Genomic DNA, 72,089 nt, shown 5'->3' on the forward strand with positions numbered 1-72,089 from the left:
AACTACTACTTAGAATGTTGCTGCTTTTACTATTGTTGACACGTTGATTAATGTTGTGGAAGCAAGAAAACAGACCTACATTTGTTTAATCAGTTATGGTTTAATAAAGGCTACATCACAAGAGAAAACAAGACATTATAATCCATTAGTTGTGAGACCATTAGACCTTGGTTTCTAAATTTCATCATAATTACAGACTTTCTCTTATAAATGGTACAAATTAAGAAACCTTATAGAATTATCTAGTGGTCAGAGGGGAAGAAGAGCCTCTTGACTTGTGCTAGTCAACAGGGCAGGAAAGGTGGGTATTTGGGTCTCACAGGCAAAAGTGAGTAAGCTTCGGAAGACTCTTTCAAAATGTAACGTAAAGATGTGTGCCGACATACATTTGAAAAGGGCCATGGTGTTAGAAAACATTGAGGATCTTTTGTTTTGTTGAAGCTTTAACTTTATTTCTAATTTATGCTATGCCTTTTAATGGAAGAATTGAGTTCTTTATTATTGTCTGAAACCTACCTGGAGTATAAGTCCTCCAAGGGGATTAAATCTGTTACTCACCAAGACCTCAAATAGTGCATGTTACATAGTAAATATTCAGTTAATGTTCATAGACTGAATCCATAAATGACTGCACAATACCTGGAAAATTCTAGGTTTCCTAGTAGGTCCTTAATTTTTTTTTTAACTTAAGAAAACATTTTATTTCTGTGTAGCATACATACAGAAATGCACACAAATCATTAAGTTTACAGCATGGTGAATTTTCTAAAATACAAGTATCTGTGTAACCAGCACCCAGCGACCTCCTGCATGCTTTCTCCTATTATTATCCCCAAAGGTAACCACTATTCTGGCTGCCAACACCAGAAATTAGTTTTACCTGCTTTTGAACCTTATATAAGTGTGATCATACAATATGTGCTCACTCGTTCAACACTGTTTTTGTGAAGTTCACCCCTATTTTGCATGTAAACATGACTCGTTCACTCATATTGTTTGATAGCAGGGATTGGCAAACCATGGCTCACAGGCCAGCCTACTGTTTTTCTAAATAAAGTTTATTGGATCACAACCACACTCATTCCTTTAAAACTATGGGTGCTTTCATGCTGCAATAACACAGTTGAGTAGTTGTAACAGAGATCATAAGGTCCTCAGAGCCTAACATATCTACTCTTGAGACTTTTACAGAAAAAGTTTGCCAATCCCTGCTGTGCAGTATTGACTAGTGAGTGTACCACAATTTATTTATCCATTCTTCTTTTGACGAACAACCTTATTTTCAGTTTGGCAGATTTGGCAGGTAAAAACGCAGGACTCCTAGTTAAATTTGAATTTTAAACAAACAATGAATAATATTTTTTAACTACATCCTATATAATGCTTGGCAAACCTAGGCTATAATGAATAGCAGAGCTGTGAACAATCATTTTTATGTCTTTTGGTGAACTTATTATGTTGGATATATTTATAGGAGCAGAATTGCCAGACCATAAATACATATATGCTCACTTTTAGTAGAACCACCAAGGAGTTTTCCAAAGCAGTTACACCAATTTTAGACTCTCACCAGCAAAGCGACATTTAAATTGTTTCTGAATTTTGCCAATTCTTAGTATGGTGGGTCCTTTTACTTTTTATTTATTTATTTATTTTTATTAATTAAAAAAAATTAACTAACACAACACTTAGAAATCATTCCATTCTACATATGCAATCAGTAATTCTTAATATCATCACATAGATGTATGATCATCATTTCTTACTACATATGCATCGATTTAGAAAAAGAAATAGGAAGACAACAGAAAAAGAAATAAAATGATAATATAGAGAAAAAATGAAAATAAAAATAAAAAATACAAAAATATATAAGAAAAAAAAACAACTATAGCTCAGATGCAGCTTCATTCAGTGTTTTAACATAATTACATTACAATTAGGTAATATTGTGCTGTCCATTTTTTTTTTTTAGAAATCATACCATTCTACATATGCAATCAGTAATTCTTAACATCATCACATAGATGCATGATCATCGTTTCTTAGTACATTTGCATCGGTTTAGAAGAACTAGCAACAACCGAAAAAGATATAGAATGTTAATATAGAGAAAAAAATGAAAGTAATAATAGTAAGAACAAAACAAAACAAAACAAAACAAAAACCTATAGCTCGGATGCAGCTTCATTCAGTGTTTTAACATGATTACTTTACAATTAGTTATTATTGTGCTGTCCATTTTTGAGTTTTTGTATCTAGTCCTATTGCACAGTCTGTATCCCATCAGCTCCAATTACCCATTATCTTACCCTGTTTCTAACTCCTGCTGAACTCTGTTACCAATGACATATTCCACGTTAATTCTCGAGTGTCGATTCACATCATTGGGACCATACAGTATTTGTCTTTTAGTTTTTGGCTAGACTCACTCAGCATAATGTTCTCTAGGTCCATCCATGTTATTACATGCTTCATAAGTTTATCCTGCCTTAAAGCTGCATAATATTCCATCGTATGTATATACCACAGTTTGTTTAGCCATTCTTCTGTTGATGGACATTTTGGCTGTTTCCATCTCTTTGCAATTGTAAATAACGCTGCTATAAACATTGGTGTGCAAATGTCCATTTGAGTTTTTGCCCTTAATTCCTTTGAGTAGATTCCCAGCAATGGTATTGCTGGGTCGTATGGCAATTCTATATTCAGCTTTTTGAGGAACCACCAAACTGCCTTCCACAGTGGTTGCACCATTTGACGTTCCCACCAACAGTGGATAAGTGTGCCTCTTTCACCGCATCCTCTCCAGCACTTGTCATTTTCTGTTTTGTTGATAATGGCCATTCTGGTGGGTTGAGATGATATCTCATTGTGGTTTTGATTTGCATTTCTCTAATGGCCAGGGACATTGAGCATCTCTTCATGTGCCTTTTGGCCATTTGTATTTCCTCCTCTGAGAGGTGTCTATTCAAGTCTTTTTCCCATTTTGTAATTGGGTTGGCTGTCTTTTTGTTGTTGAGTTGAACAATCTCATTATAAGTTCTGGATTCTAGACCTTTATCTGATATGTCGTTTCCAAATATTGATTCCCATTGTGTAGGCTGTCTTTCTACTTTCTTGATGAAGTTCTTTGATGCACAAAAGTGTTTAATTTTGAGGAGTTCCCATTTATTTATTTCCTTCTTCAGTGCCCTTGCTTTAGGTTTAAGGTCCATAAAACTGCCTCCAATTGTAAGATTCATAAGATATCTCCCTACATTTTCCTCTAGCTGTTTTATGGTCTTAGACCTAATGTTTAGATCTTTGATCCATTTTGAGTTAACTTTTGTGTAGGGTGTGAGATATGGGTCTTCTTTCATTCTTTTACATATGGATATCCAGTTCTCTAGGCACCATTTGTTGAAGAGACTGTTCTGTCCCAGGTGAGTTGGCTTCACTGCCTTATCAAAGATCAAATGTCCATAGATGAGAGGGTCTATGTCTGAGCACTCTATTCAATTCCATTGGTCGATATATCTATCTTTATGCCAATATCAGGCTGTTTTGACCACTGTGGCTTCATAATATGCCTTAAAGTCAGGCAGTGCAAGACCTCCAGCTTCGTTTTTTTTCCTCAAGATGTTTTTAGCAATTCGGGGCACCCTGCCCTTCCAGATAAATTTGCTTATTGGTTTTTCTATTTCTGAAAAATAAGTTGTTGGGATTTTGATTGGTATTGCATTGAATCTGTAAATCAATTTAGGTAGTATTGACATCTTAACTATATTTAGTCTTCCGATCCATGAACACGGTATGCCCTTCCATCTATTTAGGTCTTCTGTGATTTCTTTTAGCAGTTTTTTGTAGTTTTCTTTATAGGTTTTTTGTCTCTTTAGTTAAATTTATTCCTAGGTATTTTATTCTTTTAGTTGCAATTGTAAATGGGATTCGTTTGTTGATTTCCCCCTCCACTTGTTCATTGCTCGTGTATAGAAATGCTACAGATTTTTGAATGTTGATCTTGTAACCTGCTACTTTGCTGTACTCATTTATTAGTTCTAGTAGTTTTGTTGTGGATTTTTCTGGGTTTTCGACATATAGTATCATATCGTTTGTAAACAGTGATAGTTTTACTTCTTCCTTTCCTATTTTGATGCCTTGTATTTCTTTTTCTTGTCTAATTGCTCTGGCTAGAACCTCCAACACAATGTTGAATAATAGTGGTGATAGTGGACATCCTTGTCTTGTTCCTGATCTTAGGGGGAAATTTTTCAATTTTTCCCCATTGAGGATGTTATTAGCTGTGGGTTTTTCATATATTCCGTCTATCATTTTAAGGAAGTTCCCTTGTATTCCTATCCTTTGAAGTGTTTTCAACAGGAAAGGATGTTGAATCTTGTCAAATGCCTTCTCTGCATCAATTGAGATGATCATGTGATTTTTCTGCTTGGATTTGTTGATATGGTGTATTACATTAATTGATTTTCTTATGTTGAACCATCCTTGCATACCCGGGATGAATCCTACTTGGTCACGATGTATAATTCTTTTAATGTGTTGTTGGATACGATTTGCTAGAATTTTATTGAGGATTTTTGCATCTATATTCATTAGAAAGATTGGCCTGTAGTTTTCTTTTTTTGTAATATCTTTGCCTGGTTTTGGTATGAGGGTGATGTTGGCTTCATAGAATGAATTAGGTAGTTTTCCCTCCGCTTCGATTTTTTTGAAGAGTTTGAGGAGAGTTGGTACTAATTCTTTCTGGAATGTTTGATAGAATTCAGATGTGAAGCCGTCTGGTCCTGGAATTTTCTTTTTAGGAAGCTTTTGAATGACTGATTCAATTTCTTTACTTGTGATTGGTTTGTTGAGGTCATCTATGTCTTCTTGAGTCAAAGTTGGTTGTTCATGTCTTTCCAGGAACCCGTCCATTTCCTCTAAATTGTTGTATTTATTAGCGTAAAGTTGTTCATAGTATCCTGTTATTACCTCATTTATTTCTGTGAGGTCAGTAGTTATGTCTCCTCTTCCATTTCTGATCTTATTTATTTGCATCCTCTCTCTTCTTTTTTGTCAATCTTGCTAAGGGCCCATCGATCTTATTGATTTTCTCATAGAACCAACTTCTGGCATTGATCTCTATTGTTTTCATGTTTTCAATTTCATTTATTTCTGCTCTAATCTTTGTTATTTCTTTCCTTTTGCTTGCTTTGGGATTAGTTTGCTGTTCTTTCTCCAGTTCTTCCAAATGGATAGTTAATTCCTGAATTTTTGCCTCTTCTTCTTTTCTGATATAGGCATTTAGGGCAATAAATTTCCCTCTTAGCACTGCCTTTGCTGCGTCCCATAAGTTTTGATATGTTGTGTTTTCATTTTCATTCGCCTCGAGGTATTTGCTAATTTCTCTAGCAATTTCTTCTTTGGCCCACTCATTGTTTAGGAGTGTGTTGTTGAGCCTCCACGTATTTGTGAATTTTCTGGCACTCCGCCTATTATTGATTTCCAACTTCATTCCTTTATGATCCGAGAAAGTGTTGTGTATGATTTCAATCTTTTTAAATTAGTTAAGACTTGCTTTGTGACCCAGCATATGGTCTATCTTTGATACTTGGAAGTCTCAGAGCTGGCACCACAGTGGCAAGGCACCATGGGATGGTGGGTGGGGCACCAATGTAGTTTGCTATATCTGCACGGGTGGGTTTCATAGAAGTCCATCTGCAAGAGGCTGGCATTTCCGAGAGTCTGAGATTAGATGGGTCAATAGCTGTTGTCGTTAAAGCAGCACTGAGAAGTGGTCATGAACTGGTTTGTGCCCCTTCTCTTTTCCAAGTTCACATCCCCTGTCCAGCTAAATCACTATATGCATGGTGAAGGGCTCATCTTCTTTGCCCCAGGCACATATCCTGTCTTACATAACCACTACTCTGATCGTGTTACGGTAACCTAATTTTCCCATTCACACCCATGGCCATGTCTACCACTGCAAGGATGGAGCAGGACTCCTTCTTTTTGCCCTTCCACTCCTTCAGTCCAGTTGCACCACTTCACTGTTGACGTGGGAACACTCACACGTGCTGCATTCACACCATCGAGACATGGGGCAGGGCTCTTGCTCTTTGCCCCATTGAAATGCATTGCTTGATGTCAACCCTGCTCCGATGCTATGGGGATAATCCTTTTGGAACTGTGTGAATCCCCTGTCCAGATTCACTATCGAAATGGTGACGAAGAGGTCTTCCTTCACACCCGTTCACAATCCCAGTCTGCGTATACGCCTGCACTGATGGTGTGGGGAGGCTCCTTCTGGCCCCACTATCATCCACTTTGCACGTACAACTTTTCAGTGATGACCTGAGGATGTTTCTCTTTGCCCCCTCCCACCTCACCCCCAGGTATACAAGTGCACTGCTGGTGCAGTTTCTTCCTTGTTGCCCTTCTCACATCCTCCCATCTCCACTTCCACAACTGTACAGGCGGAATGAGGCTGCCCCTAGGTGGGCAGTTCACATTCTTTTCTGGTTACATCACTACTCGAGTGTTTTGAGTAAGCTCCTAAGTGTCCTCTCCACACCTTGTGCCCACTTATTCCTATACCCTGGTTGTTTTGAGGTTCCTCTTATTTGCTCAGTTCTCATCACTGGTCCCATTTCATTACTGTACCCATGGTGTGGGGAAATTCTTCTTAGCCCTGTCCAATATCTGTCCAGTCCACTGTAACACTACTGCACAGATGGGGATGGGCTGACACCTTGGTCCCATTCGCCTCCCATGTGGAGTTTCTCCGCTGGACTAAGGCTGTGAGGTTCCTCATATTTATCCTGTTTCATCCTCCCTCCATTTACACAACCAGACAGATCATAAGGGGCCACTCTTTCCCAGTTTCCTTTCCAGTTGCCAGACTTCCCTGAGGCTGTGGGAATGCACCTCTTTGATGTCTTCTCATACCTTACACAGTTACCTAAATGCACTCCTTTTTGCTGCAGCTTCTATCCCTTTCCCAGTAAGCATGGTACTGGTGGTGACTTGCCCATCTTCATTGCCCATTCACATAACTTGTCCAGTTCCACCTTGTTACTGATAGTGAGAAGACTCTCTGATTTGCCTCTTTCATATGCTCTGCAAACTTTCACCACTGCACTGATTATGCATTCTACAGCATTCATTTATTTGCAACATTCATTTCACCGTTTCACTTATAGCAATTACAGTGTAGCGGTGCTGCCAGGTGAACAACTGTAGTTATGGTGTAGCACCCTCTCTTTACAACGTTCACATTCTCTCTCTTGTAACACCACTGCCCTGGTGGTGCAATAAAACCCTTTTTTGCACGTGTCCAGTTACACCAGTTATTGATGGTTCAAGTCTTTTCCTATTTAGCTGGTCAACACGCTAGATCCAGGTAACAACTATGCTGACAGTGAAGTGTTCTTCCTCCTAACGTCACTCACATCCCCAGTTCCTGAATACTTCTGCAATGATGATTCAGGACTGCTCTTCCTTGAGCATCTCAATTACCTTCCTGGTTATATTACTGCCCCAATGAAGCAGGCATATTTGCCTTGTTATCATCCTGTGTCCACTAAGACCAATGCACTGGTAGTATGTTGTTCCTGTTCTTTGCTGATTTATGCCCTGGGCCAATTATATCATTGTGTTAATGATGTGCGGAACTCCTCCCTGACCTGTTCAGATCATATGTCCAGTTACAACACGGAAATGATGGTTTGAGGATATTCCTCTTTGGCTCTTCACATTCTTTGTGCAATTACATCATGACGTTGATGATTTGAGATTCTTCCTCTTTGCATTTTGCCTGTTCACTTCCTATTTATTATGCTGCTGTAATACTGGGAAATAAATAAAATATAAAACAAAAAAACAATAAAATCAACAAAATTAAAGTTGATTCCTTGAAAAGAACCACAAAATTGGCAGACTGGAAAAAAAAGAAAGAGGATTCAAATAGTGAAAATCAGAAATGAAAAGGGGGACACTAACGGTGACTTCGCTGAAATAAAATGAACTACAAACGCCAACAATGAACAACAACATGCCAATAAAATATAAATCCTAGGTGAAATGGACAAACTCTTAGAAACACGCAAATTACCTTCACTGACATAAAAAGAAATAGAAGATCTCAACCAACCAATGGCTAGTAAAGAGATTAAATCAGTAATCAAAAAGTTATCAACTGGAATAGTTTCAGAAAGATGGCAGACTAGGATAGGCTGAGTTCACCCCCTGCCTTCTCCATGGAACAACTAGAGAAGTGAAAGAAAAATGACCGAGATAGCAATTGCAGGGTATAATTACCAGAGAGGGACTTCTACATTACATAGGGAGGATCTGGATGATAATGCAGAGAAATTATGATTGTGAGGATGGAGTGAGTTCATCAGAACCTGAGGCAGGTTGCAACATGCAGGCGAGAGTGGGAGCTGAAGGAATGCTGTGCTCCCACACCACCACATCTGTATCAGCTTGTGAGATCTCCCTTTTCAGCTCCACAGCTGGGAGCTCCCAGTGGGAACCCAGAATCCAGCAGACTTTTATACTGATGCACAGAGACCTTGCGGAACAGAGTGCCTGCCCTCCCCACCCCTAAGGCAGGCTGTTGTGGGTGCCTGGTTTGGCAGAGACGGGAGAATCTCCCCTCAGGAGGAGGGGGGATACAGAGCTAAGCAGACCTGATAATTCGCCAGCAAAAGAAACTCCCTGGATCCCACTGCTCCATTCTTGCTTCACAGAGGTGTGGAGTGTTCACAGCATGCATGGGTAAAGAGGCAGGGATAAGAGGGTTAACCACACCATACTGCCGGGCACTTCTAAACTCAGAGCCCTCGTGGCATGCATGGGCAAAGAGGAAGGGAACTAGCCATGCCACACTGCCAGGCACTCCAGGGTTGACTGTGGACATGGGGACCGCAAGACTCATTGTGCCTACAAGTAGATTCTCTGTTGAGGTACACACTGCAGAAACCCTACACCTGGGTTTAGTGGCTTTCAAGGCACAGGGAGCAAGGCAGCCTTGACTGGCTTTGCACCTGGTTGGGTCTTGGCCCAGCCAGCTGACTTAGTTGGGGAGAGATGGGCCTGAAGGAAAGACGTGGCCAAAGAGCACCATCTGCTGGGAAGATGTAGAAAGTGCCTTCTTGCAAACTGCCTTTCTGCTTAGCTTCCAACAGATCTACAATTAGAGTTCACCTCCTGCATGAGGTCCCAGGCTTGACGTGGAGAGAAATTACTGACAAACCAAATGCAAAAGCAGATTTTCAGCACAAATCCAAGCAAGGACAGAATCTTAGACGAGCGAGGAAAGCAACTTTGAAAATAACCTCATAAAAGATAAGCAAATGCCTTGAAGGCAGGAGAAAATTACAAAAGCACATGAAGACGCAAAAAAAAAAAAAAAAAAAAAATGACCCAGCCAAAATACCAAATTAAAACGCTGGAGGAGACACATAATTTGGAACAACTAATGAAAGTTGAACACACAAATCTCCTAAATAGGTTCAATAGGTTGGCTAAAGACAGAAAGGAGATAAAAAGACACTAGAAAAGCATAAAGAAGAATTTGAAAGGATGACTAGAAAAATAGAAGATCTAACAGAAATGAAGGAGACTATAGATGAATTAAAATATACCAAAGAGAGAGGCTGGGCTGCCGTGGTTTAGGTCAGGGGTCTCGGAGGCCCTCCTCCAGACCACGTGCGGACTTGGAGCTGGTGGTTCGGACGCGGGCCTGGCTTTTCCGCACCCGCAGTGCCCCCACGTCAGCAGCTCGCCCGCGGACGCCAGGAGACGGGACGGGACCGCGGGCGGGTTCCCGCAGCTTTCCGCAAGCCTTGTAGAGCGGCCTAGCGAGCGCGCCAGGCCGGGCTGGAGCGAGCCCCAGTGCAATACTGCCCGAGCCCGGGCGGGGTCGCTGTTCTCTGGCAGAGGAGGTCCCTTGGCAGCCGGAAGCTCTCTCTCTTTCTCTCGCCGCCGCTCCGAGTCTGCGCCCTGGTGCCAGGCGCTCAGCTCGGCGCTCCCCTGTGCTTGCCCGGCGCCCACTCATTCGCAGCCCAGCCTTCGCCGCTGCCGCTTCCCCGCTCCTCCTCCTCCTCCTTTCCCCAGCCCGCCGCGGCCATGGCGGACAGCGCCAGCGAAAGCGACACGGACGGGGCGGGGGGCAACAGCAGCAGCTCGGCCGCCATGCAGTCGTCTTGCTCGTCGACCTCGGGCGGCGGCGGCGGCGGTGGCGGCTGGGGAGGTGGCGGCGGAGGTGGGAAGTCCGGGGATATTGTCATCTCACCGTTCCGCCTGGAGGAGCTCACCAACCGCTTGGCCTCGCTGCAGCAAGAGAACAAGGTGCTGAAGATCGGGCTGGAGACCTACAAACTCAAGTGCAAGGTGCTGCAGGAGGAGAACCGAGACCTGCGCAAAGCCAGCGTGACCATCCAAGCCAGGGCTGAGCAGGAAGAAGAATTCATCAGTAACACTTTATTCAAGAAGATTCAGGCTCTGCAGAAGGAGAAAGAAACCCTTGCTGTAAATTATGAGAAGGAAGAAGAATTCCTCACTAATCAGCTCTCCAGAAAATTGATGCAGTTGCAGCATGAGAAAGCTGAGCTAGAACAGCGTCTAGAACAGGAGCAGGAATTTCAGGTGAACAAACTGATGGAGAAGATTAAAAAACTGGAGAACGATACCATCTCTAAGCAGCTGACATTAGAGCAGTTGAGACGAGAGAAGATCGACCTTGAAAATACATTGGAGCAAGAACAAGAAGCACTCGTTAATCGTCTCTGGAAAAGGATGGATAAACTGGAAGCTGAAAAGCGAATCCTACAGGAGAAATTAGACCAGCCCGTCTCTGCTCCACCATCGCCTAGAGATATCTCCATGGAGACTGACTCTCCAGAAAACATGGTGCGCCGCATTAGGTTTTTAAAGAATGAAGTTGAGAGGCTGAAGAAGCAACTGAGAGCTGCTCAGTTACAGCATTCAGAGAAAACGGCACAATATCTGGAGGAGGAACGTCACATGAGGGAAGAGAACTTGAGGCTGCAGAGGAAGCTGCACAGGGAGATGGAGAGAAGAGAAGCCCTGTGTCGACAGCTGTCTGAGAGTGAATCCAGCTTAGAAATGGATGATGAAAGGTATTTTAATGAGATGTCTGCACAAGGATTACGACCTCGCGCTGTGTCCAGCCCAATCCCTTATACTCCTTCTCCAAGTTCAAGCAGGCCTATATCACCTGGTCTGTCATATGCAAGTCACACAGTTGGTTTCACGCCACCAACTTCACTGACAAGAGCCGGAATGTTCTACAATTCCCCGGGTCTTCACGTGCAGCATATGGGGGCATCCCATGGGATCACAAGGCCTTCGCCACGGAGAAGCAACAGTCCTGACAAATTCAAATGACCCACACGGCCTCCATCTCCCAACACACAGACCCCAGTTCAGCCACCTCCTCCTCCACCTCCACCACCCATGCAGCCCGCCGTCCCCTCGGCAGCCACCTTGCAGCCCGCCCCTGCGCAACATTCAGTGCACCCCTCCTCCCAGCCTTAATGCATGTGCTTAGTCTGAATTTCAAATTGGGACTCGTAAAACAGAGCCGTCTACTCAACGCCAAAGGCTTCCTTGCCTGGCATATTTGGATCTGACTTATTTGCACTGAGGTTATCTAGGCTTCTATTAATTGTGTTGTAAATGTTTGTCGGAAACGCAGCCAGTGTTGTGGGTCTACAACACCAACCAGACAACTTTTTCCATCAGTCTTTTACTTGAATCTACATGTACATCCATTCCCTGGCTGGAATATTTGCTATTTGCTGTTTGGTAATTCAGTAGCAGTGTGCGATTTTTGCTTGGCCCCAGAGCTTCATTTTCCTGGCTTCTAGGTTTGTAAAATAAAAAGGGATATCTTTTTTTATATTTTTTTCCATGAATTTGCAGAAACTTACTGAGCTGTTACCCCACCCTCCTTTATTATGGTGTTTACCAAAAGTACAATAATTCAGCACTACAGTTCACACCTTTGAAAATCTAGCTTTCGGTGTAGAATGGAAAGTTAGATGAATCAGTGCCCAAAACATATACTGTTTAATAGAGCTTTCTACAGATACACTTTTTACAGGTTATTTTCAGTATATATCAACATCCAGGTTGAAATTCTTATAATCGATTATATGGCTGTACGTTCTCCATGTACATCGGATGGATAATTATTGTATATCAAGATGTGGTTCTTTCCTTTATCCCTAATGTTAATCTGCCTAAACTGGTCCCCTCTAACATGAGTTGATAAATGTTGTCCTATCCACAAGTGGTTTTCGTTGCTGATTAGAATGTGCTATTTAATTTCTGCTGCAGAAGGCAATGTGATTGTAACAAAAACAGCTATTTCTCCCTTCCATTCTTTATTTGCATTTCCTTAAAATAGAGTTTGAGCAAATATTTTAAAGATGCAAAAAAATAATATTAGCAAATGCTATTTGAAATGAACATTATAGAAATATCTGGCATAGTGGCCACAAAATATTGTACTGCTTGGCAGAAAAGAAGGGATGTAGAGGAAAGTAGCATAGTAGAATTGGTAAATGCTTATTTTGCCCAGTATAATCAAGTGCAGTGTACAAAGAAGTATATTCTCAATACGTTATTTCCATTCATTTAGCACGAATAAATTGTTTGGTTTCACTTTGAAAATATATATATACCAAAAACACAGTATAGCAGACTTGAAGAGGGAGAAGAACGAAGTGAACTAGAGGACAGGACAACTGAATTCAAACATGTAAAAGAACAAAAGGCAAAAAAAAAAAAAAGATGGAAAAATTTGAATTGGATTGCAGGAAAATGATGGGAAATACAAAGCACACAATTACAAAAATAATTGATATTCCAGAAGGGAAAGAGAAGAGTAAAGAATTAAGATGATTATTTAAAGACATAATTGAAGAAAACTTGCCAACCCTTATAAAAGACATAAATATGCAAATCACAGAAGACCAATAACTGCAAATAGAATAAATCCAAACAGACCTTCTCCAAGACAAATATCTGACTCTCAAATGCTGAAGAGAAGCAGAAATTCCTGAGAGCAGCAAGAGAAAAGTGATTCATCACATACAAGATAAGCCACATAAGACTAAGTTCAGACTACTCAACATGGAGGCAAGTATAAAATATTCGAGATTCTGAAAGACAAAAATTTCTAGCCGAGAATTCTTTATCCAACATAGTTAATCTTCAAAGGTGAGGGAGAGATTAAAATTATCACAGACAAACAAGTTCTGAATTGAAGAATATTAGCAAAGATAGCTTAAAAGATAAAAAGAAAGAGAGGGGAAATAATGTGTAGATCTGACAAATAAAAACCAAAGAATAAGATGGTGGATTCAAGGATTGGATTCACAGTAATAACTTTGAATACTAATGGACTAAAATGGCCAATTAAAAGATACGGATTGGCAAAACAGATTTAAAAATATCACTCATCTATATGGTGCTTACAAGAGACTCATCTTAGACCCAAGGATACAAATAGATTGAAAGTGAAAGAATGGTAAAAGATATTCTACACAAGCTGTAACCAAAAGAAAGCAGGAGTAGCTATACTAATATCAAGCAAAACAGACTTTAAATGCAAAGATGTCATAAGAGACAAGGGAGTAAGCTACATATTAATAAAAGGGATAATTCACCAAGAAGAAATAACAATCATAAATATTTGTGTACCGAATCAAGGTGTTCCGAAGTTCAGGGGCAAATATTGGCAAAACTGAAGGGAGCGATAGATGTTTCAGCAATAATAGTGGGAGAGTTTCACACACAACCCTTTTCTAGAGTAGAACAACCAAATAGAGATCAATAAGGAAATGGAGAACCCAAACCGCGTGATAAATGAACTCGGCCTAACAGACATATAGATCGTTGTACCCCAAAACACCAGGATATACATTCTTCTTTAGTGCTCCTGGATGGTTCTCCAGGATAAATCATATGCTGGGGCACAAAACGGATCTTAACAAATTTTAAAAGATTGTAATTATTCAAAGCACTTTCTCTGACCATAATGGAATGAAGTTGGAAATCAAGAACCACCAAAAATCCCAGAACTCTCACAAATATATTGAGTGTGAATAACACAATTTTAAACAATCAGTGAGTCAAAGAATTTTCAAGAGAAATCAGTAAATATATGGAGATGAATGAAAATGAGAATACAACATATCAGAACTTTTGGTTGCAGCAAAGGCAGTGTTGAGAGGGAAATTTATTGCTCTAAATTCTTATATTAAAAAAGAACAAGCAAAAATTGAGGACTTAACTGCTCACTTGGAGGAACTGATTGTTGACAAGGCCTGCATATCCACTGAACTTTAGGACAAAATAGTCTTCTCAATAAATGGTCATGGGAGAACTTATCAATAACCAAAAGAATGAAAGAAGTCCCTTACCTTACACCCTGTTCTAGTTTGCCAGAACAACAGAAAGAATCAATAAAACCAAAAGCTGATTCTTTGAGAAAATCAATAAGATTGAAATTGATGGACCCTTGGCTAAGCTGACAAAGAAAAAAAGAGAGAGGATACAAATAAAATAAAAAATGAGATGGGGGTCATTACCATGGACCCTGAAGAAATAAAAAATATATAAGAGGATACCATGAACAACTTATATGCCAACAAAGTAAACAACTTATATTAAGTGGACAGATTCCTAGAAACACATGAACAACCTATACCAACTAGAAAAGAAATAGAAGATCTCAAAAAAAACAATCACAAGTAAAGAGATTTAATCAGTCATCAAAAATCTTCCTACCAAGAAAAGCCCAGAGCCAGATGGATTCACAGAGGAATTTTACCAAACTTTCCAAAAAGAATTAACACCATTCCTGCTCAAACTCTTCCACAATATTGAGGAAAAAGGAATACTACCTCACTCATTTTATGCAGCCAAGATTACTCTAACACCAAAACTGGATAAAGTTACTACAAGAAAGGAAAACTACAGGCCAGTCTCCTAAATGAACATAGACGCAAAAATTCTCAACAAAATATTTGCAAATCGAATCCAATGGCATATTAAAAAAATTATATACCACAACTAAGTAGGGTTTATTCCAGGCAGGCAGAGGTGGTTCAAAACAAGAAAATCAGTCAATGTAATACAACATGTTAACAAGTTGAAAGGGAAAATGCAGATGATTATCTCAATTGATACTGAACAAGCATTCAACAAAACTCAGCGCTTTTTATTCTGATAAATACACTTCAAATAGTAGGAATCAAAGGAAACTTATATGATACGATAAAGGGTATATATGAAAAACCCACAACAAGCATCATACTCAACAGTGAGAGACTGAAAGTCTTCCCCCTGAGATCAGAAATGAGAAAAGGATGCCCACGGTCACCATTGTTATTCAACATAGTGTTAGAAGTTCTACCCAGAGTAATCAGTCAAGAAAAAGAAATAAAAGATAACCAGACTGGAAAGGAAGTAGTAAAACTTTCATTACTTACAGATAACATGAGCCTATACTTGGAAAACCCCGAGAAATGTGTGACAAAGCTACTTGAGCTTATAAACAAATTCAGCGATGTAGGGGGATACAAGATTACTGCATAAAATTCTGTAATTTTTTATAAATAAGTAATGACCTAACTGAAGATACAATTAGGAAAAAAAATTCCATTCATAATAGCAAACTAAGAGAATCAAGTGTAGGAATAAACTTAACCAAGGATATAAAGGATCTGTATATAGGAAAGTACAAAACAGTGCTCAAAGAAATCAAAGATCTGAATTGGTGGATAAACATTCCATGTTTATCCTGTCCATTCCATGTTTATGGATAGGAAGGCTAAATATTGTTAAGATGTCAATTCTACCCAAACTGATCTACATATTTAATGCAATACCAATCAAAATTTCAACAACTTACTTTGAAGGCTTGGAAAATTAGAAATTAATTTTTTTGGAAGGGAAAGGGGTCCCGAATAACCAAAAGCATAGAAAAAAGAAGAATGAAGTGGGAGGATTTACACTTCCTGATTTTAAAGCTTATTATAAAACCACAGTGGTCAGAACAGCATGCTATTGGACCAAAGATAGACAAATTTACCCATGGAATCAAATTGAGAGCTCAGAGACACACTCCTTGATCTATAGGTCAATTGATCAAGGTCCCCAAATCCACTGAACTGTGTTAGACTAGTCTTTTCAATAAACGGGGCTGCGAAAACTGAATATCCATAGTCAAAGGAATGAAAGAAGGGCAGGTCATGGTGGCTCAGCAGGCAGAGTTCTCACTTGTCATGTCGGTGACCCGGGCTCGATTCCTGGTGCCTGCCCATGCAAAAAAAAAAAAAAAACAAGGAATGAAAGAGGACCCTTACCTCACACCCTATACAAAAATAAACTCAAAGTGGATCAAAGACCTAAATATAAGAAGCAGTACCATAAAATTTCCAGAGGAAAATATAGGGAAACATCTTCAAGAACTAGTAATAAAAGGTAACTTCTTAGACTTTACATCCAAAGTACAAGCAACAAAAGAAGAAATAGATGAATGGGTATTCTTCAGAATCAAATGCTTCTGGTCCTCAAAGAACTTTGTCAAAAAAGGTGAAGAGGAGGCCAATTCAGTGGGAGAAAATACTTGGAAACCATATATCTGATAAGGGTTTGACATCCAGTATATATAAATAAATCATAGAACTCAACAATAAAGGATCAGATATGCCAATTATAAAATGGGTGAAAGATATGAATAGGTATTTTTCTGAAGAGGAAATACAAATGGCAAAAAAAACACATGAAAAATGTTCATCGTCATTAGCTATAAGGGAAATGCTAATCAAAACCATGAGTTATCATCTCACACTTATAAGAATGGCTGCCATTAAATAAACAGGAAACTATAAATATTGGAGAAGAAGTGGAGAAATTGAAACACGTATGCTGTGCTGATTGGAATGTATAATGGTACAGCCACTGTGGAAGACAGTTTGGCGTTTCTGCAGAAAACTAACTATCCAGTTGCCGAAAGACCCAGCAATACCCAGAAGAGCTGAAAGTAGTGTCATGAACAGACATTTTCACATTGATGTTCATAGCAGCATTATTCACAATTACTAAAAAATGGAAGCAATCCAAGTGTCCATCAACAGATGAGTGGATAAACAAAATGTGGTATGTACATAAGATAGAAAATTTTACAGCAATAAGAAAAAATAAGGTCCTGAAGCATATGACAACATGGACAAATCTTGAGGATAGAATGCTGAATGAAATAAGCCAGACACAAATGGATAGAAACTGTATGATTTCACTAATATGAATCCCTCAAAAATGTAGACTCGGGCTCTTGAAATGTAGACTGTAGGGGACCTAGAGATATACAGGAGCTGGACAAGGGAGAATGGTTAATTAATATGTATAGATTAGTTAACGAGATTAAACTTCAAAGTACGGGAATGGATAGAGGTGATGGTAGTTCCTTAGTGGGTTTATGAGTATTGAAGATAAATATGACTGAAAAGGGTTATTTAGAGTCATGTTCCTCACCAATTAGCACTGCGAATGTAAATAAGTTCTTGCATGAACTACTTCAAAGTATGTCACTTGTACAAAGGGTTAATAATAGAAGGTATGTGGGAAAAACTACTTACTGTATACTACATTCTATATTTAACAAGAGGGCATCACTAGTACCACAAAAATACCAGGGGTAAATAATTGGGGGGGAGGAACAGGAGTTAGGAAGAGTTTTGTATTTTCTCTTTGGTGTGGGTGTTTATTTTTCAGAAATCTAAAACTTGTCTTGAGTTGGTTCCTAGCCCAGATAAGCCCTGAAATCCATAGTGACCAATCTCTCCAAGAGCATCAACCAGCTGCATCACCCTGCACCACTGTGCCAACAACTTTTTTCGACATGAGAGGGTTAGAATGGCCATGGTCTGGATATCTCTAAAGATTTGGACATGAATCAAAGGAGATGGAGGAGTGGTATCAGAGGAGATGGGATTTGATGTCTGAGCCTGACCACTGACTGATTGTATTGATGTTTCTTTTTAGTCTCCAGTGTCTTGGAGCAGCTAGAAGGAAACACCTGAAGAGGTGAAACTGTAACCCTTACCATACTTTGAAATTTGTTCTAAAGCTTTTTGTTAAAATATACTTTTTTAAAGGTTTTCACAATCACACAGTCACATTGCGAAAGCTATATCATTCTATGATCATCTTCAAGAAACATGGCTACTGGAACACAGCTGTACGGGAAGTTCCCTCCAGCTTCTCCATTACATCTTAATTAACAAGGTGATATCTCTTTAATGTGTAAGAATAACCTCCAGGATAACCTCTAGACTCTGTTTGGAATCTCTCAGCCATTGACACTTCATTTTGTCACATTTCTCTCTTCCCCCTTTTGGTCGAGAAGGTTATCTCAATCCTTTGATGCTGAGTCCCAGCTCATTCTAAGATTTCTGTTCCACGTTACCAGGAAAGGTAAAATGTTAAAATGTATTTTGAAATTTATTGTTTTTTGTATATATGTTATATTTCACAATAAAAAAATGTTAGAAAACAACATATCAACGAAGAAAAGCCCAAACCAGAAGACTTCACAGGGCAATTCTACCAAACATTCCAAGACGATATGACTCCAATTGTGCTCTAATTATTACAAAAAAATAAAGAGGAGGGAAGGCTCCCTAACTCATTCTATGAGGCCAGCATCAGCCTCATATCAAAGCTGGATGTAGGTACCACAAGAAAAGAAAACTATAGACCAATATCTATTATGAATACAGATGCAAAAATCCTCAAGATCGTACCAACAAACTGAATCCAACAGCATCTCAAAAGAACGATAAACCGTGATCAAATAGAATTATCTGAGGTATGCAACAGTCGTTCAAAATTTCACATTAACAGAATGAAGAAAAAAAACACATGATCATATCAATCAATGCAGAAAAGGTTTCTGACAAAATGCAGCACCGTTTCTTGATCAAAACAATTAGAACACTAAGAATAGAAGGAAACTTCCTTAACATGATGAAGGGCATATGTGAAAAGCCCACAGCTAACACCCTAAAAAACAAGACTATATCACCAATTTCATTTAATATCTTACGATTTCTCCATGTCAGTCATTAACTTAAACCATCCGCTAGGTACCTGTTCCCCAGAGATCATAGATGCCCCTATTCCTCTTATGTTTTCTCTCCTCTAGAAATTGAGATCTTCTGTTCTCAGGCTCCTGACTCCTACTGTTCCCTCCTTCTTGAATCTGAATCTTCCTCTCAACCCTCCCTATTCCTAGCTGGGTATTTATCCAAGTGAGTTGAAAACTTGTGTCCACCCAAAAACCTGCACAGATGTTTTGAGCAGCTTTAGTCATAACTGTAAAAAATTAGAAGGAACCAAGATGTCCTCAAATAGGTGGGTGGATAAACAAACTGTGGTACATCCATACAATAGAATATTATTCAGTGATATGAAGAAATGAACCATCAAACTACAAAAAGACATGGAGGAACCTTAAACGTATCCTGAAAAGCTGAAGAATTGACTCCGACTGTATGGGATTCTGGAAAAGGCAACATTGTAGAGAATTAAAAAGATTGGTGGTGGCAGGGATGGAAGGGGTAGCGAAGAGGGATGACCAGGTGGGACACATGGCAATTATATGGAAGTGAAACTATTCCATGAGAGAGTAATAGTAGATATGACATGTATTGTCATTGCCACAGAAATGTACAACAGAGAGTGAACTGGAATTTGTGAACTTTAGTTAACAATGATGTGTCAGGATTCACTCATCAGTTGTAACAACATACAGCAGTTAAACAATATGTCGATTATAGGAGTAAATAGGTGTGAGGGGAAGGGTATGTGGAAAATCTGTATTCCCCCCACAGTTTTTACCTTAAACTAAAACTACTCTAAACAACAGAGTGGAAAAAAATGAAACCAACATTTAAATTTTATTTATTAAACAATTCATTGTATAAGAGGTAAGTTAGAAAAGTTGGGAAAAGGAAATTTCAGGTCAGGATAAAAGAAGCCCTTTTGAGGGAGAAGGGGCCTAGAATCAAGAGGCAACACTGGGTGAGTGCTGGGTGGTAGAGAAGGGGAGACAGGCAACTTCAAACCTTCTCGTGATGTTGGTGAGTGCTAGGAGAACTCTGGGAGATCTAGGTAAGTGTGGAACAGGCAGCTCATTCAGTCCAGTAGGTATATATGGATTCCTTGGGGAATTCCAGGGGGCATGGGAAGGGTCTGCTCTCCTGGAGAGGCAGGGCTCAGGACATTAAACTCAGGGAGCAAGGAATGTTTAACGATGGCGAGTTGAGGCCTGGACATACAACCTCTCAGGGCGAGCTGGCTTGAATCCCGTATGTATGTCATATTCACCGCCTGTTCGGTTTTTTAAAACTGCCTGAATGCAATATTTAAAAAACGGGTTGGCTTTTACAATGGAGATTAATTAACGTACAATTTGCACTTCTTAGGCTGTGAAAATTTCCAACTCAGGCATCAACAGGAAGATACTTGGTCTCTGAAGAAAGGCTGCTGGCATCAGGGACACCTCTGCCACATGGGAAGGCACATGGTTGCTGTCTGCTCGTCCTTTACTCACAGGTTTCTTGCTTTCAGCTTCTGGTTCCAGTGGCTTCCTCGCTTAGCTTCTGTGGGTCCTCTCTTAGCTTTTAGGGCTTTTCACTATGAGCTTCTTTTAATGTCATCTCTCTGAGCTTCTCTATGTGTTTTATACTCTTATAAAGGACTCCAGTGAGATTATTAACCCATAGGAATGGGTTCAAAGAACATGGCTTTTTCTGGGGTACAGAACAGCCTCAAACTACCACACTACCCAAGACAGAAAAGCAAATGTAAAAAAAGCTAGCACCTAACTTCCCACACACCCATATGTAACTACTGGAAATCTTCAATTATATGTAGGTAGAATGGAGCTTCATAGCTCTTTCACATTTTTTATCTGGGTTTGGTTTTATGAAAATTGAATTATTTATGCACATATATCATTTTGAAAGTTGCTTTTTGGGTCCAGATAACTTGCTTTACATATCAATAAATACATTTCTGCAAGGCCCTTTTGAAACTACAAAGTATTCTCTTTATGGAGAAACATTCATTTCCATACATTGATATCTCGACCAACATTTACCATGTTTACAACTTTTAACTCTCTAATATAGCAGTGTGAGACACATATTTCTTGATAAATTTGTTCATATCCCCTTTGTGTCCTTGTTATGAATTAATTCCTAGAACTGGAACTTGTTGGAACAAGACCCTAAGCATTTGTAATTCTTTGATAAAAATATTTCCTGAAAGTCACAGTCCTAGGAAATTTGGTAGAAAGGAAAGAACTATTTAGTGAAATAGAAGAACCTCTGGAATGAAACACAGCAGAGAATACAAGGGAATGGTATTCGACACATTAAATAACATGGAGTGAAAATGGATTTAAAATGGAATGCAGTGGGATGAAACGGAGACTGGATTACAAGGGAAATGAATGAAATGGGGAAAATGGAATGGGATGGAAATTGAATGGAATACAGTGGGAAGATGGAATGGAAGTAAATATCTAATGGCCTATGGAGTAAACTAATTTTAAATAGTGGAGGGTTGGTGTGGGCCTGGAGGAGAAATCATATATAATATTTGTGCAATTTTATTTGGCATAGATGACTTGGAGAGTTCTCTTATTTTGCATGTGCTTCTCAACAGTTGTCTCCTTTAATCAGAGTTTAATTAGTTTAAATATCCAAGTTAATGAGTGGCATCTGTTTTTCATTCTTTAGAGTAAGATTTTCATTATTTTGTTAAAAATTAGTTGAGAAACCATCATTTTTGTGATTTCAAACAAGATAACATGTCATTAGAATAGGCATTTTCTTGGAAATGTGTAAAACTCACCAGTAAAATATATGGAATCAACAAATAAAGTGAAGAATATAAAAGATGGTCATTTCTTTGCTTCTCTTACCCATTTTTGTCTGTTCTTCTGTAAGCTAAAGGAAACATACTTGGATTTTTTTTTTCTTATTTATGTAAGAAGAATCAGTCTTAAGCAATCCAATCTCATAATCATGAGTACATTTATTTCCCAAACATTAATTGATGAGCCACTCTTTACAAAGCATTGCATTAGTATTGGGGGTATTAAGATGAACACATATAAATGTTCTGAGACAAGGCTCGTTGGGGCCTTGGGAAGCTGCAAGTCCTTTAGAGGTAGATAATTTTAAACTAAGTTAGGGAGTTGACAGAATGACTCTGTGGGAGTGGTGAGCAGGGACCAATCCTGCATGTCTAAGATTTGAAAGAAAATACCCGGTAATTGAAAACCTCGCCTGATTACTTTGGGATCATAGTCACACCAGAAAGAAATCTGCGCCTTACATTGAACTGGATATTGTCCTGCATTCTTGTTCCACTTCAAGAGAACATGGTGCACGAATTTTTTATGCACATCATCTCCAATGAGTTCGTGACAAATATGTTTGCAACACCCGTGAGGGGCCGGCAGCAACTGGTCTGGTATTATTTGTCTTGGTGTGGGAGGGCCAGAGACCACTCCATTCAAAATACATTTTATGACATTATCTTGTTTTTAATTTCTCACACTCTAAGTGAAGGCTAGATTATTAGTATACGTGTGTGACAGAATGAGTGTGGTTTGGGTGGAGAAACTGAGAGGGAAGGTGGGAAAGAGTTGGCTTTAACAAAAAATTTTGGAACTTTGTGCTGCATCTAGCAGGAGAGGACTCTCCCATACCCAAATTAAACAATATATATTCTAAGGAGTAAGATTTACCTAGTTTTGTTTGCTAAGTAACATTTTAAACTGATTTTTTGTGCCATGTCCTAGAACACTGCATATTCTCTGATGTATCTTGGATAAACTAATCCTTGAGGAGGGAGTGGTAGAGTCATTGGTGAAAATAACACTAGCAATAACTGCTATTCATTAGGATCTACTGCATTTCAGTAACTGTGCCAAGAGTTTTACATATATTGCATCTATTCTAACACTTATACAAGACAATGCCTATCAATTCAAGTTCACAGATGAAGAATCTAAGTCTGAGAGCTTAGTGATGTGTCCGAGTTCACACAGCTAGTAAGTGTAGGGGCTGAAACTATAACACCTGAATTTGTCTAGAGTCAATTATGGTCCACTCCTCCCAGCCTGGGGCTGACCGTCTGTCTTCTAATTCATTTCTCTTCTGCCTACTCCATAATGTTTCACAGGCAATAAAAAGGACACCGTGGCCAAAGTGTTATATGCAGGCCTAAAGAAGGTATGTGATAGGAGAATTAAGCATAGTTTGGGGATCGTCTGCAGGATCATTTAATTTGGATCCTGTTGTCCCTGGCCCCAGGTTTCCTCGAGAACTAACTCTGCCCAGAGTTTGGCATTTTCGTCCAGATCTACTTCTTCCTGCATTAATGCACACTTCCCTTTGGTCTTACCCATTGTGCTCTCCAGTGCAACTCTGGGCCCTGAACTGATGACCGGCTCTTCACTGTCTCGTCCTCTGAAAGCTATACTCTTTTCCCAGTGAAGCACGCACCTCAGAATCACCTGCCTTGGCGGCCACAGAGAGCATTTCCCCTCACCAGATGTGTTCTAGGTGTAACCCGACCCTGGGATCCCTCTGTTAATGATAGTATAAACGTTCACATGGGACAGTCGTGTGTAGACATGTGGTGATCCTTCATGGGCATCTTCATGTTCTCTCAAGGTGTTTTTCAAATGGGGTGGTCAGTAAAATATGATTGGCATAAAACATGCTGGTTATCAGGGAATAAACTCTGAGTTTAGAAAGGAGGTTTTTTTTTTTAATTATCCTGATATTTGCTTTAGGGTTGTAATAGAGTGTCTCATTTGAAACTGAACACATATACCTATGAATGAGCGTTCTTTGTCAAAATCAAAAGCTCCTCCATAAGCAGTACATGAGAAAAGATCATTGAAATCACTGTGTAAGCACACTTATCCAGAGGCTGAATTCCTAAAAATGCTGGTATTTTTTGAGGAAATGGAATATGGTTCCTGGAGAGTCATGCTATCTTTGATTTGGAAAGCAAAAAAAAATCAACTTCCCTCCACTGCCTCTTGACTATGTACTTTACCCAGAGCAATGTCCTGGATTCAGATTTTGTCTATTTCATCAGCTGAAAAGCTACTTTCTCTGGCCAACACACAACTACTACTTCTTTTATAGGGTTATTTAAGTGTTTTGATTACAAAGATGATAGCACATAGATGCTTGTTGCAAAAAATTCCAACAACACAGATAAATCACAATTCTAACCTTTATACTGCTACCCCTATATGCAGTCCCCATTTCAGATGTAGCAATATAAAATCTGGGGTAAGTATATTAAAGCTGATTCTAGAAATTTTCAAATATAAATGCATTTTAAAATCATATAATGTGATTTTGTTAACATACTTCTGTATTGAATATATGTTTTCCCTTTACTAATTAATAAAAATAAATGCAGGTTCTTTTCGTAAAAGAACCTGTAATGCTTCCTTTTTTTTTCCTTAGAATTTCGAGGTGTCGGTGCTATAATTAATTTAACCATTGTCCTACTGATGGACACAGTTGTTTAACACTTCTTCTTATGATTAATGGAAATGCAAACAGCACCTTTGAACATGATTCTTGGGCAAATGTGCATGTTTAGTTTAGAGAAGCACATAGCGTTGTGGAAATTGGGCTAAAGGAGAAATGGTGCAATTATTTAAAATTTTTGTAAATGCTGATGAAATTTATTTAAAGAATGCCGTAACAATGCATATTCTCACAAATTACTGTATGTGAATGCCCTACACATTCAGTACGACATGTTTTGTCAGCCTTTTGAATTTGATCAATTTTATAAGTAAAATTGTCACGCGAATGTATTAATTTATGTTTACCTGTTTCCTAATTAGTTTGTGCAGAAAATTAACTTGGCTAGGCTATCATCCCCAATTATTCAATCAAACATTAATTTAGGTATTGTTGTGAAGATACTTCACAGATGTAATTAAAGTTCTTAACCAGTTGACCATAAGGAAGGGAGATCATTCTTGGTAATCTCAGTGGATAGATTACAAAGGATGAGAGTGGTCTTTCAATCAAGTGACAGACCATACAAGCAAACCCGCAGGAATGCAAGCCTGACTTACAATTTGAAATAAATCATTGTAATCTACAATATTAACAGGCTAATGAAGAAAACTCATTGATCGTATCTGTCCATGTGGAGAAGTCACTTGACAAAACTCAATATCTATTCATAATAAAAATATTAGAAAAATAGGAATAAAGAGAAATGTTCTCATCTTGATAAAGGCTATCTACACAAACCCTTCAGTTAACGTTATACTTGATGGTGAAGGACTGAGTATTTTTCCTCTAAGATTGAGAAAAAGGCAAGGATGTCTGTTTTCTCCACTCTTATTCATAGAGTACTGGTATCTTACCAGTGAATAAGACAGAAATAAATGAATGGTATATTTTATTATTATTCTTTTACTATGCTTGATTAACATTAATTACTATTGTAGAAAATAAAAAACAGACAAATTTTAAAAGACTATAGTTTAATAAAAGCAGCCTTGCAACAGGAAACAATAAAGCGATTACAATCCATAGTGTGAGACCATTAACCTTGGTTTCTAATGTACATTATGACAGACTGTTTTTCATACATGATACAAATTAAGAAATCCAGTGGAATTACAAAGTACTCACAGGGAGCAAAGCCTCTTGACTGATGCTACCAACAGGGCATGGCACGTAGGTATTTGGGTCTCACAGTCAAAAGTGAGAACTTCAGAAGCTTCTTTGGAAGTATAATGAAAAATGTGTGCTGACATACTCCTGAAAAGAGCCATGCTGCTTGCCAGTAAAACATTAAGGCTCTTTTATTTTATTGAGGCTTTACTTTATTTTTAATTTATGCTATGCTTATAATGGAAGAGTGATTTCTTTATTATTGTCTAACACCCTACCTGGATATAATTCCTCCAAGGGGACTAATTTTACTCCAAGACCTGAATGGTGCTGGGTACATAGTATAATACTCATGTTCATACAATGAATATATAAATTACTACATCACACCTGGAAAATTCTAGGTTTCCTAATAGGTCGCCAATTTTTGATGACCCTTTTTACCTAAAATGCAGATGGCAATCAATTGTGTTAATTGCTTCTTCTTGTGGACCTATTAAAATCTGCCTCCGAAAATGGTTTTCTACCAGAAACTAGCTTTACCTTTAATTAACAGAAATAGTTCAACTGAATACTGGGATGAGATTCTTGGGGAAGAAGCAACACAAGCCATTTAAAGGGAAAAGGGGAGTGGCTAGGCAATGAACACAAGTGCAAAGAGAACTTCTTTTTTCCACTCTCGAGGGGTTTCATGGTCTGCTTTTGTATACGTTGCTCAAGTCTGAAGAGCATACTGAAAAACACTGATGAAGAGATTTCTGTCTGGTCTGGACCAATAGCACATGGACATCAGTGGGCTGGAAATGGGGCAGCTGCCAAGGAAATATTGGGGTAGTGTGACTAACCTCCACAATGGAAAGTATCAAAGACCAAGGTCTCAGGTTTCAAAGGGGTTGCGAGCGTGGCCCCTTCTCAGAACTGGACTATCAGGATGGTTGTACACACAAAAGAAGGAACACTTCTGGAGGTAGCCATTTATCCATGAACTTGGCAGTGAAGGGATGTAAAAGTTTGTAACACTGTGTCACTTGGTGGTAGACTAGAAAATATAATGGTTCTGTGCTGGGCTGTCAAAAGCAGAATAGTTCTACAGAGTATCTTCCTAATACTTCAACTCAGGTGAAGAGACCTAAAGACAAGGCATTCCTTCTTTTTCCAGGAAACTTCTTCAATGTCTGACTGTGGGACCATGGTGCTAATTACTAGGGGTCATTAATTTGTTACTGGTGAAGAAGCGAAGCACCAGCTTAGTTGGATTCCCCAGAAGCTGCAAAGAGTATATCAAGGAGAGGGGAATCCTAGGAAACACCGTTTCGAGGAGAAAAACCGGCAAAAAGGGTACCAAAAAAGGTGCGATGTGAAGCAGGTTACCGCTAGTAGAGTTATTGGAGTTCATTCTTCCCAGACACCACGGGTCAGGTACCGCAGCACCTCAGTCACCCCTCTTAGCGGCAAGGAGCTGGCACCAACTCCCATGAGTCATTGATTGAGGGCTGCTTCCCAGGATGTTAATCCTCTGGCTCCATAGCGGCCTTGAGTGTCAGAGTGATTCTGGGTGTCAAGAAAGTCCTCGGGCATTTGGAAGTCCCAGAGCTGGCACCACTGGGCAAAGACCAGAGAATGGCGGGTGGGCAATGACAGAGTCTGCTAAAAACAGCAAGGTCAAGTTTCAGCAGAAGTCTCTTATGCCAGGGTGGTATTCTGAGCGTCTGAGAGTTATGGATTAACATCTGCTCTCATTAAAGCAACACTGAGAAGTGATCACGGGCTGGAGACTTGAATGAGGAGAGCCCTTATGGTGGCTGAGGGCATGCCAGCCCATCTTTGTGGTGCAGGTTATCCAACCAGAATTGGAATTTCTCTGACTTTCTTTCCACCAGAGCTCATTTTAGCTATAAAACACATTTAGAAAGTGTTTTTTTTTTTAAGTCTTGTTGTGGAAAATAAGACACATATTGAAGAAGTAAAATTACAAAGAACTATGCTGCAACAAGGAGGAAGGAAGCAGCTCAAAACCATAGCTGGGTGACTACCACCCATCACATTTTTAATGTATCAAGATTATAACAAATCGCAGAAAAACAAAATACCCCATCCAAGAACTGCCGTCATGCAGCAAAGAACAGTATTAGATCCATAGACTCAGCAGGGAAGTGTACATTAATCAGTGTACAGTGAATGGGTGCTGGTAGCATATATTTGAAAATTGTTACAATGTCTATTCATACAACTTTAAACATATTAATTCCACGAACTTTACTTTTCTTCCATAGCTCTATTCGGACTTAATTAGTAATATTATCAATCAATATGGTGCAGGACTCACCAATCCATAGAGCTGGAGCAGACATATAAGGCCCAGCTGTGGAGGCACTGACTCTAGTTACTGGCTCTGGGGTGGAGGGAGGTTCACAGATCTGAAAGGAACCAGGGAGCAGGGCAGTGAAGGGCACTTCCAGAACACCAGGTAGCATGAAAAGCCTCAGTACATCTGGGACATATTCTGCTGTAAAGCAGGGTGAGCAGACCACTGACTTCATTATCATAGAAAGGCCAGCAGGAAGAGTTAACAAAATTAAAATGCCCTCTACAGAGAGGAATTAGAAGAAAGTGGCTCCTCAGAATGAAAAGGAATTGTCCCTAGAGAATGAACGAGAACCCCCTCTCCTCCGTGAAAAATATTTCCCCCCGTGAGCAGAGGACACAGACAGCGTTACCCCTCTGGCATCACAGCTCAAGGTTAAAGCTCGTGCAAGAATACAGACTATATTTTAACCCGCTCCCACGCCCAGGCTGGGTGGCCTTATGCAGTACACAAATGCACAACTTCAAGTTGGCCCGCCAAACTTTGGTTGTAGCCCCAATTTTACCCCATTCTATCCTGCAAACTCACATCCTCTCCCTTATTCCGGAAACACCTCAATCCCCACCCCCAGTTAAATGTGTTAAAAATTTAGAGACTCCATTCATCTAAATGAGTTTGGTTTATTTATTTTTTTAATTTAACTTTGGTATGTTTAACACAGCACAGTAACGTAGCGGGACAGCTGGCTAAATACATGTTCTGTGGTGAACACAGTGTTTTTCCAATACCAGGCTCACACCTTTGAGCAAGCAGCCCTCCACTTCCAGAGCTGAAGAGAACCAGTTAGGATAGACATGAGCTCCTGCAAGTCATTCTGCTAACATCCTGCAGCTCGGCCTGCTCGGATCATTTCCAGGGGTAAGAGGATAATTCAGTGTTCACAGTCCATTGAATTCCTGGCCATGGCTTTAGAAACTTCCAATAAAGTGTCAGCTGTGGCAGGGACTGTTTTGTCGTCCATTCTGACTTCTGCCGGATAAGCTATAATAACTTTTAGAGACTATTCGCCTGGGTTCGATTTGGGTTACTGAGTTGTTTTCCATATTAGTTACCTAATACTCCAGTAACCACTGGCTGCATTTACACCAGGGTATAAATATCTTGGGAAGGTACAATGATTCCAGACTTCTGCGTTCAGAGTATTTAATGATGCATATTAAGAGACTAATGCATGCCAAGCTCTGAGCAACACGTCAGGAGACTAAGCTTTGCACTATCTCCACAGTGTCCGACAGGTCACCTCACATACATTCTCTTGCAGATGAAATGATTTATGATGGTGTAATGATAAATACTGCTATCTTGAAGGCAGATTTGTAACTCTCTCCTTAGTCACTTGAGAGGGAGTTGCATTGCTTGCATCACAACCGTCCTGGGCTTCCCCCAGATAGTATAGAGGCTGGAATGCTGATCTGGTTGGAGTAATGTATAGATAGGAATCTGCTTTGCCCAGACCACTACAACAAATAACACACAATGGGTTGGCTTAAACAACAAGCATTTATTAGCTCAAGATTTCAAGACTAAAAGTCCAAGATCAAGGTGTTGGCAAGGCAATGTTTTCTCCACAGACTTACAGCATTCTGGTACTGGCTTGCCACCATCCTTTGGCTTCCTTGGATGGTATCTCTGTCCCCTGTCATGTAGTGATGTTCTCTCTTTTTGTCTGTTCGTCCAGTTCCACAGACCTCCTGCTTCTCCTGCTGGCCTCCTCTGACTATGTCTGAAATTCATCTGCTTATACAGGACTCCAGTAATATGGAGAAGAAACCTGATTCACTTGGGCCATACCTTAACTAAAGCTAACATCTTCAAAAAGGTCCTTTTTACAAGTATTTAAAAATCACAAGAGTATAGATTAAGAAAATTTCTTTATTAGGGTAAATCACTCAATCTACCACAGTAGGTGTCTTCCCAATTGTGGTAGTTAGATTCACTTGTCAACTTGGGCATGTGAAGGCACCTAGTTTTGTTGCTGCGGACATGAGGTAATGGTACTTGAGCTTCATCTGTTGCTAAGTACATCTGTAGTTGGCTAGGAGGCATGCCTGCTGCAATGAATGACATTTGACTTAATTGGCTGGTGCTTAAATGAGAGAGCTCAACGTAGCACAGAGCCCAAGCAGCTCAGCGTCCCTCATCTCAGCACTCGCACCTCAGCCCAGGCCTTTGGAGATGCAGAAAGGACTCAACCTTGGGAAAGTTGCTGGAACCCAGAGGGCTGGAGAGAAGGCCAGCAGAGACCATCCTGTGTCTTCCCACGTAAGAAAGAACCTGAGCTGAAATTTAGCTGTCTTTCCTCTGAAGAACTAAGAAAAGAAATCCCCTTTTATTAAAAGCCAATCTATCTCTGGTGTGTTGCATTCTGGCAGCTAGCAAACTAGAACACTAATTATTCCATGGCAGTGATGTAGAAGGGCTCCCCATAAATGCACGGTCCTCATACATGGCACCGGTGGCACGCACCACAAAATGGCAAACACAGCTGTACTGATCGTGTTCTCTTTGCCCTGTTCACAGCCCTTGTCCAGTTAAACCATTGTACTGATGATGGAGGGATCTTCTTAGTGTCCATAAAACATTCTTTCCAGTTGCAGAACTGCCCAGATGATTTGCGGTTCGCTACATTTGCCCCCTTCACATACCCTGTCCAGGTTTCCCACTGCAAAGAGGTTTGTGCTCTTCTTTTTGCTGGGTTCTCTTCCCCTGTCCAATTCGACCATAGTATGCATGGTTAAGAGCTCATCCTCTTTTCCCCAGGCACATACCCTGTCCTCCACAACCACTGCCGTGATGCTGTTAACATACCCTGATTGTCCCATTCACACCCATGCCCATGTTTACCACTGCAAGGATGGAGCAAGACTCCTTTTCTTTGCCTTCTCTCCTCCTTCAGTCCAGTCGTACCTGTTGTTGTGGGAACCTTCCCACATGCCACATTCACATCATCCAGCCATGGGGCAGGGCTCTTGCTCTTTGCCTCATTGGAATGCATCACTTGAAGACAGTCCTACCCCAATGGTGTGGGGATAATCTTCTTGGTGCTTTTTGAATGCCTTGTTCATATACACCATCAAAAAAAATGGTAAGGCAGAGATTTTGCTTCACACCCATTCACAGTCCCTGTCTGCTTGCACACCTACACTGACTGTGTGGGGAGGCTCCTCTTGGCCCTGTTATCACCTACTTTCTAGGTACAACTTTTCAGTGATGACCTGAAGGTATTTCTCTTTGCCCCTCCCACTTCACCCCCAGTTATACAAGTGCACTGCTGGTGTAGTTTCCTCCTAATTGCCCTTCTCACATCTTTACATCTCCACTTTCACAACTGCACAGATGGAGTAAGGCTGCCCCTACGTGGGCAGTTCACATTCCTTGTAATTACATCACTACACAAGTGCTCTGAGTAAGCTCCTAAGTGTCCTCTCCACATCTTGTGCCCAGTTACACCTATGGCCTAATGCTCCTAGATTCCTCTTATTTGCTCAAGTTCTCATCACTGGCCCAGTTACATCACTACACCAATGGTGTGGGGAAATTCCTCTACGCCCTGTCCAGTGAACTGTACAGTCCACTGTCCAGTAACACCACTGAACTGATGGGAATGGGTTCAGTGAAATTCCTCTAAGCCCTGTCCAGTAACTGGACAGTCTACTGTCCAGTAACACCACTGAACTGATGGGAATGGAACCGTGGTTCCATTCGCCTCCCTGGTGCAGTTTCTTCACTGGCCTGAGGGTGTCAGTAAAGTCTTCCCCCATTTCCATCTCCTCTCTCTTTATATAACTAAACAGATGATGTGGTGCAAATTTTCCCTGTGATGTTTCTTTCCATTTTCCAGTTGCCAGACTGCCTCGAAGCTGTGCGGATGCTCTTCTTTGTGCTCTTTCCATGGTGTGCAAAGTTATCTGAATGCACCCAAGCCATGGCCCTCCCCCTTTATGCTGTAGTTTCTAACCCTTTCCTGGTAACCATGATAATGGTGGTGAGTTGCTCATCTTCATTGCCTCTTTCACATAACTTGTCCAGTTCTACCTTGTTACTGGCAATAAGAGGACCTTCTGGTTTGCCTCTTTCATATCCTCTGCAAACTCTCACCACCGCACTTACGATGCCAGTCTGCTCTTCTTTGCACCGTTCATTTCATCTTTTCGCTTATAGCAATTACAGTGTAGGGATGCTTTACTTTACCCCACTGACCTCCCCTGCTAAGTACATGAGTTTAGTTTGGGCTCTCTTTGCACCATTTACGCACCCTCTCTAGTCAAGACACTGCATTGATTGTGCAATAATACCCTTTTTTTGGACAGATCAATTACCATGTGCAGTTACACCACTGATTGATGGTTCAAGTCTCTTCCTTATTGGATGGTCAACACTCTATATCCAGCTAACAACTATACTGATGGTGAAGTGTTCTTCCTCCTAACATCACTCACATCCCCAGTTCCTGTATATACTGCCACAATGATGATGTGGGACTCCTCTTCCTTGAGCAGCTCAATTACCTTTCCTGGTTATATTACTGCCCTAATGAGGTAAGGATGCTCCCCTTTGCCTTGCTATTATCTTGTGTCCATTAAGACCACTGCACTGGTGGTATGTCGCTCTTACTCTTTGCCTATTCACTTCCCTAGTTAGTTACACCACTGCATTAATGATGTGGGGAACTCTTTTCTTATGATTTGAGAGTACCCATTTTATGCCATATCTGCTCAGTTTCTATTTATTCTGTCCATTTAATAGCAGAGATAAATGAAATACAAAACAAAAATCAATAGAGAATCAATAAAACCAAAACTTGATTCTTTGAAAAGATCAACAAATTAGTATTAGACATGTATAAATGCTACCAGAAAATGTAATGTGTCAGAAATGGAATGGCTTTTAAAAAGGGAATTTATTATGCTGCCAATTTACAGTTCTAAGGCCATAAAAATGTCCAAACTAAGGCATCCAGAGAAAGATATCTGGACTGAAGAAAGGCCAATGGCATCCAAACACCTCTGTCAGCTGGGAAGGTACATGGCTGGTGTGTGCTGGTCGTTTGGCTTCTGGTTTCAAACAGCTTCCCCAGGGGCATTTCTTTCTGCATCTCTAAAGGTCTCTGTCTGTGTCAGCTCTGAAGTAACTCCAAAGTGTTTCCCCTTTTAAAGAACTCAAGTCAACTAATCAAGGCTCACTTAGAATAGATGGAGTTACATCTCCATGTAATCCAAGGGCCACATCCACAATTGGTCACACCACATCTCCATAGAAGTAATCTAATCAAAGGCTTCCACCATACAATACTAGACTTGTATGGACATATTTTTTTCTGACCATGACTCTTCTCACATTCAACACCTTGAGGTGCTTCACACCTAACCTTAAATGCCCTACCTCCTAGCTTTGTCTACCTTTGCTCTCACAAATAGAGCCTGTATGGCCACCTCTGGGTGATTCGAGTGAGTATTCCTGAGACCACCTTAGGAAAGACCTTGAAAACAATATCAAGGGCCCTGGATGCAGCCTTGGAAAAGTTGGATACATGAAACACCTTCTACAAAAGGATCAGGGTGTAAGACTCTGAAGATTTCAGGCCTTGTCCCTGTGGACTTCTAGCTCTAGGGCATGAAATGTTGCATGAGGAAGGCCTGATCAGGAGACCACGGTCAGAAAAGCCAAGAAGAGAGGAGAAATATGGGAAAGGAGGTAGAGGCATCGCCTTTACTGGTATTGTTTCTATATTTCTCTTATTCCATTCACTTTAATGTCATCTCCTCCCATGTTTCCACAAGTTAACTTTTTAAAGCAGCTGAGTCTCATTGCAGAAGTAGTCATGGTCCAGGTGGAAAATGTACAATGCAAAAATAGGATTATATCACCAGCTTTTCCAACAACCGGAAATATATCCTGTACATAGTGTGGTATATGCCAATAAAGATCTCTGAAAATAAGGCTACAAACACACTCACACGTGCACACTAAAACTCACATTTATGCTCACACATGCAGTCGCAATATTTTTAAAAGTGAGATTATCCAGTACCAGATGTTTCACTTAATAAATTACCATTTTTAATACCAATCATTAAATTTAAATCATCTTTTAGCTACAACTCTTGCAGAGATTCTAGAAGCCCCTATTCCCAAAAGATAACATTTTCTCTCCTCTAGAAATTGGAATCTTCTGTTCTCAGTCTCCTGACTCCTACTGTTCCCTCCTTTCTGAGTCTAAACTTCCTTCTCAGCCCCTCCTATTCCCATCTGGGTATTTACCCAAGTGAGTTGAAAACTTATGTCTACACAAAAACCAGCAGAGATGTGTGTAACAGCTTTCATCATAATGATCAACTATTGGAAGCAACGAGGATGACCTCAATAAGTGAATGAATAAACAAACTGTGGTACATCCATACAATGGAATATTATTCAGCAATAGGAAGAAATGTGCAAATGACAAAAAGACATGGAGGAACCTTAAATGCACACTGAAAAGTTAAAGAATTGATCCCAACTGTATGGGCTCATGGAAAAGGCAAAAGTATAGAGAACTAAAAAGATAAATGGTTGCAGGGACAGAGGGAGACAGAAACAGTGATAGCCAGGTGGCACACATGACAATTACATGGAGGTAGAACTCTTCCATATGAGACAGTCATAGTGGATATGTGACATTATGCATTTGTGAGTACCCATACAACTGTACAAGAAAGTGAACTGGAATTTATGAACCTTAGTTAACATTCATGTGTCAGTATTGGTTCATTAATTGTAACAATGTACATCAATAAAACAAGATGTCAATAATGTGAGAAAGTGTGTGTGAGGGGAGGGGTATATAGAAACTCTGTACTGTCGCTACAGTTTTTACCTTAAACTAAATTTACTCTAAAAAAGAGGGTAAAAAAATGAAATCAACATTTAAATTGTATTTATTAAACAATTCATCGTATAAGAGGCAACTTAGAAAACTAAGCATGGAGCAGACAGCCTATTCAGCCCAGTGGATAAATGTCGATTCCTTGGGGAACTCCAGGGGACGTGGGCGAGGACATGCTCTCCATTTGGTCCTGCTCTCCTGGAGAGGCCGGGCTCAGGGCATTAAACTCAGGGAGCAAGGAACGCCTAACTCTGGCACGGCGAGGCCTGGACAAACAACTCAGGCCAACATGCCCACGGGACAAGGAAGAGGAGGCACTCAGGCCAGCAGGCCTAGACGCTGAGGAGCTCTCATTATCTTGCCCAGAGGAAAAGGACAATGTGCCAGGAGACTGGGAGGCAAAGCATAGGACCTCAGGATCTGGAGGGTTTGAGGACCTCCTGAAGACAAAACTGCCTAAGGCAAGCACAGGGGGACAAGCGGGATTCAGGCCTGCTCGCCCAGGTGGAGAAGGACATCTGAGGAAGGCAGATCTTCCCTGTGTGGTGCGGCTCCGGAGGAAGAGACCTGCTGTGCCCGTGCGGCTGCGAAGAGCTGGGCCTCGCCAGGATGGGCGGCTGCGCAGAGCGGGGCCCGGAGGGGTGGCCACGATGGGAAGAGATGGTCCTCGCCAGAATGGAGGGCTGTGCAGAGCGGGGTCCGGCGGGGTGGCCGAGATGTGAAGGGCTGGGCCTCGCCAGAATGGGTGGTTCCGCAGAGCGGAGACCGGTGTGGTGGCCAAGATGCCGAGAGCCTGGTCTGGCCAGGAGTGGTGGCTGTGCAGAGCTGGGTCAGGCGGATTGGTTATGGTACAGAGAGACCACTGACTTGGAGGGGTGGACAGGATGCAGACGGCTGGTTCAGGCCGGGAGGTGGGGCTGCAGAAAGCCGGGTCCAGCCAGAACTGGGGATTTCGGAGACCAGCGATTGGCCTGATGGCGCGGCTTCGAAGAGCTAGGCCTATTCCGCTTGCGCGACACCAGGCAGAAGTCGGAGAACGGCAGCAGCTGCTGGGCTGAGGCCTCGGAGAAAACGGCGCCAAAGGCAGAGGGCGCTGAGGCCTGTGGAGCTCAGGAGGGGCCTGGGCAGGCTCTTCACGGCTCGGCTGCTTCATGCCACGGTGGGTCGCTGGGCCCATGGTCTGGGTGGCACCTCCTCTGTCCCGGACACTTCCCTTCGTAGGTTTCGCCAGAGTGGCCTCCTTGCCCGTGACCAGGGCCCAGGGAGCCTGGCCCGTCGCGGCCTCCGGGCCTCTAAGGCCTGCGTGGGAACCCCGGCTGCCTCCGAGATCATAACGCCTCATGGCCTGGGCAGCGCTCAGGGAGGGTAGCCCAGGGTCCTCAGCGAGGATCGAAATGGAGGCTGTGGTAGAGGAAACTTCTTTTCTTCTGGGCAGGGTGCCCGATGGCGACGGGCCACTCGAGACCGGGGAAACTTGGGCAACAGGATCTGCGTTGTCGGTCTGGCAGGCATCACTGGTGTCATGGGTTCCCTTGTCCTCAGGCCCTCCTGACATCTTCAAGTGCTCTTCTTCTGCTGCTTGTCCTAGGATTGCCAGGCAGCCATGGTGCCACGTTCTCTGACGCAGAACAATTCTGCTTCTAACTCGGCCTCAGAGAGCCAGGGCTGGGGGAGGGGGAAGGGCGGGGTGGACCCTTGTCGAACCCGTGCTTCTGATTGGTTAGACGGATGTCACGTGTACTTACTCCTTTCGAGCGGCCGGCTCGCGTCCTTTGGCGCCAAACCGGAGGGTGTGTTCCACGTGTCTGGGCTGGCTCTGCCCTGGGCATGTCAATAATGGGAATCCTGCCCCCTACATCCTTAAATCGGACCCCTAAATATGTGCAGTGTGTGTGTGTGTGTGTGTGTGTGTTTGCGCCCTCGTTCAAGGAAGGGAGGGGTAGGTCTTTCTATAGAAACCATTTTAGTGAGGAAAATCAGCCTGTTACCACCATTCTTGGGCTTTATATCAAGCTATACTTGAAAGGTAGATCCCACTGGACAATAGGAGCTATGCCCTAGCCAGGTGTCTCTTCTGGAATCCAGTCAGGACACAGAGGGGTAGTCCTGTATCTCTCGCAGACAACTGGGTGACAGCACACTGTGGTGGAGTGGGTGGCAGGGATGGATAGCAGCCTGAATGGCAGAAACATTAGGGGGTCCACACTGTCTGTGCTGGGGGTTGGCAGCGTTGCTGCCTCCCTGCAGGCCCCAAGGCCCAGAGGGGGATTTAGAAATTTCCCAAGAAGGGACTTCCACCTACCTGGCCCCCAAGTTACCTGGGATTAAGGAGGGTACTGTTCTTAAATACACATCAACATTTTATGGGCTGCGAGGTAATCCACTGAATCCACTGATGAAGTACCTTAATTTTTTTTTTTTTTTTTACCTAGACTCCAGGCTTGGCTACTGATGTCTAATTTCAATAAATAAATGCATAAGCTGTGCTGCACAGATTGAAGTTTAATATTTGTCACTCATTTTTACTCATTATTACAAAAGGATTGCTTGTTTACTACCTGTTTCCTTTGCTAAAGCTGCCTAAATGCAATATACCAGAAATCAACTGGCTTTTACAATGGAGATTTATTAACTTATAATATACAGTACTTAGGCTGTGAAAATGGCCAATTCAAGGTATGAACAGGAAAATTCCCAATCTCTAAAGAAAGTCAGCTGGCGTCCAGGATACCTCTGCCACATGGGAAGACATGTGGTCGTCACTACTGGACCTTTGCTCATGGGTTTTATTGCTTTCAGCTTCTGGTTCCAGTGGCTTCCCCTCTGAGCTTCTGTGGTTCCTTCCACTCTTGGCTTTTCTGGAGCTTTTCTCTATACACTTCTCTTAATTTCTTCTCTCTCTGACTTTCTGTATGTTTTTTATCCTCTTCTAAAGGACTCCCGTGAGAGGATGAAGACCCACCTTGAATGGGAAGGATCCTATTTCAATTGAATTAACCTAATTAAAACGTCCCACTTACAGTAGATTTGCACCCATAGCAATGGGTTAAAAGAATATGGTAGCCTCAAACTACCACACGACCCAAGGTAAAAAAGCAAACGTAAGAAAACTAGCACCTAAATTCCCACACACCCATATGTAACTCCTGGAAATGTTTAATTATATGTTAGTAGAATGGAGATTCATAGATATTTCACATATTTTTATCTGGTTTGGTTTTATGAAAATGGAATTATTTATGCACCTATATCATTTTGGAAGTTGCTTTTTGGGTCCAGATAACATGCTTCCCATGCCAATAAATACTTTTCTTCAAGGCCATTTCGAAACTACAAAATATTCTGTTTATGGAGAAACATTCATAACCAAACATTGATATATCAACCAACATTTACCATGTTTAACATTTTTAACTGTCTAATATATCATGGTGAGACATAACTTTTTGCTAAAGTTGTTCATATCTTCAATGTATCCTTTGTATGAATAAATTCCTAGAAGTGGAGCTTGTTGGAACAAGGCCTTGCCTATTTGTAATTCTTTGAAAAAATATTGGTGAGTTGTCCTCCTGAAAGTCACTGTTCTAGGAAACTTGGCAGAATGTAAAGATACGTTTAATGGAATGGAAGAGCCACTGGAATGAAATAGGACCAAAAAAAAATAGAAGAGAATGGTATTTAGAATGTTAAATAGCATGGACTGAAAATGGCTTTGAAATGAAATGAACAATGCTATGAAATGGAGACTGGAATACAGGGTGTGCTGGTCTGAATCTGTGGTGGACCCCAGAAAAGCCATGCCCTTTGATCCTCATTGATTGCTGCTGGGTGCGAGCATTTCGACTGTTTCCATGAAGATGTGACCCACCCAATTGTGGATGGTAACTTTTGATTAGATGATTTCCATGGAGGTGTGTCTCCACTCACTGAAGGTGGAGTTGTTTGCTGGAATCCTTTAAAAGAGGAAACATTTTGGAGTGATTCCTTTCGGTAGAGCCACGTGAAAGCCAGCAGACACTGCCGTGTTCGCCATGTTCCCTTCCAGCTGCGAGAGAAAGGTGGAATGTCTTCGGCCTTCTTGAACCAAGGTATCTTTCCCCGGATGCCTTAAATTGGGCATTTCTATAGACTTGTGTTAATTGGGACACTTTCTCGGCCTTAGAACTGTAAATTAGCAACTCATTAAATTCCGCCTTTTAAAAGCCATTCCGTTTCTGGTACATTGCATTCTGGCAGCTAACAAACTAGAACACAGGGGAAATGAATGAAATGGGCAAAATTGAATAGGATAGAAATTGAATGCAATACAATGATAAAATGGAATGGAAGTGCAGACAATGGTAGCGCAGTGGCAGAGTTCTCCCCTGCCATGCTGGAGACCCAGGTTTGATTCCCAGTTCCTGCCTATGCAAAAAAAAAAAAAAAAAAAAGGAATGGAAGGAATGTAAATAAATATCTGATGTCCTTTGGAGTAATAGGAACAACATGTTATTTGAGAGAAGGAATGGAATGGGATATAGAGTGAAGAAAAATTTCAAAAAAATAGAAGAAAATTCAATTAACTAGGGGGAGATATACATTCAGAATGCCATGAAATAAATGAAGTATGATTTAAAAATCACACAGATTCAAATACTACAGATTCAAAAAACTGGTTGGAATAGAAAAGAATAGAATGAAATGTGAAATGAAATACAGAGTACAAGTCTTCAGAGGTAGTTCAGAAAAGGAGAACGTCCTAGTCAATGCCAGGTATCAAGATGAAGACCCTCACTGAGGAATGAAGGGAACAAAAGAGATCCCAGAGATGGCAATCGTTCCTATTCTTCTGTCTGCCCAAGAAATCTCAACATATAATGGCTGACTACACCTAAGGAACATGTACTTCTTCTTGCAGGTTTTCGTGGATCAGACATTTCAGGAAGACAGGAGACATGTGAAGTCCTAGAGTCCTGTCCCCAGGAAAAGAGCTGTGGAAGTGGCCTTCATCAGGGCTGCCACGTTTAAATTTACCAACTGAAACCACTTATACCCTCCTTTTCTCCCTTAGGCTGTGGGTTCCCTTTGCTGTTCTCCTGCCAACACTCCTGACAGACACCACCCAGAAGAGTCATCCTGTCTCAGAATCCGGAGAATCCACTACACGCATGAGCAATGCCTTCAGGCCTTGTATGAGACCCAGGGATTGGAGTTCACATATGTTCCTCAGACTGCGGAGGAGATTTTTACTTCCTCCTCCTTGTCTCTGATGTACTGTTCCCTGGAGGATCCTTCTGCTCCTGGGGCAATCTGCCTGTTTGATTCTATTATGTATCCCAGAAAAGCCATGTTTTAATCCTGATCCAAATTTGTGGGAGCAGCTGTTTCTTTAAATCCTGATTCAATATTGTAGGTGAAAACTTTTGATTAAATTATCTCCGTGGAGATGTGATCCACCCAATTGTGGGTGTGATCTTTTGATTAGATGGAGATGTGACTCTCCCCCTTCCAGGTGGATCTTGATTAGTTTACTGGAGTCCTTTAAAAGGGGAAACATTTTGGAGAGAGCCAACAGAGAAAGCAGATGCAGATACAGACACAGAGGTGTGATAGAGCCAATGCAGACACTTGGAGAACGTGTTGCTTCAGACCCAATACGAAACACACATTTGGAGATGCAGGGCCCAGCAGACGTCACCATGTGCCTTCCCATGAGATACCAACCAGGCCAGAACCCAGAGTTGTGTCACCGAGGAGCTAAGTGAATGGCCATAGATGCTTAGAGAGGAAATCACTGGCATCAGAAGCTGGAAGCAACAGAACCAGAAAAAAGGACCAGCAGATGACACTTACATGCCTTCACAGCTGACAGAGGTGTTCCAGAGAGCATCAGCCTTCCTTGAGTGAAGGCAACCTCTTATTGGTACCTTAATTTGGACAGTTTCACATCCTGAGAACTGTAAAGTTGTAACATATTAAATTCATACTTTTTGCCATTCTTGGAAAAGAGAAAAGTTTTGTTCACTAAAAGAACAAAAGGGTAAAAAGGCACAAAGACTACGAATCACACAAACACACAAGACTCCACATCCTGCACTAGCCCACCGAGTAAATTAATTTTTTAAAAGCTGTTCCATTTCTGGTATATGGCAATCCAGTAGCATAACAATACTCAGACCCAATACTCCCTAGGGTCAGCAGAGTGCCTGTTTCTTTTCTTCTGCCATCATAGCCATCTCCTCTCATATACTGGAAGAGGGTTCCAGCAGGCAAGAAGAGGAAGATAGTCCAGGCAGCTCACAGTCCCTGTCAGACACTGAAGATGTGCCCAGAAATCTTCTACAGGAGAAGGTATATTTGTTGGTCAATTTCCTGCTGCTCAAGTATCAAGTGATCAAGCCAATCACAAAAGCAGACATGCTGAAGAATTTCATTAAAAAGTACAAAGACCACTTCCCTGAGACCCTCAGGGGAGCTTCTGTGTGCATGTCACTGCTATTTGGCATTGGTGTGAAGGAAGTCAACCCCAATAGTTCTGCTATGCTCTTGCCAACAAACTGTACCTAACACACATTGAAAGGCTGAATGGTGATGATGGTATACCCAAGACTGGTCTTCTGATTCTTATCCTAGGCATAATCTTCAGGAAGAGCAACCGGGTCACTGAGGAGGAGTCTAGGAAATGTTGAATATGATAGATGTATATTCTGGGAGGCAGCACTTCTGCTTTGGGGAAACCAAGCAATTCATCACCAGAGATTTGGTGAAGGAAAAGTACTTGGAGTCCCGGCAGATGCCCAATAGTAATCCTCTATGCTATAAATTCCTGTGGGGTCCAAGAACCCAGGCTGAAAGCAACAAGATGAAGTTGCTGGAATTCTTGGCCAGGATTGATGGAATGAGCCCCAGATGCAACCTGCCCCAGGATGAGGATGCTTTGAGAGATGAGAAAGAGAGAGGTCAAGCAAAAATTGCAGGCAGGGCTGGCACTACCACGGTGGCCACTGCAAGTTCCAGTTCTACCTCCAGTAGCTTCTCCTAACCATAGTGAAGTCTGAGGCAGATTTTTCACTTTGCTGTACAGAGCGTTAGTCAGTATCTTAAGTAGTGAGGGCCAGTGTGGTTCTGGAGGAGAAATCATATATGATATCTGTGCAGTCTTATTTGATATAGATTACATGAAAATTTCTCTTTTTTTGCATGTGCTTTTCGAAAGTTGTTTCTTTTAGTCAAAGATTTAATTTCTTTAAATATCTAAGTTAATGAGTGACATCAGTTTTTCATGCTTAAGAGTAAGATTTTTGTTATTTTGTAAAATACGTTGGTAAACTATCCATCATTTTAGTGATCTTGAATAGGATGATATGCCATTGGAATAGGCATCTTCTTGGAAATGTATAAGAACTCACCAGTAAATGGAATGGAATGGAATCAACAAATAGAGGAAAGAATGTAAGAGATGGTCAACTCTTGGTTTCTTTGATTGCTTTCTCTCTATTATTTTGTGAAACTAAAAGATATATACCTGAATTTTCTTTGCTTATTTAAGTATGTAGGAGGAATTAAATCTTAAACACTTAGATATGATCATGGGCTCATTTATTTGCCAAACATTAAATGATGAACAAGTCTTTGGAAGACACTGCTCTAATATTGGGGATATTACGATGGACAAGATCCAGACTCTCTCCATGGAATGTCGGAGTCCAAGAGCAGCAACCATATTAGAATGATGAATGTAGGTATCTACCAGGATCAAATGATGAGTAAAAAGGAGTGAGAACCCCAGACATTCTGAATCAGAAACTCAGGGTTGGGGTCCGGCAGTGTGTTTTAACAAGCCTTCTGGGGTACTCAGATGCACACTCAAATTTGAGAACTGCAACTCTTACTTGAACAGAAAATTATTCCACAACTGCATTATGCTCCAGTGTCTCCTTTCTTTATGTTTGAGTGCCTAGTGCATAAAATCCAATTTCAAGCTTTACAGGAAGGGACCTCTAGACCTACCTTTAGTCCAACTCCTTAGAGGAATCACTTTTGATCATTTCTTTTTTAAATATTTTGGCAGTACTCCCCATGCTCTAAAACATGTTTACCCTAATTTATTGTCTTCAAGAAATATGTACTGATTTATTTTTTGAGATATGAAGATGGAGCTTATTTATGCTCCCCTTCCCTTTTCCCTGCCTCTCAATTTTTTATTACTTGCATTTTAACTTTTGGTTCTTCCAGAGATTACATTTATAACTTTAAATAATACGCATCGACTCCTAAGTCTTCACCTGTTAAACTTAGTACTGTGTCAGTGAGAATATGAACATCCTCCACTTCCTTTTCTCCTCCTCCCTCCCTCTCTTCCTCTGTCAAATGAACCACTACTCTCAGATTGTCAACATTACTAATTTACTGCAATAAATCATTTCATAATTAATTTGTTTCATTTGTTACTTCTGAAAATTGGAAATAAAAAGTGTTTGCAGTATGAAAATGAAAAAGTAGTGAGGAGATGGGGGGATCCGTATGAGAGCTTGGGGCCTTGTGAAACTGTAAATCTTTTAGTGGTAGTTAATTTTAAACTAAGTTGCGGGTGAACAAAATGTTTCTGTGGGAGTGGTGAACAGGGACCATGGCTGTACGTCTAACATTTGAAAGAATAGCCGGTAATGGAAAACTTCACATCATCATTTCTTTAGGATCATAGTCAAACCAGAAAAAAATATGCTTCTGGCATAGGACTAGATGTCCTGCACTCTTATTCCATTGCAAGTGAACATAATGCACATTTTTTTTTATGTTGGTGATCTCCAGGGAGCTTGTGAGAAATATGTACGTTATACCAGTAAAGTGCCAGCTGCAACTGGTCTGGCAATATTTGTCTTGGCATTTTAAATTCATTTTCATGAGTTTATCTTGAGTATAACTTGTCAAACACTAAGTGAGAGCTATATTTCTTGTAGGTGTGTGTGTGTAAAAATGAATGAAAATATGGGTGTTCTGGGTGGAGAAGAAGCTGGGAGAGAGGAAATGAGTTGGCCTTAACTCTAATTTTATTTTAGGTGCTTTGAGCTACATCTAGCTGGAGAAGCATCTCCCATACCCAAATTAAATAATATATCTTCTAAGGGGGGTGATTTACTTAGTTCTTCTTACTAAGCAACATTTTTAACTGATTATATATCCTAGTGCACTGCATATTTTCAGAAGTCTCCTGGATAAGCAAATCCCAGGGGAGAGAGTGTCAGGGTCTTTGATGAAATTAATAACAAGCAATAACCGACATTCTCTAAAGACCATCTGCATGTCAGTTGGTGTCATGTGCCTTACATCTATTACCTACATTCCAACAATCATACAAGACAGGGCTTACCAAGTCAACTTTAGAGGTCATAAACCTAAATCTTAGAGAGCTTGGTGATGTGCCCAATTTCCCACAGCTAGTAATTGACAGGGCTGGAACTAGTCCTTTTGTCTGAATTCGTGTAGTGACTACTTGGTCTACTCTCCCCAGCTTGAGGCTGATCTTCTGTCTCTTAATTTATTTGTCTTTTCACTATTCCATAATATCCCGCAGATGATAAAAAAAAAGGACTCTATGGCTAGACTGCTATTTGCAGGCCGAAAGAAGGAAGATGAAAATGAGAATCAAACACAATTTGGTAATTGTCTGTGGGCTTCATTTACTTAGAATCCTGATGCCCCTAACCCCAGAGTTCCTTGAGAGCTATCTCTTCCCAGAGGCTGGCATTTTTGGTCAGATCTAATTCTTTCTGCATGTGTGTATGTGTAAAAAATTTCATAAATACTGCTGATATTTCATTTCAAAAATGTCATGTGAGCTCATAGTCTCACAAAAATTATTGCATGTGAATACCTTACACTTTCACAGACATTTTATTTTGTCAGTCTTTTAAATTCGGACAATTTTTTGATAAAGATATTGCCAAATGATGATGATTATTTTTTAAGCAGATAGAAAATTTATTGAGAACACATGTAAAAGAACATGCAGGCACTCTAATAAAGATAGAGATTGAGGAAGGCGAGACACAATAAGCAATGTGGGGTCCTTTGCTTTTATAGATCAACTTTACTTACTCACCCTCCCTCTTCCTTGTTCAGGGCTCTCTCTCCTACCCTCCCTTTTCTCCAGGACGGTGCCTGGTGGTAGATAGTGAACTTGGGTGGGTCAATCAGCTCCACCTTTCTCTATACATGACTCACTCAGGTGAGGGTCATTTGGCTTCGGATGTGTCAGCTGCTACTTGGTGTTTCCCATAAGTGGGTAGTACCTGGGCAGAGCGTCTGTGGGGACATGGGTCCTCCTGACCTTCATCAACCATCCTTGTCCAAGGGCTCCTTCATGTTTTGTTTTTGTTCTCTCCCCTCTGAGGTCCCTGTTCTGGCCTGCCTCAAATTCTTCTCAGAGAATTCTTGCCCCTTAACCTTAAGGGTGGCTGAGAGATGAGGGTCTGTTTTCTGTATCTGCTTCCTGCTTGTCAGAGGGTGTAGGCCCTGCCTGATGGGGTGTAGAACTTTCTAGCGATTTTATTTAAGTTAAGAGAACTGGTGTCCAGAGGGGCAGTTGGAACGGCTGAAAATCCCTGCATCAGCATTAGTTTGGTGTGAAACGCTTCTAGTCTGGAAGAAATAAACATGGTGACAAGCTTCAAATGAAAGTTGATCAATAGCAGGAAGGAAGATGGAAGTGAGTAGGTCCAGGAGAGGCATCAGCCGAGAGAGCCTGGGGAAGAAGGAAGGAAATGACCATTTTTTAGGTTTAAGACTGAATACTAGCTGGGCGACTCATTCTTGCTTAACTGAATAAGAGGGTACATGTGACAAGTTAAGGGCTTCAGGAATGAGGTTGAGAAGGGGCTTGATAAGATTGTGCTGTGCCCTTAGTTGTTGCATTGGCCCGGTTACTTCCTCAAGAGATGTTAGTAGTACTTTTTTTGATGGCCAGGGCAATGAATTCTCACTCTTTTCCTGTTGGTAGGAGCATGACATTTAAGAGATTAGGTGTTTTATTGGCAGTGTTCAATTGGAGTTCTGCCTTTTGTGAAAAAGGCTCGCTCTTTCCACATTGCTGTATGAACATGCAGGACTAGGAAAGCATACTTGGTATTGGTGTAGAGATTGAGCATTTTCCTTTTTCTTAGTTTTAGAGCTTAGATGAGGGCAATTAGTTCTACTTTTTGAGCTATGCAAATTTAGCTAATAGAAGATGGAACATTTCTTTTAATTATTGTAGTACTTTAAAACATTTTAAATGTAATATGTTGAACGATTTTTCCACCTTACTTTTACAAGGTAAGAGAACAAGTCATTTCTAACAGTTTTCCTTTAAGACTGAGACTTGTCTTCTGAAATAAACAATCATAAGTTTAACATAAACATTAACGAGGATATTATTTTGATCTGATATAAAAGTTTTATCTTTTAGGCAGAGCACTCAGATGGTTAAGAAAAACTTTTTATAATCTTTCATTGATAATAGAATAACACTTTATATTATCTTAGCAAAAAAAAAACCCCTAAATTCCAGTCTTGATGCATACATGGTTTTACACAATTTTTAAAAAATATTATAAACACGCTTAGTAAATTTTGGTTAGCATTGAATATAATATACAGAATTTACTTTCATAAACTTTTTACAACTTTTTGTAGTTAGCAATGACTGAAAGCTTTCTTAAACTCTCCACAATTTTCTATATCCTTTCAGGGCTTGCTGTCAGTAATGACTATAACAAATAGAATTTACTTTTATATTAGAAATATGTTAGTTTACAAATTTAACACTTTTGCAAGACTGGCTCTGAGGCAGTTGGAGGTGAGCGAGGTCTGCTACTAAGGCATTTTTGAAGATATGGGGATTATTTTGAAACGCTTGGGACAACACTGTCTGAGTAAGTAGGGAGGGAATTTTATCCTTAAGATTTTGCTATTTAAAAGCAAATAGGTTTTGAGAGTTTGGGTGAAGAGATATAAAAATGAGTTTTTAAGATCTAGGGCTGAAAACTTGAATGCAAGGGCTTTTTAGCGGGCTAGCTCAGGGATGCTTTCCTCTTATACAGATTGGTTTAATTGCTTAAGGATTTCTTTGGAGATGCTGAGAGGCCTAGGATCCAATAGGAGTCCCAGGGCAAGCAAGGGGGTAAAGCTAGCCAGATTTACTCTTTATGGTAGCCCCCAAGGAGTAAACATATTTCTCCCTAGAAGGGGTGGAGCATTTAGGGATAATGTGAAATCGATGTGACACTAGAATGTCTCCAAGCTTGCAAGGGAGATGAGTAGGAAGGTTTTAGTTTTGGCTTACCATCAACTCCCATGACTAGGTAAGTCTGAGGGAGGTAGGCCAGAGTGGCAGTTCAGTACAGAGTGGCTCCAGTGTTAATTAAGAAATGAATAACCTTACCTGTCAAGTTGAGTGTCACCTGGGGCTCTTCTAAGTTGGTCAGATGTGAAGTCAGCAGAGCCATACATAGTCTTGAGCACCCTGTCTTCACTTGCTGTGAACATGGCTCTAAGGGCTGTCCCGACCTTGTTCAGGAGAAAGTGCAGTTCCTGGGCCCAAAGCCCATGTCACATGATTATTTTAATTTATATATCCCTGTTTTCTAATTAGGTTAGGCAGAAAATTTACTTGTCTAGGCTACCACCCCCCATTATTCAATCAAAAACTAAGTTAATTGTGACTGTGAAGATATTTTACAGATGTTAATAAAGTTCCTAATCAGATAACTTGGGTGAATGATCCATTTAGTTAAAGACCATACAAGCAAAGCTGCAGGGATGCAAGGCTACTTCAATATTTTAAATCAATAAGTGTAGTTGACCATATTACCAGGCTAATGATTAAAAATCATATAATAATATATGTCAATACAGGAAAAACATTTGACAAAATTCAACATTTACTGATATAAAAATTGTCAAGAAAATAAGAACGGAGACAAACTTCCTCAACTTGATAACGAGCATCTACAAGAAACTTACAGCTAAGGATATACTTAATGGTGAAAGATTTATTGTTTTTTCCCATAAGATTGAGAACAAGACAAGGAGGACTGCCCCCACCACTCTTTTTCAACATAGTGCTGAACATCCTAGCCAGTGAAATAAGACGAGAAAAATAAATGAAAGGCATACAGATCAGAAAAGAAGAAATAAACTGACCCTCTTTACAGATGACATGATTGTACAGAAATTCCAAAGTTCCTAAAAAAATAAAAACTTGTGCTCATAATGGAGTTCAGCAAGGTCATAGGATATAAGATACATACAAAAATCAAGTGTATTTCTACACACTAACAATGAACATGTGGCCACCAATATTGAAAATGCAATACTATTTTAAATCCTTCAAAATTAAAATACTTAGAAATAAATAGGAAAAATATATATGAAGATCTTGAGAAGTGAAAACTACAAATTTTGATTAAAGAAATCGGAGAAGATCTAAGTAAATAACAAATTATACGGTGCTCAATAATTGGAAGATTCAATATAGTAAAGATGTCAAGTCTCCCTCAAATTATATACAGGCTTAATGCAACTCCTATAAAAACCCGAGCAAGGTTTTTTTTTTAATATACACAACATTTTTCCAAAAATTATATGGAAAGTTAAAGTGGCTGGAATGTCTATCTTTTTTTTTTTTTTTAACATGGGCAGACACCGGGAAACGAACCCGGGTCCTCTGACATGGCAGGAAAGCATTCTTGCCGCTGAACCACTGTGGTCCATCTATCATTTTTTTAAAGAAGAATAAAGTGGGTAGAATCAGTCTACCAGGTTTCAAGAATACGTGATATTGGTGGTGAGATGGGTATATAGATCAATAGTACAGAACCTAAAAATACACCCACACAAATATGCCCAATTTATTTCTGACAAAGATGCAAAAGAAATTCAATGCAGAAAAGATAACCTTTTTGACAAATGTTACTTGAGCAATTGGATATTCACAGGCAATAAAATGAATCTCTTTTTAACCCTCCCACTTCATCTAAAAATTAACTCAAAATTATGGAATATAAACCTATAGGACATTTAGAAATAAGACATAGAAGAAAATGTTCAGAATCCCAGGGTTAAGCAAAGAATTCTTAGGCTAGAGATCAAAACATGATCCATAAAAAGGAAAATGAGTAAATGGGACCTCATGGAAATTAATAACTTTTTCTCTGTAGAAGACCATGTTAAGAAGACAAAAAAAAAACAAGGTAATATTTGCAAGTTACATATCTTACAAAGGACAAATATCTAGACTATATAAAAACTGAAAATTCTACAGAAAAAAAATTGAATTAAGAAATGGACCAGAGATATGCACAGATATTTCACCGAGGAGGATATATGGATGCAGATAAGCACATGAAAGAATGTTCAACATCATTTGCCATTCAAAAAACTGCAAATTAAATGATGAGATATCACTCGTCATTATCCACATATCAGAATGGCTAAAATTAAAAAGAATGAAAATAGCAAACGCTGGAGAGAATGCGGTGAAAAGTGGATCACTCATTCATTGTTTGTGGGAATGCAAAATGTTACACACACTGGAAAGCATTATGGCATTTTCGTATAAAACTAAACATGCAACCATCACAGAATCCAACAATTGCACTCAGGCATTTGTGTTTAGAAACACAAAAACCTATTCTAAAATATTTATAGCAGTTTATTCATAGTAGCCAAGAAATGGAAAAAACTCATATGCTCTTCAATGGTTGAATGGTTAAACAAACTGTGGTATATCCATACCATGGAATATTACTACACAATAAACAGGAATGAACTATTGATACAGGCAAAAACCTAAATGAATCTTTAGAGACTTATGATGAGTGAAAAAAGCCAACCCTAAAAGTTTATATATTATATGATTCATTTATGTAACATTCTTCAAATGATAGAGTTTTAGAAATGCAGAAGAGATTAATTGTTGTCAAGCATTAAGGGAGGATGGGGTGAGAGAGAGGTTACTGTGGCTATAAAAGGGCAATCTGTGGATTCCTTGCTATGATGCAAAAGTTCTGTATGTTGACTCTATTGATGCCAATATTCTGGTTATGATATTGTCCTATAGATTTGCCAGATGTTGCTATACAGGGGAACCGAGGAAACGGTACATAGGACCTGTCTGTATTATTTGTTACAAATGCAAGTGAAACTACGACTATCTCAAAATAAGATGTTTAATGAATTAAAAATAGGCCTGAAACTTCCCCAAAAGAGAAGAAATTCTTCCTGTGAACAGCAGCATTGGCTTGTACCAATGGCACGCCATTCTGCTTATGATCTTCCTATACTGATTGGCTTTGTATAATAGTTTCATCCTGTGCTGGAGAACCTCAGTTTATTTGTAATTTTCCTGTCTTGACTGCTGCCTGACAAACTCTAACACATTTAGCCAGCCCCTGCAATCATGTAATCCTATTCCTTATGATCAACTATATATAATATATCTGGCTGGTTCCACTTCTCCGACTGATAAATTGAGGGATAAGACTGAATAAACAAATCGAAAGGAGGTAACAAGACACTTAAATCAAGCTGGGGTTATGAGAATGATGATGAAGAGAGAGATCTGCAGCAGTTTTAAGAAGGTACAATGTGAAAAAGCGGGGAGAATTCTATAAAGAGAAGACTGATGAACAGTAGAAGTTATTTCTCTTAATTGAGATTGAAGATTAAGGAAGAGAACATTTGTGGAGATTTGACTTTGATAGACATGGAAATATATGGTGTTTAAGGTCAGTGTGAGCCATATTGATGTGAGAATCTGTCAGTTTTCCAGATAAAGATGTCCAGTAGGAAGGAGAAAATGTGGCAGTGGCTACTGGGAGAGGAGACTGAGCCCAGGATTAGGTTTGGCTGCATCAGTAGAGGCCATGTGAGGTTGTAGGTTGAGGTAAAATCAAGAGTGGTGTATATAGTGACCCAAATTCCATAGGGTGCTGTGAAGGTTAAGTTCTGCTGTCAAGTTGGCCAAATGATGATGCCCAGTTGTCTGGTCAGGCAAGCACTGGCCTGATCCTTCCTGCAAGGATATTTCTTGGCTGGTTGATTAAGTCATCAGTCAGTGGATCACACCTGTGATTGATTATGTTTGCAATCAACTAAGGCATGCCTTCCACAACAAGATAATCCAATCAGTTGAAGGCTTATAGAAGGAAGAAGAAAGACTCTTTCACTGGTTCTTCAGCCAGGGAGTCTCTCCTGTAGAGTTTGTCCAGACCGTTCACCAGAGCCACTAGCTTCAAAGCCTGCCCTACAGATTTTGGACTCTTCCATTCCCATGGTTGCATGAGACACCTTTATAAATCTCATATTTACAGATCTCTCTTGTTGGTTCTGTTTCTCTAGAGAACCGTGACTGACACAGCTTGGTACCAGGAGGGGTTCTTGAGAAACAGGATCTTAAAAATGGGGTTTTAAAATTGGTTTTCTACTCTGACTAGACTCAAAAGCACTAATGACTTTGTTTGCAATAATCAAGATGGCAGTGACAGTCCATTGGATGAGTTGTCAAAAGTGACACTCAAAAATCACCATTAAAAATAAATAAATTAAAAAAACAAACAAAAGAAACAAACAAAAAAAATCTGCTATTCGTATGCTTAAATTCTGCTATTTGTGTGCTTATATGAGGCAAGGCTCTGGATGGCAATGTTTTTGATAACTTTATGAAGTTTTTTGGAATTAACAGGTATAATGATGTTGGCTGGTTGTTGTTAGCTGTGCTGGATACAGTGATGAGGAAAAGGGATGAGTGTAAGGTTTCAAATTTGAAACTTCAGCACCCTATGAATGATGTAAACATTTCCATGTGTGCCTTGAAAGAAAATCTTATTTCTTGTTGTCACAGACTTGAGATCTCTGAAAATCAGACACAAAGCCCCATTGTGAATAGCAGATTTGCAACATAAACTAAAATCTCAATGTTGCAGGTGTCTGCTGTTAAAGTAAAGGCTTTAATTGAAAAAAGAATAGGATCCTGAAACATGGGATGGTGAAATATGGCTTGATAATGATGCTGATGGGGAGATGGGATCCCTGCAAATCTGCTGAAACTTTGTTAGATAGATCTATAATGGATTGCCCTGAGGAAAGAGCTTTCCAACCTCCAGTCTGCCTTAAGGAAACAGCTTCCTGGCCCCCTGTCTCCTCAGAGGAGTCTGCCATCCAACCTTCACCTAACAAGATTAACCCTTCACTGCCTGCTAACGTTGTAGGCACCTTTTCTGGGGAAAGAGCCCTTACTCCTCTGTCTGGAGGGACTAATCATGTTTCACCAGATGAAACTGCAGTGGAATGCCCTGCCATAATTGGCTTGAGAGAAACTTCTATTTCTTTTCATGACCCACTTCCACCATCCCTCTTTTCCTCAACACCTGTAACTAGACTAAAGTCCCAACAGTCCCTGAAAGGTGAGATACAAAGTGTGACCCATGAAGAGGCAGGCTATACTCCAAAAGAACTGCATGAGCTTTTCAATCTAAATAGAGAGAAATCAAGGGGATATGTGTGGGAATGGATACTGAGCATGTGTGATAATGGTGGAAGGAATATAAAGTTAAATCAAGTTGAATTTATTGATTTGGCCTCACTAAACAGAGAATCTTTATTCAATGTAGTAGCTCAAGGGGTTAGAAAGGGCATTAATGTGTTTGGATTGTTGGCTGAAACACGAATCCAAAGATGGCCGACATTCCCTGAGGTTGAAATGCCAGAACTGCCCTGGTATAACGTAGATGAATGGATTCAGAGGTCTAGAGAGGTGGTAATTTAGAGTGTATTTATCATGGAAGACCTGCTCCTACAGCCCAGGAATGTTCAGAACCTTGAGAAATAAATTCATGAGGCTACCTCCATCCTCCCTGCAGAGCTCTGTAGTCACCCTTTCCTGTAGGTCAGGTATTACTGTGGGAACTGCTGTCACTGAGCTGAAATCCTTAAACACAATGGGAATGATCAGTCCCGAGTTGTCAGAAGCCATGTGGTGACAGTTAATCACCACAGATAAGGTGGGCACCACCACCATAATGGACAACAGACTCAAAAGCAGCAATCAAAATAATCTGATTTGCAGAGACTTGTGGCATTGCTAGTAGATCATGGGGTACCTAGAAGTAAAATAGATGGGCAGTTTGCTAAATTCTTGTTTGAGCTGTATAAGGAGAACAATTCTAGGTCAAGTGAACAGAAGCCTAACTTGAATTACAAAAACAGAGAGTTAAAGCCCTTTAATAAATTCCCAGACTTGAGATAGTTTATAGATCCAGAGCCCCTCGAATGAGGGGAGGGCCGGGTATCCTTTGGGAAGGACCCTTTTACAGTGCGCAAAATTTAACTGGTAAACTTCCTCCCAGCCTTCCACAAGGAGAACTAAGGCCTTTTACCAAGGTGACTGTGCGTTGGGGGAAAGGACATGATCATATATTTCGGGGATTATTAGACACTGGCTCAGAACTGACAATAAAATGTCATTCTGATCCACCAGTCAGAGTAGGAACTTATGGAGGTCTGGTGATTGATGGAGTTTAAGCTCAGGTCCATCTCACAGTGGGTCCAGTTCCAGACTCATTCTGTGGTCATTTCTCTAGTTCCAGAATGCATAATTGAAATTGACATACTCAGCAACTGTCAGATCCCCACATTGGTTCTCTGACTCATGGAGTGAGGGCTATTATGGTAAGAAAGGCCAAGTGAAGTCACTAGAACTGTCCTTACCTAGAAAAATAGTGAATCGGAATCAATACTGTTCCTGGAGGTATTGCAGAGATTAGTGCCACTCTTAAGGACTTGAAAGATGTAGGGGTGGTAGTTCCCACCACATCCCCATTCAATTCTACTATTTGACTCCTGCAGAAAACCGATGGGACTTGGAGGATGACAGTGGCTTATTGTATCCTTACTTAGTGGGGACTCGAATTGCAGCTGCTATTCCAGAAGTGGTATCATTGCTTGAGCAAATCAACACATTGCCTGGTACATGCTATGCAACTATTGATCCAGCAAATGCTTTTTTTCTCAATAACTGTCAGTAAGGACCACCTGAAACAGTTTCTTTTCAGCTGGCAAGGTCAGCAATATACTTTCACTGGCCTACCTCAGGGTATATCAACTCTCCGGTCCTATGTCATAATCTTGTCCGCAGGGATCTTGATCTTTTCTCCTTCCCATAAGACATCACACTGGTCCATTATATTGATGATATCAAGTTGATTGGACCTGGTGAGCAAGAAGTAGCAACTACTCTAAACTTATTGTAAAGCATTTGCATGTTATAGGATGGGAGATAAATCCAAAAAACATGAGGCCTTTCACCTCAGTGAAATTTCTAGGTGTCCAAAGGTGTGAGGCATGTCATGATATCTTTCCTAAGGTGAAGGATATGCTGTTGCATCTGGCCCCTTCTATGACCAAAAGAGAGGCAAAATGCCTGGTTGGCCTCTTTGGATTTTGGAGACAACAAATTCCTCATTTGGGTGTGCTACTCCAGCCCATTTACCAAGTGATCAGAAAAGTTGATCATTTTGTGTGGGGACCAGAACAAGAGGAGGCTCTGAGACAGGTCCAAGCTCCTGTGTAAGCTGCTCTACCACTTGGACCATCTGATCCAGTAGATCCAGTGGTGCTGGAAGTTTCAGTGGCAAATAGGTATGTTCTCTGGAGCCTCTGGCAGGTCCCTATAGGAGAATCACAATGCAGTCCCTTAGGATTTTGGAGCAAAGCCTTACCATCCACTACAGGTTACTCTCCTTTTGAGAAACAGCTTTTAGCCTGTTACCAGGCCTTAGTAGAGAATGAACGCTTAACCGTGGGCCTCCAAGTTACCATGAGACCTGAGTTGCCTATAAGGAGCTGGGTATTACCTGACCCACCAAGCCATAAAGTTGTGCATGCACAGCAGCATTACATCACCAAATGGAAATGGTACATGAGAGATAGGGCTCGAGTCGGTCCAGAGGGCACAGGTAAGTTACATGAGGCCAAATGTAACTGGAATGCTCATGGCCTCCATTCCTGCCACATTACCTTTTATTTCCCAGACAAGCACTTCAGTCTCTTGGGGAGTTCCCTAGAGTCAGTTGACTGAGGAAGAGAAAATTCAGGCCTGATTTACATATGGTTCTAGTTTTGCACGATATGCAGGGACCACCCAGAAGCGGAGAGCTGCATGCAGCACTATAACCCCTTTCTAGGATGTCCTAAAAGGACAGTATTTGAGGGGAAATCCTTCCATTGGGTGGAACTTCGAGCAGTGCATCTGGTTGTTCATTTATCTTTAAAGGAGAACTGGCCAGAGGTGTGTTTGTATACTGATTCGTAGGCTGTTGCTAATGGTTTGGCTGGATGTTCAGGGATTTGGAAGGGTCATGATTGGAAAATTGGTGATGAAGAGATCTGGGGAAGAAGTATGTGGATAGACCTTTCTGAGTGGGCAAAGAACTTGAATTTGTGCCCCATGTGAATACTCACCAGAGTGTCTTCAACACAAGAATGTTTTAATAATCAAGTGAATAAGATGACTCATCTTGTGGATACAAGTTATCCTCATTCATCAGTTCCTCCTACCATTGCCCAATGAGCTCATGAACAAAGTGAGCATGGTGGTAGGGTTGGAGGTTATGGATGGGCTCAGCAACATGGACTTCCACTCACCAAGGCCGACCTGGCTATGGCCACTGCTGAATGTCCAATCTTTCAGCAGCAGAGATCCACACTCAGTCCTCAATATAGCACGATTCCTCAAGGTGATCAGCTGCTACCTGGTGGAAGGTTGATTACATTGGACCATGTCCATCATTGAAAGGGCATTGATTTGCTCTAATTGGAATAGACACATACTCCAGACACCGATTTGCATTCCTTGCATGCAATGCTTTGGCAAAAACTATCATACATGGACTTTCAGAATGCTTTTTCCACCATCACAGTATTCTACACAGAATTTCTTCTGATCAAGTAACCCAGTTCACAGCAAATGAAGTCGGGGGATGGGCACATGCTCAAGGAATTCTCTGGTCTTACCATGTTCCCCATCATCCAGAGGCAGCTGCGTTGATAGAATGGTGGAATGGCCTTTTTTTTTTGAAGACCCAATTACAGTGCCAACTAGGGGGCAATACCTTGCAGGGTTGGGACAATATTATCCAGGAGGCTGTGTATGCTCTGAATCAGCTCTGAATCAACTGGCATGAAAGGGAATTACTGTTCTGTCTGAGGTGTTTGATCCTGATTATAAAGGGAAAATAGGACTGCAACTACACAATGGAGTTAAAGAAGTGTTTTCCTGGAATACAGGAGATCCCCTAGGCAAAATATATCTGTTATTGTGTTCTATTTGGAAATTAAGCATGCTTCTAGGTGATGTGTATAGCTGCCAAGTTGACAAGGGCTGGACTGTGATGGTTAGGTTCTGATGTTAACTTGGCCAAATCATTATGCCCAGTTGTCTGGTCAGGCAAGCACTGGCCTGACCATTGTTGCAAGGCTATTTCATGGCTGGCTGATTAAATCATCATCCAGTCAATTGCATCTGTGGCTGATTACATCTGCAGTCAACTAAGGCATGCCCTCCCCCCAAGATAATCCAATCAGTTGGAGGCTTTTAAGGAATAAGAGAGACTCTTTCATGACTTCTTCAGCCAGTGAGCCTCTCCTATGGAGTTCATACAGATCCTTCATTGGAGCTGCCAGCTTCAAAGCTTGCCTTCAGATTTTGGACTCTTCCATTCCCACGATGGCATGAGGCACCTTCATGAATCTCATATTTACAGATCTCTCTTGCTGGCTCTGCTTCTCTAGACAACCCTGACTAGCACAGGTGCCACCCCTTCTCTTATAAACAGAGTTGAGAACCAAAATTACACAAAGCTTAATAAATCTAGGGAAAAATTCAAAGGAAAAAATTATTCACCCAGTAATACACCAATCAGAGAACATTTTCCTGTGTTTAATTAAGCTTTCCTTTCTAAGCATATATTTGTGCCTTGCCTATGCACACTGGCTTAGAGCTATGTACCCGAGAAAAGCAGATTCTTAAAAATATTCCATTCTTGTGGATGTGAAACGTTTGAAATAGAACAATTGTTGAAGTTACTTCAATTATGGTGTGGTCCAGCTGAATCAGAATAGGTCTTAATCCCATTACTGAAGATCTTATATGGAAGGCCACAAAGAGAGAAAAAGCCAGTGGGAGTAGCCAGAAGCTGAACATCGATGGAACCTGGAAGAGAAAAGAGAAGCCAGGAGAGGCACCATGTGCATTACAATTGGCAGAAAAGCCAAGGACCATGGATTGCCAGCAGCCAGCCCCAGAATGTCACAGAGGAGAAAGCATCACCTTGACGATGCCTTGATTTTGACTTCTACCTTAAAATCATGAGCCAATTAATTCCCATCATTTAAGCCAACCCATTGTATGGTATTTGTTTTGGCAACTAGGAAACCTAAAACACTATTTTTGTGTATTTGGGCCTTGTATTATGTATAGTTATGCGCTCTGATTTTTCAATCTCACATCTGCTATCTCAGGTCCATTTTAGGACCATACTTTTATCATCCTTTGTCTATGATTAACCTTATATCCACCAATTCCCAGATACTTATCTGCTTTAACTACTGTATCGGTTCTTGGAAGGTGGCAACTCCCACAGTAAATCAAGTTTCTCATGACATACGGAGCAACAAACCAGAGGGAATTTGGACCCAGATCCCTGGAAGGGATGCATTCTATATCTAACTGGTGGCCAGTGGTTGTCAAAATTTTAGATCTGGGACCTCTTAATCTAGTTTAGGTCTCCTCCAGTAATCCAATCCATGAACATGATGAAGTCTAGGTAGTTTAGGTGAAGAGGAGATTGCAAGTCTAAAGTCGTTCTCACTTAGTGCCCCTTCTTACTCTTGGGACAGTATGTCTGGACACCCACAGAGCTCTTGGACTTCCCCTGAGCACTGCTGGGAATGTTAGGTAATAGGAGACCCTTCTTCAGACATGGAATTTATCTAGGGTTGCCAGGCCTCCTGAATATATGGGACATGTCTGGTATATAATTATTTTGTCCTGCATCTGCACTGACTTGGTCAGGACACGTTAAATGTCCTGTATTCAGATTTTTTAATATTTCAGAAATTCATCAGAGCTACTTTTCAACCACAATAATTGGCACTTAAATCACTTAAGCAACACTAGCTGAAAATCATAACTCCACAAATAATGCTGTGATCTTTCCCACAGGTTTGACTGAGAGAAGATCAGAAGCAGGTACTAAGAATAAAAGAAAGGAAATATCCAAGAAAGGAAAAACCTGTTCTTCGACCAAAGTCCCAAGTCATGAATAAGTACTATTAATCACCATGAATTAGATATAATTTCTAATCAGTATTTCAGTCAATCCATGTCAGCTTCATTTTAGGAACTCTGCTTCTGAAAGTGAGCAAATCAATGATAGTCCCAGACTTTTGAAATTCAATCTATCAGTGCCAAACCCCCAGTCTTATAAGTTAGCCAATCAGCGACAGCCTCACGTTCTAGACCACAACCAATCAGCAAGTGTCTCACTCCAGTGGCCTTGATTGTGAGCTTCAGCCAGTGGGCAGCAGCCTGAGCTCTAGTGACCCTGGAGCACGACTGAAAATCCTTCAAACCCTAAACATTCTCATTTCAAAACGTCATCAATCCTTGAGCCCACATAATACACCAAAATCTTATATAATTTAAGCTCCAACATTATTTAGGAAAACTGCGCCTTACAAGTGCAGCTCTCCCTTCAGGCAAATGAGAAATTCACTTTTTTTTTGCATCAGATATGCTCTACTTATTGCTTGTTCTCAGGTTCACACCCTTTAGCTGTTCAGCCCCCTTTTATGGACTTATTCAGACTTATGAGTGACAGACACACTGACATGGCGGTGAGATGATCGAACTTTTCAATTCTTAAAAAAAAACATAAAAAAATAACAAAGCTATTTTTTGAGTATATTTGAGCACTAAAATGACAAAACACAAATGTAAACGATGAGATGAATTCTCTGAACAGTGGATATTCATTAAACTTGTAACAAGTCGTTTCGAAGTTCTTTGTGCAGAATGTAATTGTTCATTCAATATAGAAAATGGTGGAAAATTAGAACTAAGCCAACATATACTAACAGCTGTACATGAGCCATACAGGATTTCTACAGCTTGTACCAAAGACAGTGAAAAAATAACATTTTTTAAGGGCAACTCAGATGAAGAAGATAAAATAATCACAGAAGTGTAATGGCCTTCCAAGTACAATGGTCGTATTGTATATTATCATTAGTCTTTCAGCTCAAATGATTATTTGATTGTACTCTACCCAGTAGATTTCTGATTCCAAAACTGCAAGCAAATGTTGAAGGGCCAGGGTGAAATCTACCGCAATTTACTATTATAGTGAGTATCAAAGATTTAAATCCCTTACCTTTATATGGAATAGCAACAAATGCAAGTAATTGCAATGCTAAAAACACTTTCCCTATGCTTGTGTGAGAGTTTTCTCATGGAAAAGGCTTGCTTAAAAGACTATTGTGAATCATAATCTAACTCAACCTGTCTGAGTAGATTATTTAAAAAATCCAAGCACAGGGAGCCCAGAATAAGAATGAGGGCCTTTAATCCTGTATAGCTTAATATGATGCTTGGCTACATCCCAGAGTATATTAAGCAGATAATCAAAACGTTTTGGCAAAGTCCCTTGAGGTATGAAAGAAAAACGCATGGAACTATTAAACTTTACCACCAGGGAAACCATTGTTATTGTGTCAAACATTAGGGACACCCAAATAAATAGGCCATGCCCTTGATCACGAGACTTGCTCTTGTGAAGCTTATGTATGTAGCAGAGAAGCTTAGCCTACCTATAGGTATGCCTAAGAGTTATGTCTGGAGGACCTCTCTTGTTGCTCAGAAGTGTCCTTTCTCTCTCTCTAGCCCAACTCTGCAAGTGAAATCATTGCCCTTCTCCCTATGTGCGACATGACTTCCAGGAATGAAAGTCTCCCTGGTGGCCTGGGAGATGACTCCCAGGAATGAGTCTAACCCTGGCACCATGGAATCAACAATACCATCCTGACCAAAAGGGGAAAAAAGTGTAACAAATAAGGTATCAGTGGCTGAAAGAGTTCAAATAGAGTCAAGAGGCTTCTCTGGAGGTCACTCTTACACACGCTTCAATTAGACATTGCTACCCACTTGCCAACCCCCAACCAAAACCATTCCTGCCAATCCTAAAAAACACCTAGTGCAATACATAAGATTCTACAAAGGTTCCATGCACTAGGGTAACTTTCCAGAAACCTACAACCTCCAGTGGGGTCCCTTGACCAGAGAAGTTCTGAAATGCACATGGGCCAGCCTCTCCAGAACAGCAACTAGTTCGATCCCCCTTTCCCATATTATAAATAGCCCCTTCCAACATGAAATAGTTAGAATGCGAATAGCCCAAATACCGATAAAAAGTGGGAGAAGGATCAAAGGTGATAGTGGAGTTATACAGTGAAGGTAAGATTTAACAAATGAGTACGGTTGCTGAATTATTTATATTGATATTTCTTTTAGTCTCCAGTATCTTAGAGCAGGTAGAAGTAAAAACCTAAATTATGGAATTGTAACCCATACCAAACTATGAAATCTGTTCTGCAAGTAAGTGTTGCAATATGCTTTGAAATTTATTGCTTTTTTGTATATTTGTTATTTTTCACAAAATGAAAAAGTCACTTGTGATGATAAATGCACAGTACATTACGATATTGTGAACGTTGGTTGTATACTTTGGATGATTACATGGTGTGTGAATATATAATATATACATCCATAAAAATAAATAATTTAAAAAAAGATTTTGTGAGTAAATTCCCTTCCAGATGAGACTTGAGAAACAATGGCAGAATTTATTTTATAGATTCTCTTTTGAGTTAAGAGTAAATGAGAAATACTATAGTGCTTTGGGTAGAGATAAATATATAAATTTTGGTGGATATTTGCATATAGGTGTAACCAATGTTTATTCAAGGTTAAGCAAAGCATGAATGCGTTTACGGAAAATATTAGCTGTTACTTCCCATATTCTGCATAATTATGCTCAAATAGCGTGTATGTCTTTTCTATTGGTATTGAAGAATTTTTATGAAATTGATCCCCTCCTTCAGTGTTTATACTATTTGAACTGAACAATTAAAAGATTTTTGTGATTTTGTTGGCAATCTCTATTCTCTAATTCTCTCTCATTCAGAAACGTGTTCGCTCTTTTTTACAAATGCAGTAGAGAACTCTTCAGTGTATTTGAAGCTCTGAAATTACATTTTAATAATTCTGAAGAAAAGACTCCCAAATTCTTGTTGACCGCATAGTGTTACTTGTTCATGGTCTTCAATATCTCTTTTGGGAGCATATTAGGCAAATTGAAAGAAGATGACTCCAGTACTTACAAGAATTTATTGAATGTGTTACAGAAATAATTGATGAAAATTCATCCCTTTAAGTGCCAAGGCTTTTCTTAAAAGGGACAACATTACTTATGAATGGGAAAAGAATTGACTTAAAGTGGATAATTATTATGGCACTTGCCACAATTATATTTTGAAATGGATTTTGTCTCATGGAAATTTTGGTTCTTTTATTTGGATATTGCTAAATACTCTTTCAGCACGGGAACAAGTGAAAAACCATACTATGTAGTGTTAAAGAAGAAGGGGATAAAAATTGATAACACTGTTCTTTTTTGTCAGTGGAAAACATTGAAAAAATTCCTTCATCAAGAGTCCCAAAATGGTCTTGATTAATGGAAAAGCAAATCATGTCGTGAAAGATGGTATTATGTGCTTCCACAAATCAAATTTGAAGAGAAATTCTTAGAGTTCTTAACTTCATGCTACTACATGCTCAGTTTGCTGGCTCCCAGTGCTGATGTTGAGCACGTGTTCTCATTAATGAATTTACAGTGGGTAAAAACATGCATAAGTTGGAAGTGATCAGTAGAGATCCTATGTTACAATGTGACTGGAACACAGACTTTAACTGCAAGAATTTTTTAAACAAATTCTGCAAAACAAGGGATTGCTAAAAAGAGGCAAATCATCAGGGAAATATAAGAGCTACATAATTTACATACATGTCATTTATTTCAGATAAACAAAACAGAATTTTTAGTATAAGCATTTACCATGAAATATTTTTATTTTATCTCAATGTGCATACACATAGGAATTAGAAATAATTCAGATTTAACTAGGTGTTCCGTATTTTTGTTTCCTAAATCTGGCAACCTTAGGTAAGGGAGAACCAGACAGCTTTCCCACACCTTAACCCCTCAGGAATTCTGCCCGTTTTAAATTGGGTTGTTTGTCTTTTTGTTGTTGAATTGAGTTATATACTCTGGATATTAAACCCTTACGTGATTTCCGAATCTTTTCTTCCATTGTGTGTGTAAGTTGTTTATTTTATGATAACGTCCTCTTATGCTCAAAGTTTTTTTAATTTTGATGAGGTCCCATTTATCTATTACTAAGCAGAAAGAAAAAGTACTAACTTAATGTACATTAAAATAAAAATTAAGATTTTTGTTAATTGAAAGACAAGGTTAAAGATGTTAAAATACAAGTCACCAAGTGGGAGAAGATGTTTGTCTATACTATAACTGACAAAGAACTCAGGTCCAGATTACACGAAGAATTTCTACAAGTCAGTATTGGTAGTATAGAAAATACAATAGAAAAAAAATGGTGTGAAACTTAAACAGTGTATTCACAAAAGCAGAAATCCAAATGATCAGTATACCTCTAATAGGATGTTCAACTTTATTGATAATCAGAGAACAAGTTCCAACCCAAAAGAGATACCAATATAAAGCCACCAGATTGGCAAATGTTGAGTAAGTTTTTGCAAGGATGTGGAGCAATAGAAATTCTCAAACTCTGATGTTGAAGATACAAATTGTCCAACCTCTACAGAAAACACTTTGGCATTATTTAGTAAAACTGAAGATGGACGGGACCAATGAAACGGAAATCTATCTTCAGGTACATACCATACATACACTGTGCACCAAGAAACCGGTACAGGATCCTTCATTGAAACATCATTTGTAATAGTAAGAAACTTAAATGACCCACATGTTTATCAACAGTAAAATAGATAAATTATAGTATATGCACAACGGAATACTATGCAGTGATGAAAGTGAAAGAACTACGGATATATGGAACGATATAAACAATTTTCATAAATACAAGTTTATTTCTTAATTAGAGAAGTTGTGGGTCTACTTTACACCTTTTGTTTTAACTGTATATATATGAATTTTTCTATATGAGTAGTATAATTCCCAATAAGAGTTTTCTTAAGTTACTTAATTCTAACCTTATCCAAAATTCCAGGAAGTTCAAAACAGAGATTTTAAAAAATTAGTCAACATATTATTGATAATAAAACCCAAACTTTATAGCCATAATCTTGAAAATAGGGTTATTATCATTCTGAGAATATTTAGTGATGTAAAGCCACAGGATTAGTAAATTTAAGTGCCTTGGTGATAATGAAATGTTCAACTTGAAAATGAAAGCCTCAATAAATTGCCAGTATTCCTAGAAATATTTGTGTGTGTCCAAATTTACCTCTAAAGAAATCGGTCCTAGCTTTGACCTAAGTATAACGAACTAGAACTCGTTTTTGCAATGTGATCATCTAAGCAAGCATTCATGCTGTTGCCATGTTTCTCTGCTAGTTTCACCATCACATCTTTACTCCACATAGAGACATATTTTATTTCAAAGACAGTATTAAATTGATAGCTGCAAGTGATATATTCGCTCTAAAATCAGGAAAGTTATCCATAAGCAATGCTTGAGTAGTTAAAAAATACAGTTGCAGCTGATTTGTTAATTGGGAAATTAACGTGGCCAACATTAAATAGGTAACAGCACGTTTTGAGCGATGTGAGAGTCAGCTGGTTTGCATTTCACTTCTATTTACGGTGGTTGCACTGGACTTCTGGCTGGGGTCCAGCCTGTCGCTCCTACTGTTATCATAATCCTCCCAGTCTGTAATGAGGGCCAGAGGACTGGAGGAGCCCGTAGGGCTGTCCAGATACATCTTTCCTCCTGCACAGCATGTGAAGCAAGAACAGGGTGCTCTGTGAGAGGAAAACCTGCTCCTCTATCACATGGAGGAGCTCCTTGTGGTGTATGCATGCCTTCAGAAAGAAGGAAGCCCGAAACTTCCAATTTGTCACTGAAAAGATTCCCAAGGGCGGGGAGGGCCACAGTGGCTCAGCAGGCAGAGTCCTCGCCTGCCATGCCGGAGATCCAGGTTTGATTCCTGGTGCCAGCCTATGCAAAAAAAATAAATAAATAAAATTCCCAAGATATTAAAAGCACCACATTCAGTTTAAAGGCTGCAACCTCTTCCAAAGTCCTCTGAACATCCCTTAGGTCAGGGAATGACAATGTGCCTGGAGGTGCTGGATCGGGTAGGAGGAATGTGGGGAGGAGGTCCGGAAATGCAACAGGGACCCAAAGTATGCTTGGTGAGAGTACGGGCCATGCCTTGGGATTATGGTGCCTTTTCTTTCCTTGGTCTCAAATGCTCTACTTTGCCTATTTCCACTGATCAAAATAATGAGATCTTTGCAAAAAATTCACTTCATCATTGGTCCATGATCACAGAAGAGCAGGTTTTCCCTAACACATGTCTTCATTCATCAATAAGGTGGAGCACACCAACATTTCCAGAGTAAACGAACAGGTTGTACTGAATTCCTAATAGATTCTCTCATAAAGGAATGCACCACCTTCTTGAGCATGAGCCTTGCCTAAGAGTACAGTATGAATATCCTGCAGTGGAGTATGTAAGTAATCCTCTGGGCAGGAAATGAGAATTAGCCATTTTACTAATATAAACATAGCGATATCTCTTTTTTCTTTTTAAGAAATATTTTCACGACATATGAGAATCTATTATCTGATCAAATGCCTTTCCTGCCTTTTGAAATGACACAGTGATGATGCATTTTACTTACTTCTTTATAAATGTGAATTATGATTACACTCATGTTGGAGAGACTGTGGCTTCAAAGTGAGCAGAACACTCATCCAGAAGTTCTTTAGAAGTATAGCAGCTTCCAGTTCTTTGCCTGGCCTTATTTGCTGTAATTTACCACCACTAACACTGCCCCCCCCCCTTGATATTGTGGGTTTTTAAAGCCCATTGCTTCTAGGGTATGGTTTCATATTACTTATTTTTATTAAGTAGGTTGTAGGTTTACAGAAAAATGATGCATAAAATAGAGTTCCCATACACCCCTTCCTTACACACTGTTTTCCCTATTGTTAACATTTCGCATTAGTGTGGTAACTTTGTTTAAAATTGAGGAAAGGATATTATTACAATTATATTATTAACTATAGTTCATAGTTTATATTAGGGTTCACTGTATTATTGTACAATTCTATGGTTAATTTTTTAGTAACTTATATATGTACCTATAAAAATGTTACTGAATAAAAATATATATAAGCTAAAATTTCTTATATTCACCCGTATACAACTCAGTGGTATTAGTTACATTCACAGCGTTGCACTACCATCAATCATCACCATCTATTACCAAAACTTTTCAATCACACCAAAGAGAATCTGTGTACTCATTAAGTATTAACTCCCCATCCTCATCCCCACTCCTGCACCTGGTAACCTGTATTCTAATTTCTGACTCTGAATTTGCATAATCTATTCCAAAGCAGTGAGACTGTATAATATTTGTCCTTTGTATCTGGCTTATTTCATTCAACAAGATGTCCATCCATGTTGTAGCATGTATCAGAAATTCGGTTTTTTTATGGCCAAATAATATTCCATTGTGTAGATAGATCATATTTTATTTATCCATTCTTTCATTGATGGACACTTGGGTTGCTTTCACCTTTTGTATTGCCAATTGTGAATAACGCTGCTATGAACATTAATGGTCAAATATCTGTTCATGTCCCCGCTTTCAATTCTTTTGTTTATGTACCAAGACATGGGATTTTTGGATTATGTGGTAATTCTCTACGTAACTTTTTGCGCCCTCTACCCCAATCTGTTTTCCAGACCGCTGTACCATTTTACATTCTCATAGAGAATGTATGAGGATTCCTATTTCTCCACGTCCTTGTCAACACTTGTTTTTCTTTTTTTCAAATACTAGCCATTTTACTAGATGTGAAACATAACCACTTATTTTAAATAGTAAGTTTACTCATTGTTTAACCTGATAATTTACTATAGTCTAAATAGATGACTGTTTGTTGCCGACTTGTTCTGACACAGTTTATGCTCATTTTAGGTTTCCAGAAAAACAGCAGTGAGTAAGCACAGAGAAATATACTCAAAGTGACCAGCTCCTCCACAAACTCAGTAACACACTCGGTTTGGATATCATGTGGAAGTCCTTCAGGTGATGAAGTACCAACACTGATAGCCAGCAAGCTGGGAATTCATGATAGGACAGCTTTGTTATATCAAAGGGCCTGGAAGGTGAGAAGGGGAGAATGTAGCCAAGGGGCCAGGGCTTACCTAACCTAGGCTCCTACAAGTGTAGGGAAGTGGGTGAAGAAAATAGCACATGTAGGTTCTGGGCCCTGGCTCTTATTGTGACCCAGAGGGGAGGGGAAGGATTTTCCAATGGATACTGGAAATTGGCAGTTTATATTAAACAATGTGAAAAGCAGAAGTGGCAAGGGCCATTTAGAGCAGCTGATTGTGGCTCTTAACATCTGAACTATATAGAGGTGCATATTTTGCTAGTTGCCATTATGCCCAGGGCAGGGCTAGCTGGGATGGTTGGTCAAAAGTAGAATTTATGAGCAAGCCAGGAAGATGATGAAGCACCAAATATAACTTCTTTTATGCCATTACACACTCCCCTCACCTCCCTACCCCCTGAACACTATTAATCCTAGAAGCTGGACATGCACGTCAAGCACATAAATGTGAGTGTGTGTGAGCCAGATCATCCAGAAACATAATCATATCCAGTTACTAACTCAATGGAAGAATGCCTTCTCTACACTTGAACTACAGCACATATTCTTTATATTAGTGGTGCTCAACATTGTTGCACAGTAGAGTCACTTGGAGAGCATTTGCAAATCCCAATGCAAAGACCACAGCCCACAACAATTTCATCAGAACCTCTAGGGGTGGGGTCTAGCCACCTATGTTTTTAAACTCTCCAGGTGTTTCCAATGTGCAGCTAAGTTTGAGAATCAGTGCTTTATATAATAGTTTGCAACTGGGAAAACCCTGGTGCAGATGATCTCTTCAAGATCCTTTTATTTGCAGCAGTTTACATTCTTATAATGGATATAAACCTGACAGGATACAAACCTCCAAGAATGCAAGATCACTTTGATAAGATAAATTTGTGGCTGGTGTGATACTTTCCTTAGGTTAGATTTTTAGTGTGGGTTAGTGATTCCCAAGGTCCTTCAAACTACCCAAACACATGCAGTTTAGAGTATATACAGTAAAAGTCCACAGAGGCAGGCTTCATTAGTAGGATGCCAATGGAGTCAGAGGAAATAATCAATGTAGTTCACTTACCGCCAGCATTGAAAAGCATTTGATATTTAATAGTCACTTGAGTGCAATGTTGAAATGCCATTTTCTATTGATTTACATTCATGGAAAAGCAGCAGGAACCACAACTGTCCTTTAATACCTCTCACAAACCCAACAATGTGGTTTACTTGGTGTTGTGTTATTTCATGGTATAACTGGTATTAGTCATTTGATATTTACAAATCCGATGGGGATATGTATGCCATGCACTATTGGAATAAAAAAATAAGAGTTCAGTTATATACTTCAAACACCTGGGTTCTCCTGTGTCATGGTCAGGTCCATGTGTCAACTTGGCCAAGTGGTAGTACCTGTTTCTCTGGTTGGGCAAGTGCTGGCCTGTCTTTTGCTAAGTGGCCATTTCAGAGAATTAAATCATGATCATGTTTCTGCATCCACAGCTGATTCCATTTGTAATCAGCCAAGGGGAGTGTCTTCTGCAGTGAGTGATGCTTAAAGTAATTACTGGAAGCCTTTTAAGGAGGATTCAGAAGAGACAGATTCTCTTCATGCTTCAGCCAGCGAGCCTCTTCTGTGGAGTTCATCCAGACCCTCCATCAGAGTCGTCAGCCTCACAGCCTGCCTTATGGATTTTGGACTCGACACTCCCACAGTTATGTGAGACACTTTTATAAATTTTATATTTATGGATATTTTCTGTTGATTCTGTTTCTCTAGAGAACCCTAATTAATACATTCTGTAAAATCTTTATTCCCCATATCTAGACACTTCTGAAATCTGCAAAACTCTGACTGAGACACTAAAAGTGACAGGTGATCACTTTGCCAGGGCAATTTCCTACCACTTTTGCTCTCTCTCTCTCCCTTTTTTTTCTGTTTAGAAGTTAAGAAAAAAGGGGAAAGGTGAGATGATAAAGCATAGTTCTCATTGGTTATTCTCTTGAATAGTTATCATATAAAACTTGGTTCAGCACATAAGACATTGGTAGGGTTAAAATTTAATCAGTTCATGCTACATCATGGATGCATCTTTAAAACTTCCTGCTGAATGAAATAAGCCAGACACAAAGAGACATTGTATGATCTCGCTTACATGAAATACTGGGGTTCTTGAAGCAAATCATTGGCACAAAATAGATGATATATTATCAAGGGTTGAGGGTTAGGGAGGAGAAGGAGGATGTATTTTTCATGGGTGCAGAGATTCTGTATAAGATGATGAAAATGTTGGCCAATGGATATTTGTGACGGTAACACAATATTGTGAATGTAATTAATACTCTGAATTGTACACTTGAAAGTGGTTAAAATGAGAAATTTGAGTTGTATATTTTAGATCTGTTTTCCATGACATGACGCAGAGTCTTAATTATTACTATATCTATTCAGTTTTGGGAACCATTTTATTATTAACAAAAATGTATAAAATAGAGTCCATTCTCAAAACAAAAATGACAAAATTACAAGAGGAACTTTCGGAAGAAACATTAACTCTTTCAGTTATAGAAAGAGAAAGATTTTACTATTGGGTCAGAACTCCAAAGAGTAAATTATTTTAAATCAATGCAAGAAAACTTTAGGTTAAAACGCATAAGGGGTTTCCCAAATCTATGTTCTATGTGATCATAGAAGAAGTTCCTGAAAATTATACTAGACAGATTAATTCAATCACTTATTCAAAATTATTGATTGAATGCCTGGCATTTTCAAAAAACTGACCTGAGTGTAAAAATACAGCATTGTCCTCAGGAAGTTTCTAAGAAAGGAAGAGAAATATTGAAACAATTGCGTACAATTGGGGCTCTAATGACTGTGTATTTGGGGATGGATCTTAGTTTGCCAGGCTGCTATGAGAAATACCACATAATGAGTTGGCTTACAATAGGAATTTATTGGCTCACAGATTCATACGCCAGAAGTCCAAAATTAAGGTGTCAGAGAGGTCTTGCTTCCCCCTGCCCCATACATTCTGGTGCTGGCTTGCCCAATCCTTGGGGTTCCTAGGCTTACATATCTGCCTTTTAACTCATGACAATCTCTCTTTTCTTGTGTCTACTCTTCTGGTTTCCACTGACTTATGGCTTCTTTTTTATTTTCATTTTTATTTTGGGGGGGCCTTGTCTTGACTTCTGGCTTCCAGTTTCTGCACTTTATAATGTTTCCAGTAATATGGATTAAGACCCACCTTCGTTCAGTTGGAACACATCTTGACTAAACCAAAAGGTCCTATTTCGAATGGATTCACACCTACAGGAATATGGACAAGGATTAAGAACATGTTTTGATGTATTATATAATTCAACCTACCACAACATGCTATGGGACCACAGCAAAATTCATGCCAACACTTGCCTGAGATACTCAGTAACATTTTCATTGGGCAAAAAAATATTTAAGTTCAGTTTTAAATTGTGAATGAATTCACCAAGAAAGAAAGGGATGAAGAGGATTCCTGGCAGAGGGTAAGTGTATGCAGCTACAGGCAATGTGGGGAGGTAGGCAGCAACTTTCTTCTCAGAGAGAAAACTGGGCAGTGTCATGTAGTGAGACCCAAAAGTCAGCAAGAAACATGGAAGTCAGGTTAAAGAGTCTGAATTTTATTCTTTTGGGAAATCACATCAAATTAAAGACATGGTCAGTTCCATTTGAAAGATGTGTGACATCCGTGGAGAGCTGGCATGACCTAAAGGAGGTAGACAGTTCAGGAGGCCAAGGCAGCAGTTCAAGTGAGGACCTGAACAGAGCAGTGGCTATGAGTGCAGTGAGGATGTGACAGACCGAGCCAATTTTATGAGCTGAGCCCAGCCTTGGAGCCAAATAGCTGTGTTCCAATTCTGACTCTGCTGCTGACCAATCAGGCTTGAGTACATGATTCTCCCTCTCTGTGCTTCAGATCTGTCCTCTGTAACACAAGGAACCTGTTTCAGCTCATCATGGCCCATATAGCTATCCAACCCTAGGGACTTTATGTTCCGGCTGCAGTGGAACCACACCTCAAGACTTTGGGGAACACAACCTCTTAGGATAGTAGAAATAGGAAAGTTAAGGTATCACAGGGAATTGTAGAGGGTCAACTTTGCTTCTTGAATCTCAGCAACTGAGTCTTCTGATAACATGCAGGACTGTGAAAGTTTGCCTCTTCTCCTACCTTGCCCTACTTTATTGACCCCAGAGTTCCTAGCTCTGGCCAGTGTACCTCAGTTCTTCTCCATGAAAATCTTCCCTGGCTACTACATCCTCTGTTTGCTGGACTCCAATATTTTGTAGTGAACACTTGTAATTTTCTCAGCATCTAGTCCTCACTTCCCTCTTTAGTTTGGAGGAGAATCTTCATGAAGACAGGGCCTATTTCCAGTAACAAGACCTGGCAACTAAACAGGGACAACTGGACTTTCTGTTCATGGATTCCGAATTTTGAGAAAGTGACACAAAGGTAAAGGAAAGGCACAATTAGATGTGTGGTTTTGGCAGCATATGACAAAAGGGGGTGGGTTCCACAGCACTGAGAAATAATTCACATCATTTTGCCCTAGAGGAGAAGAGTGGCATATTCTCTGGACTCTGTTAGCTATAGCAAGGGATTTAAGGTCAAGCTGCTCTTTTTATGCCCTCATAACAAATTATCTTATCTTAAATCCACTTGGTGAGGAAAGCTTTAAAGATTTTAACTTCTGTCTGATGCTTTACAGGGTTTTGCTGTTTGAATTTTGTTTAATGTAAGTTTCCGTGTTGCAGTTTAGTTTCAATTTTGTCTTTTCTATATAGTCAATTACTTCTGTATGCAGTGGCTTGTATAAAATTCACGGTTGCTGACTATTTTAAATAAATAGTAGTTTTTTTCTGTATTTGGTGAAATCCCTACATTATGAATCTATGTGTCCCACAAACAATAACAACCAGAATTTCATATTCCAAACCCCCGTTTAGCTACAAAAAGACTTTGGTTTCCCAAGAGGAACACTATGGATGAGTTTAATCCAAAACTGAGCATGTGAGGAAAGAGAAATACTATACAGCTGACATTCGACCTGTGTTTGTTGGCAGAAAAGACATCCAGCTTTCTGTGAAAGTAGAGATGACTAGCTATCACAGAAATGGCATTGGTACTGGAAAGACCAGTAGTGCCGTAGAGTAAAGTTCCTTTTTATTGCTGATTTGCAAATGCTCCCATAGCTGTAGCAGCACTTGCCTAATTAAAACAATTGTGTTTCTTGGTTTAAGGTACTAGCCTTTATACATTTTTTTTTCTAGGCTTCACAAGACTCTGTGATCTACCCAATATCCTTTAATAGGCATTAGAACCACACTCAAATATGCCATAGATGTCAGAATTAGCCATATATTTAACATATTTAATATAACTATATGTTAAAGGCTCTAATGGAAAATATAAACAACACAAAAAACTTGGAACAAAGGTGAGAGATAGAAACCTTAAGGATCAAAACGGAAGGTGTAGAAGTCAAAACCAGAGAAACAGATATACCGAACGCCTTTGCCTGGATCATT

At 40.0% G+C, this 72,089-nt stretch overlaps 2 pseudogenes; both read left to right on the plus strand.

Annotated features, from left to right (window-relative positions):
- Positions 1 to 10,104: 10,104 nt before the first annotated feature.
- Positions 10,105 to 12,320, plus strand: LOC143671396 (coiled-coil domain-containing protein 6 pseudogene; annotated as a pseudogene).
- Positions 12,321 to 36,596: 24,276 nt separating this feature from the next.
- LOC143672099 (melanoma-associated antigen B16 pseudogene) lies at positions 36,597 to 42,014 on the plus strand (annotated as a pseudogene).
- The last annotated feature ends 30,075 nt before the right edge of the window (positions 42,015 to 72,089 follow it).

Source organism: Tamandua tetradactyla, chromosome X (assembly GCF_023851605.1).
Source record: "Tamandua tetradactyla isolate mTamTet1 chromosome X, mTamTet1.pri, whole genome shotgun sequence".
NCBI classification, from domain to species: Eukaryota; Metazoa; Chordata; class Mammalia; order Pilosa; family Myrmecophagidae; genus Tamandua; species Tamandua tetradactyla.